Source organism: Apodemus sylvaticus, chromosome 13 (genome assembly GCF_947179515.1).
Source record: "Apodemus sylvaticus chromosome 13, mApoSyl1.1, whole genome shotgun sequence".
NCBI lineage: Eukaryota > Metazoa > Chordata > Mammalia > Rodentia > Muridae > Apodemus > Apodemus sylvaticus.
This window is the reverse complement of record NC_067484.1, coordinates 41237714-41298661: the sequence shown is the minus strand read 5'-3', so window position 1 is coordinate 41298661 and position 60948 is coordinate 41237714. Positions and strand designations below refer to the sequence as shown.

The following is a 60948-nucleotide window of genomic DNA, read 5'->3' as shown; positions in this document are numbered from 1 at the left end:
TATTATAATTTAATTAATTATATTAGCATTAGGTACAGATTAGATTTTGTCTTCTGTGAGTACTTTAGACAGGATAGCCAGCAACAATAACAGCAAATGAATCTCTTCCTCTAAGTAAAAGGCCCTGTTTATGGGTTTTTACTCGATCCCAAAGGACTTCTTCTAAACATTTAGGGAAATGGCAGCTTGTTCCCAGTTTATAACATGTTGGTTGGGACACAAAGTCTAATTCCAAATAATCCAACCATTTGTCTCTAGGGTCCAGGGTCATCCAGGAGCAATGTTTTTTATTTTAATGATCAAAGACTACAAGATTGATAAAACTCCCAATTATATGATTGTGTTTAATGAGCCTTCCTATAGGGAAAAATGTATTATTCACTTAAAAACAAGAAAAGACTTTTCCCATTAAGTTCAGGCTCAGCAATCTGTACATTTATGGGATAGCTCGCAGACTAACCTCTCCCTCACCATCCACACATCCCCTGCAACCATCCACAGCCACCTCCCCTAAGGGAGGGTGTGACTTGGTCAGTAGAGTGCACTGGGCTCTAGCTTCTGTCCCCAGCACCTCATAAATTTGGTATAGTGGTGCACACCTATAATCCAGCACTTGAGGGGTGGAGGCAGGAGGATCAATTCAGGTCATCCTCAGCCACACAGTGCACCTGAGACCAGCCTGGATAGCATGAGATTCTACCCAGGATCTTGATGACCCAAGGCAACAGTGGTTGGTGAATGACTCCACAGCCATAGTCTGTATGGAAGAGCTTAAGTATGGTGGTGCACACCATGAATCTCTGTCCTTGGGAGTCAAAGGCAGGTGGACCTCTGTGAGTTCAAGGCCAGCATGCTCTACACAGGGTTACAGACTAGCCAGGGCTACACAGCCAAAGTCTGTCTCGAAATAAATAAACAAATGCAACATGCACTGCTGTTACACTTGGGCCTCACTGCAAGCAATAAACAGAGTGCCAAAATCACAACCGAAGCAAAATGGAAAGTCATCGCTCAAGTCAGAGAGGCCTCTGGGTGGGCAGTCCAGAGCTGATGCCCTGTGCCTCAGAGTCCTCAAAAGTAGAGATTCCTTCTACTTTTTCACGTGGCCTTCACACCTTCCAGCCTAAGGACATGATCTATTACAGGGAGGAACACAAATTTCCTTCCACTTGGATTTGCATTGTGAGCACCAAATAATTCAGGGAGCTCTGTGAGTCTGCCGCAGAGCTGCTTGGCTCATGATAATCCAAAACCAGTCGGGCTCCTAGCTCAGGTCTGAATCACGGTACAGCCTCCAAGTTCACCAGCCTGGAAGGAGGACTATTATGTCTTATGGAGTCAATCAAGAAACACACTGGAGAAAAGCTGTCTGTCCTTCCTATCTTTGCTGCAAAGTAGAACACCGTGTCCCAAAGACTTCTTTCCTCCTGTCTCTACCAGAAAGGACAAAAATCAATACTGACCCTTCCCAGCCAGGACACTACATCACAAGAAGCTACATCACAACTTTGCTATTTTTTTAATCTATCAATCACTTCCCATAGCCTGCTGTCCCAGAGACTTCAGGTCCTGTTCCTTTGTCATTCAAAATTAAAAATAGTGTTTCCTTTACTCAACAGACTATGACCGTGGAGTCATTCACCAACCACTGTTGCCTTGGGTCATCAAGATGCACATGTTAATAAAATTCCATTGTGTTTCTCTGTTGCCAATCTGACTGTGTGGGTATTTGAATTTAAAGAGCCCCAGTGAAAGAACCTGGAAGGGCATCAGGAAACAGAAAGTCTCTTTTTCCTAATATTTCCTGAAGGGGATACCTTGGTCATCAGAGGCAGGTCCCTGGCTGCTGCTGTTACTCCACTGGCCCATGTACCTAACACACCCATCCTTTCTCGCCAATAAGAAGACTTGGCTCTGGTGGCCCAAGTCCTAGATCTGTTATACATATCTAGTCTAATTCCAATTGATGAAGTCTCCGCTAGACCCTATTTTCTTAAAAAATAAGTCACCCTTGAATCAGGGGTCTATACTTCTGAGCCTCTCTTGATTGAATGAGTGCCCCTGGGGTGCTACAGCTCAAGCCTAACTCCACAGAGTGGTCTGGATGTCTGTCTGTCCCCCAGTCCTACTGTCTGCCTGCTACACCTCAGACACAAAGCTCTCATGCTCAGTAGTACATCTCTGCACAAACATCTTGAACAAGTGTGGTGGATAAGACCATCACCATTTATAGAGGAGGATATTTCTCCTTAGATGAGAGATGGTTTCTTGGCATATGTATGCATGTATGTATGTGTGTATGTATGTATGTATGTATGTATGTTGGGAATCATAGCACAAGTCCAGGACTCCTAATAGCCTAGAGCACAGAGCACAGAAAAGGAAGTGAAGGCAACCAGAAACTTAGTGCTGGCCAACACCCCCTTGTTCTGGGTATGCATGTCTCTTTTATCAGTCTTTTCCAGGTAGCCAGGCTTTCTGGTCTACCCAGTGGCCACTGTAGGGTTTCCAGCTCTGCCAGCCGTTACTTCAGCTGACCCCTTGTCCACAATCCTCTTTTCCTTTTCCCCTTTCCTAATCAACCTTGAATTTTCTACAGCAGGGTACTTCTATAAGCAGATGGATGATCGTCCTGGGAGATGGTAGAAGACTAAGTAAATCCAGAGTTGGCAGACAGTCAGACCACGTGAGGGATCTCCCAGCCCACAGCAGGGTCTACCCTCTCACATTCTCCCCTCTCAACATACAACATGGAGTTCTTGACTAATGAACATCTTAGTAAAGTTGGGTTCGTAAGGTTGTACCTGCTCTGTGACTAACGTCTGCCAATACAGAATGAGTAGAAGGAAGGAACATGGGCCACCTTTGACCACACTCTGAAACAGAAAGGCTGTGCTCTGCCCCGTTCACCCACTGAAACCCATGCACGGCAGCGAGCCATCCTCAGCTCTGCAAGACACAACTAGAAGTCCGAGGCCTGGCACAGGCTTACACTGGTGGCTTCTACCTGGGCTACTTAATGGGGAACAATCCTGTTTCCCCTTTATTTTCTCTGGTCTGTGGAAGCAGCTAAAATACATCTCTATAATACAGACTCTGCTTAGAAGCACGCAGTCTGTTTCATTCTTCTAGATAGTGTCTCAGTGGTACCTAGAGGCATGCCTGGCTCATCAGTGCCTGAAGAATACGACCACTGAATTGTTGGTCTGGAAGAGACTCAAAATATCACCTGGCTTGGACAAAAGAAACGTGCAACTAGAAAGATAACAGGGCTATGACCCACCTGGCCTAGATGTGAGGGACATAGGCTCCACTCAAAAAAGTTGAAGTGTGACTTTTTACATTTTCTTTATTATTGTTGTGTGTATGGTATATCAGTGAAGATATAGTGAGTTATGGAGGTCAGAAGACGTTATGACCCTCCTTTCACTGTGACGTGGATTCCAGGGACTAAATAGGTCATCAGGAGGCCAGCCTGGTCTACAGAGTGAGTTCCAGGGCAGCCAGGGCTACACAGAGAAACCCTGTCTTGAAAAACCAAACCAAACCAAAACAAAACAAAATAGGTCTTCAGACATGTTTGGCATGGTTTGCACACACCTGATTTCAGCCCCACTGTGACCTCACAAGTGGACTAGCTCACCTGGATTACAATGAGAACAGTGAGATAATGATGATGATGATGATGATGATGATGATGATGATGATGATGATGGTGGTGGTGATGGTGGTGGTGATGGTGATGGTGATGATTGGGGCTCTAAAGGGGGCACGTATTTGTTTACTTGAGACAGGTCTCTACATGGCCCTGGATGTCCTATAACTCACTATGTAGACCTGGCTGGCCCTGAACTCACAAAGATATACCTGTCTCTGCTTCCCAAGTTCTAAAATTAAAGGCACGTATCATCACACCCAGCTATAAACTGGGATTATTTCTCTAAGATGATTCGGCCCCTTTGAGTCAACTATACCTGAAACATAGGTGTCCCATCTCAAGGACTTGTGCCCATGACCATTACAAGCATCTTACTCATTGTCATACCAGACAAGGGATAATCTGGTTATTTTGATTCTGACTCAAAAAAATTTTTGGCTATGTCCTATGTGATGGTGTACTCCTTTAATTCCAACATTCAGGAGGCAGAGACAAGTGGATCTGAGTTCAAGGGTAGCCTATTCCATAGATCAAGTTCCAGGGCAGCCAAGACTACACAGACAACCCTGTCTCAAATAAAACAAAAGAAGAAAATATCTGCATATAAGAAAACCCCAGTCATTCTGTCTCCATCTCTTCTACTGAACAACGTAGTCACATACACGGCCCTGGAAGCTTCAGAAGGCAAGCTGCGTAGGGGAACTGGGCCTAAGTGTCAGAACATGAATTTGGTGTGGAGGGCAAGTGTTGAGGACATGCCCAGCTGTCAGAACCAGAGCTCCATGAGGAAGGAACTCTGGGACGTATGGTTGGATATGCTATGACCAATGGAAAAATTGATCAGGGCCTATAGAAGCTAAGCTTATATCAGAAATAAGACTTATAGATACTGAACAGGACGGAGCTAAAATGATTCCTCTGGTGCTGGGCTAGACCTGAAAATGCTGGTGTAAGCTCACAACTGCCAATATAGAAAGGGTTAGGCATAAATGCCAATGTGCATGTCTGCCCAAGATGAGGACCCAGGGCAGAGCACCCTCGCATCAACAATCTTGCTGATACCAGACATCTATTTTTAAATACAGTACGGTGGGGCCAATGAGATAGCTCCATCAGTAAAGTCTTTGCCTTGCAAGCATGAAGTCCTGAGTTTGAGGCCCAGAAGCCATGGGTGGCAGGGGAATCTGGCATGCTATTATGCTACACTTCTAGACTGCTGGAGATGGGGCCTGGCAGATTTCTGGGCCTCTCTCTCTAACTGGACATTCAATCTAGTCTACTTGGTGAGTTCCAAGATGGTGAGCTGTTGTCTCAGAGAGAGAGAGACAGAGAGAGGTGGGGAGAGAGATTATCTGTGACCTTCACCACATGCACACAAACACACATAACCACGCACCAGCATAAACACAAGAAAACACACACAAGAAAACTAGAGAAGGAAATACTTGACAGTGAGTGATGCTGCAGATGCCTCCTTAAAAATTAATAGCATCCTTCAGAGACAAATGGAAATTACACAATCTGATAGGAGCAGTGGTTTGGAGCACCAGTGCCGAGGGTCACCTGTGACTTCCAAAGTTAGGGTCACAATGTCAAGACAAAAAGGCCACCTGAGAGAGGTGTCGCCAGGGCCATAACCAAAGTTTAATAGGATCAAAAGACTAGATCTAACACATTGGCAGTTGTCTTAGCTGTTTCTGTTGCTGTGAGAGACACCTTGACCAGAGTGACTCCTCTAATCAGGGCTGGCTTACAGTTCAGAGGTTTAATGCATTATCATCAAAGCAGGTAGCACAGTAGCATGCAGGCAGCCAAGGTGCTGGAGAAGGAACCAAGAGTTCTACATCTGGATCAGCAGGCAGCAGGAAGAGAGAATGAGCTACTGGACCTGGCTTAAGCTTCTGAAATCTCAAAGCCTGCCCCCAATGACACACTTCTTCCAGTAAAGACATATCTACTCCATCAAGGCTATATCTCTAACAAGGGTGCTCCCTGGGTCTCCGGGGTCCTAGTTCATTCAAACCACCACAGCAGTAATGCATTAATTCCACAGTTTTGATACTGTATACTCACAGGAGATTGTCATTATTTGTAGGAAACACATTCCTGAAAGTTGTCCTCTGACCTTTTTTACATGTGCACGGTGACATATGTGCACATGCAAAATAAATTTTTAAATTTTAAATAAAGTACAAAAAAACTCCCACACTTGTCTGTTGGCTAAGACTGAGTACAAAATAAAATATAAACCTTCTAAGGAGGGTGGGGATACAAGGTCCTGGAAATATAACCCAGTGGTTAACAGCACTGGCAGCTCTTGGAGATGACCCGGATTCTATTTCCAACACCCAGATAACAGCTAACCACCTGCTAACCTCTTCATGCTTTCTGCTTCCGAGTGCTTTCATGAAAACTGCATAGGTGATAAGTCAGTGCTCTGAGAATTGCCTGGATACCCTGTAAATGTCAATCAAACAAGCAGTATCTCCTACGGAGCTGTTCAGATGGGTTAACCTCATGCACAGTCACCAGAGAGGAATGTGACAGGAAAATCTACTCACACTTCTTTCCTAGAAGATGTAGTATGTATATGTGTGTTTACCTGCATGAGTTCATGTCCACATCTGTGTCCGGGAGCCTGTGGGGACCAGAAGAGGACATCTGATTTGCCAGAGCTAGAGCTGAGGCGATTGTGAGCCACCACATAGATGCTGGGAACCCGACTTGGGTCCTCTGGACTAGGGGTAAGCACCACTCTAGCTCCTTAATCACACTAACTTAAAAGGCAGAAACTGGTATTCGAGGCTTATGCCATGGACACTCAGGTGATCTATGTAGCTAAGCAAAGTGCGTTGGGAGGTAAGGAAGCCGATGGAAGTGGAGCACATGTCTGCTGACTGGAAACTTCCAGAATGACCCCTAGAATCCAATCAGCTCAATGCACCTGCTCTAACACGGCCTGAGCAACAGCGACATCTGCAGGTCAACACCGTAAAGACAATCGAGACTCGCCCACTCGAGGCCTGGAAATGCATTTCCATCTCCAGCAATGACTGCATTCAACTGGCATGGTGGTACATAGCTGTAATCCCAGCACTGGAGAGGGGGCAGTGTGATCAGCTCAAAGTCATTGTCAGCCACACAGTGAGTTCAAAGCTAGCCTGGACCCTGCATTTAAACGGGGTGGGGGGGTGTAGGGGTAGGGGGTTGGGGGTGTGTGTGGTGGGGGGTGCGGGGGTAGAGAGATGGTCCAGCAGGTAAGGGCACTCGCTGTTCTTCCAGAGGATCCGGGCTCAATTTCCAGCATCCACTCAGCAGCTTACAGCTATAACTCCAGCCCCGAGGATCCAACACTCTTGTGCTTGGCACAGACATACATCTACGCAAAATACCCATACTCATAAAAATATATTAACGGGCGGGGCTAGGATGTTAGCTCAGTGGGTCAAGCACCTGCCACACAAGCATGAAGGACTGAGTTTGGAGCCCCAGCACTCACAGACACCGGGTAGACACAGTAACTGCTTGCAATCCCAATAGCTCATGAGGCAGAGACAGATGGAGGATTTATAGGTGGGTGGCTATACAGGATAGCTAAACCAGCTCAGCCTCGTATGTAAAGTGGACAACCATCACACATGGATGGACACATACACACACATGTGCGCACAAGTAATCTTTATTTCTTAAAACCAGAAAAAGACAACTTAAAAGCAAACGTTTTAGTAAAACCATTATGACAAAGACAGAGCCCTTGTGATAGAAACACACAAAAATGAAATTTCAAAGGAAACTTTCAGAATCGGTTCTGGCCAAGATTCTAGCTCCTCGTCACCTTCAGAACACTGTGCATCAACGTCACTTTCATGTGTGGCCACATCAACACAGCTCTTTAAACATTTAACTCAAAGTGTGAAGTGGTTTTACGCAAAATGAGCAGTCTGATCTGGGTGGGTGGGTGGGTGGGGTGGGGGCGGGGGCAGAGACAGGTGGATCTGAGTTCAAGGCCAGCCAGGGTTACAGCATGATCCCAATTGTATTTATGGTTTGTTTTGTTCACAATGACATCATCTCACGTTTCCAAGGATGGGCTAGAACTCACGATCCTCCCCGACGCTGGGATCGCAGGTGTGCGCCGCTGTGTCCATTCATCTGGCAAGGAGGCCACTCCACACTCCTGTTCCTGATCCTCCAACTCCACTTTCCTCTAACTCTTTCCAAAATTACACATTCTCTTGCTTTAAAGAATAAAGCTGGGTGGAGACACACACCTACAAACCCAGGCTCTCACTGGCCAAAACCAGAAGCCTGCCTCAAGGAGAGAAAATAGTTCTAATGCAGGCATTAGACACTGGCTAGCTCACTGCATTCTGCGTGGGTTATGAAAAAGAGCGATCTGTCCTCGTGGCCATAGCAACGATTCAGAACCCACCCCCAGACCTTGGCGGGCCACGTCAGTCTCTTGCTAGTAAGCAGCGGCATTGTCGGTGTTTTCCCTAAGAAATGAACTGTTCCCTGTCCTCACTGTCTTTCCCACACACTCAGGTCCATCGTCAGGATCTGGCTTGGCTCGTATCCAGCGATGGCAAGGACTTGCCCAGGTCAATGCTACTCACAGGTGACAGTGCAGCAGTATGAACACGCATTTACAACTTTATAATAGATCTGACTTAAATGTGGATATTTGTATGAATTTAGTGCAGTGCTGGAGATGGAACTCCAGGCATTGAGTGGCAAGCATTCTACCTGAGCTATATTCACAGGCCCTTTAATCTTTATAGTCAAATCTATTATAAATTTAATTATATAAATGTATATTACCATGTTAATATATTAGTGTTCCACCTGCTTCTTCCTCGCTGTTAGTTCTGACTATCGTCCAAATCTTTCCACACCATGACTCACGAGCCTGACATGGCAGCAGCAGGCCCAGTGGTGACTGCACCAAAGAACAGGGCAACTGCACCACAGAACAGGGACCGCTGTGGCCAGCAGCTTCCCAGTGACCTGAGACTCTCAGCAGTGACCTTCCCCGAGAAGAAACCCATGAGCAGCTGCAGAAACTCTAGATGTTTCTTACATCTTACTGTTCTGCTGTCCTGGGTCCAAAAAGGAGTCCACTCCCTCCTGCTTCCTCTCTTCTTCTGCCCAACCTGGAAGTCCCGCTTACGGCTCTGGCATATGGCCCAAGGTGACTCGACCCACCCAGAGGTGCTGTCATGAGCAACTTCAGTCCCAAAGTTCCCAGCAAGCCTTGGGACAAAAACAAAGGTCTGTCTCCCCCTGTACATGTCTTTCTGGCTGACACAGTCAGGTGCACTCATAACTGGGTGAACAGCCTTTGTCATGAGAGCATTATTTTTGTTGTTGCGGTGCTGAGATTTGAACCCAGGAGTTCACATATCCTAGTCACCATTCACAAGTGTGTTAAGTTCCTCACTTCACCTAACAATGACCCATTGTGATTTGGAACACTGCAAATCACGTACATGAAACTGTGCTATGGTCTCTTGTCGTGGATGGGCCTAGTGCTGTTCTTGTGAACCAATCCCCTGAACAATAAAGGAGCCAATCACTGGGCCAGTAGGCAGGACTTCCGGGTTGGACTGAGGAATTGAGAAAGCAGGAGAGTGTGACTTCTTTTTGGACCCAGGAGAGCAGAGGGGTAAGATGTAGCTTTTAGTGTTTCCTGGCATCATGGCGGAGCCACGAGGATCAGCCACTGGAAAGATCAGATTTTAATGAGGCTTACAAGACTAGGTTTTAGTTGTTGCACCCAGAGACTGAATTACCACTGTTTCTGAACTAAGTTTGTGTTGCGTTTTCCTTCACTTGGTGGCTTGTCTGGGTTTAAGAGAGAAAAGCACGGGTTTGCCTGAGGTGCTCCACAAAGGCTGTGTGGCATTTGAAGCACGGGGCTGGCGTGGTAGCGGCTCGCCAGTGGGAACCTAGCGAGCTGGGTGAAGAGATCGTGGAGTTCAGAGTCAGAATCTCCACGATATAAAAACAGGTCGGCCATTGCCTGCCAGTGCATGGCCTGCCAGGCCACCAGGGCAGAGGCGCAAGAGCGGGAATGTGCCAGTGGTTCTACTTTAATATTTCACTCAACAGTCTGCGGCACGTGAGGGGTACTCCCCTTCAATCCCTGCCAGGACCACTAGTATTCAGCACTGCTTGGAAGACGGTCTTCATCTCTCGACTGCAAAGACTTCTTCCCTTCTGTTCCACTGTCCACGGCCCCCACGTCCTATGAGGGCGTGTACTTCACTAAGAAATGATTAGCTGGAATAAAAAAAGTAATTAGTGACATAAAAACTCACCAAACCTATCTTTTGGAAATGTAGCTAGGCTGTGAATATTTAATTTTGAATTTTTGATAAATGAGTAGCTTGATTTAGTCAGGGGCCTGGGATCACTGGAGATTAGCCACTGCTGTACTCAAATTGATCCTTTATCCAGGGCAAATCAGAGTCCTCCCAGGCTTCTTCAGAGCAGCCGCAGGAACAGCTAAGTGATGTCTCGCCAGTGCTGGATCACTGAAACTTGATTCCTTGAGCCAGAGGGAGGGACGTGCTGTAGTTGATGGTACTGGGGAAGAGATGGAAATGAATGGCAGCACACACACAACATACAATCCTTTGGTAACACTAAAGACTGGTTATAGTAACAACTTACAAGTCAGTAAAACAAAACAAACCAACCATCAGTATACAAAACAATGTCGGTGAGATCCTTACAATGGAGAAAAGACAAGCACAAATGGCTACAACATGCACATCACCTGTTACCTATAGTTCTTCTTTTGATCATTATACAAGAACATGGGTGATGTAACTTTCTGTCTTAGCATATTATTAAGGAAAATGCAAATACTCTCATTTTGGTAAGAATATAGTAATTTTTAAAGTTTTTTTTTTCCTTTTCCCAAACTAGTTACTATGCTGCACCTAGAATTTCTCCTGAGAGTATTCTGAGTCAACAAATTCTGAGTGAATACAATAAAGGTAAAACAAGTCCCAGACAGCATCTCCAGAAGGTGACCTCCTCGGTCGCCAGCAAACGTCCTAGTGTCTGGGCCTCTGGAGTCCTGCTCATACTTCCAAGCTGGTCTCCCCTCCCCTAAGCTTGTAGGCCAGACCCCCAAGCTCCTCGCTTGCTTCTCTATGTAAGCAAACTTTTCCATCACAGGAGAAACGGAAAGGCCAGCTCCTTCCACCTCCTCATGCTGAGTGACCCAGAGTCCTGCTCCACCCCTGGGATAGAACCCAACAAGGAAATTTCATAGTCAGTTGCTGTGCTAGACAAGAAGGCTGGAAGGTACAATCTTTCTAGAAATTTCAGAATATGTGAATATACAGGAGACACCTCGGGGATGGGACTCAAGTCTCACCGTGAAGTCCATTCCTGTTTCCCATGCCTCTGTACACTGCCTCAACTATATGCATCCCTAGTGATCCCTCCCTCCACTGTGACTGACCAGCTGTGAACACTTCCCACGGATGCCATGCCAGTGGGGACTGTTTCGGATTTGGGAGCATCGGTGATGCTTAAGCTGCAGTGTAGCATGCACGCTAAGAAAGAAGGTAGCTGCAGCATCTAAGAAAGTAAAATCAAGAGCCAAGACAAAACTGGAAGTCGGGAGAGCAAGTGCCCGCTCCCAAGGGCTTCAAGACCAAGCCCTCGTCCCCAGAGCCTTCCCTTACCACGTGGATCTCCGCATGTACTGCTTCCAGGCATCGCTGCCAGACTCACGGCCACCGCCAGTGTGCTTCTCTCCTCCTACAGAAATGCAAAATCATCTCACATCCTTCCCCGGGGGCTCTCACCACACTATCAGATTAAGACAGACCACTGCATATAGCAATACACACCTATACCCAGAAACTGAGGCAGGAGGATTATGAGTTCAAGATCAGCCTGGGATATATAAGACCCTGAAGTTCTTGTCCCCCACTAAAAGCAAAAGAAACTGGAAGAGAAGATGGAAGAGGCTGGTGGCAGTGGCGGCTGGAGAGGTGGCTTGCTGCTTAGGAGCACTGGCTGCTCTTGCACAAGACCCGGGTTCAGTACCCAGCACTCACAGAACAACTCACAACCACCTGCAACGCCAGTTCCAGGGCACCTGTGCCTACATTTTAGCTCCTATAAGCACCAAGCATGTAAGTGGGTATATACACACACTCACACACACACACACACACACACACACACACATATATATATATATGTATATATATTTATACACGTGTATATATATATATATATATATACACACACACACACACATACATACTGGCAAACACTCAGACAATCAATAAATAATAAATCAATAAATAAATCTTTAAAATTAAATAAGAAAAAAAAGGAAGGCCGGGCAGTGGTGGCACACGCCTTTAATCCCAGCACTTGGGAGGCAGAGGCAGGCGGATTTCTGAGTTCGAGGCCAGCCTGGTCTACAAAGTGAGTTTTAGGACAGCCAGGGCTACACAGAGAAACCCTGTCTCGAAAATCAAAAAAAAAGAAAAAAAGAAAAAGAAAAAAAAAAGGAAGAAAGAAATCAACCCAGAGACTCACTACTGAACAACACAGAGACTGAGAGACTTTGGAGAGTACTCTGCCTTAAAAGGGATGCCCTCAGAGGCAGGCAGTTCTCTGTGAGTTACAGCCCAGCCTGGTCTACAGACTGAGTTCTAAGACAACCAAAGCTTCAAAGAAACCTTGGCGGGTAGGGGTGGGGACTAACCAAACAAAAGGATGCCATCAAGCCCCTTCCCTCAAGGTACAGAGATCTATATTGAGGAGGAAGTAGAAAAATTCCCCATCTAGAGGGGGTAGATGATCCCAAGAAAAGAAGTATCTTCCAAGGACAACAGAACACATGAACAAAGAGAGGCAACACACACAAAACCTCTACACGTTCAAACCAGAAAGGATTCCAGCTCTAAAATGGGGAAATAAAGACCAGGCCCCGCCCCTAACCAAGAAACAATAGTTTAGTGATATAGATATAGTGATAGTGGATGGTAAAGAGAAAACCGGTCTTCTTCAATGGCGTGTTGATTCGCACATCAACCAGACCATGGCAGGCCCCATGCTCAGGGGTAGTTAGCCAGAACAAAGTGAGATCCACAGCAGTTTTATTTAGTTTTGGTGTTTTTTGTCTTGGTGGTCTTCTGCTTGCTTGATTTTCATGTGTTTTTTAAAGAGAGAGGGAGAGAGTGTAAAGTTGGGTGGTAGGAAGGTGTGAAGGCTCTGGTGGGCAACTTAAGCTTACTATAGCTTGTGTTTTGATGTGGGGGGTTGTTGTTTTCTTTTTTCAATTTAGGTCTTGCTGGCCTGGTAGACAGTCCAAGCTGGCACCAGACTCATGGCAATCCTTCTGCCTCAGCTACTGAAAGCTGTTTTTTATTTTTGTATTACACTGACACTGTGTGTGTGTGTTTGTGGTGTGTGTCTATGTGCATGTGCACATGTGTGTTCATGAGTGTTCATTCCACAGCATGAGTGTAGAGAGAGACCAGAAGGCAACCCTCAGGAGTTGGTTCTTTCCTTCTACCGTGTGGTGATTAAACTCAGATTCTTGCCTGATGGTAAGAATCCTTACCCACTAAGGCATCTTGCTGGTCCCACTATGAATAATTTTAAACAAATAGGACTTAATATATACACCCCCAAAACAAACAAACAAACAAAACAAACAAAAAACTACCATTAAGCATCAGTAACTCACACCTATTTAGAGAAGAGACAAATAGGCCCCGGTGAAGAATATGACTGTATCTCACCCTGTGAGGTACGATGCTGAAAATACACTTGGAGGAGCAGATAGAGACCTGGGTGTCTGCGTGCTGTTGCCATGAGCACAGACAGCCACGAGGACCCAATGCCAAGGCCTTCCTGGGTCCGGGTATGGTTGTTTACCCACAGTTGTCCTTAAGATAAGACTTGTGTGTGCAGAACATTTCAACCATAGCTCCCTCCTCCTGAGAACTACAACCTGAGCCTGCCTCCCACAGAGCTGTCCTGTGGGGATTAGCTAACCTGCCTCCTCCTTCTGTGCACACTATAGACAATAAATGCACTCAGTTCCCAGGCTGCTGCTGGTATATCTCCATCAGACTGTAAAGTCCACCAGACCTCAGTGTTTCTGAATGTATGCCTTTCCGTCCTTCCTTCCTTCCTTCCCGCCTTCCTTTCAGATTTATTTATTTTATGTATGTGAGTACTCTGTTGCTCTCTTCAGACACACCAGAAGAGGGCATCAGATCCCATTAGAGATGGTTGTGAGCCACCACGTGGTTGCTGGGAATTGAACTCAAGACCTCTAGAAGAGCAGCCAGTGCTCTTAACCACTGAGCCATCTCTCCAGCCCCCCTGGTATTTCTTCATCAAAAAAATCAAAAATCAGAGATCCAAGCCAGGCAGTAGTGGCGCACACCTGTAATCCCAGCACTCTGGGAGGCAGAGGCAGGCGGATTTCTGAGTTCGAAGCCAGCCTGGTCTACAGAGTGAGTACCAGGACAGCCAGGGCTATACAGAGAAACCCTGTCTCGAAAAGACAAAAAACAAAAAACAAAACAACAACAACAAAAAAAAAATCAGAGATCCACCTGACTCTGAGTCCCAAGAGCTCCTCTGAGATTAAGGGCATGTGACAGTGGCCCGCACCGTGTGTTTCCATTCCTTGACAAATTTCTAAAGATGAACACTACTTTCCCTTTCCTGCTCAATGCAGAAAAGGAGCGATGAGGGCAGAGGCCCTAGCTCAATGGTACAGTACTGGCCTAGTGAACATGACACCCAGGCCCGGTCCCTAGAACCAAGCACACAGACGTCTTTAAGAAGACAGAATGAGCCTCTACATACCAAATGCACCGCCGATCTCAGCCCCGCTGGTAGGAATGTTGACATTCACAATGCCACAGTCTGAGCCTTTAGGTCTGTGTGTGTGAGGAGTGGAACAGTGAGAAGAACACACAGGAAATGAAACCAACAGAGAACAAAGCACAGACACCGGGCTTTCGCTTTGAATACAATCACTCACCACCATGTCAGACTTAATATACATGTTCAACAGACTAAGTCATACCCAAGCCAGCGGAAGATTCTGCCCAAATCCTTGGTAAAGATACTACTTGAAAGTCCCTGTTTTACTTCATTGTTCCATTCAAAGACCTCTTCTTCATTCTAGAAAGACAGAGAAGAGAGAAGAGATCAGGAGCTGTTAGTGTTTCTAGTCTTACTGTGATCAGGTCAAAAATCATTTCATAAAATGTACTTTTGGTGCCCAGAAGAAAACCAAGAGTTAATACTTGCCTAAATCTGATTCTGTCATGGCTTGGGTCTTTTTGTCTGTTTTTTTGTTTTTGTTTTTGTTTTTTTACCTTGAATTTGAAGACATAGAGGATTGGGGCAAAAGTCTCCTCGTGAACAATGGGCGCATCATGTTCGAGACCAGTCACAATGGTGGGTTCCACGTAATTGCCAGGGTGATCCATGACCTTATGTAGAAAGATGGAAAAAAATGAACAGATGGATTTCCTTTTCCAGGACTCGGAGTCAGAGTACGTCATCCTTGCTTACATTTACCAGGAGAAGACAAAACAGCATTTACAGGTAAATTACATCTCCAAAGCAGATGTAATAGCAAAATACATTCCTATTTGGAATAACTAGTATGAATGGTCTTACGCTACAGCACACCAAGATCCCTTCCACAGAGTCCTAGGGACTAACAGAGGCAACTGTGCCTGGTTCCTTCTGTGTCTCACACATTTTCTGTCATCATTCCTCAAAACCCTTTTCCCCTTGTGAGAGAAATGGGGAGAAGGAAAGTGGTTATCTGGGAGCCTTCACTAGTTTTTCTCAGTGACCTGCTTGTGCTCAAGAGGAAGAAAGAAACAAGGCTGTCAGCGCCTACCCAGCGCTCTCCTTACCTTGCCCCCATAGACCACTGTGCCGCCTTCATTCTTTGCCTCTTCCACGGCTCTCACAAACATGTCCACTGCCTGTTTGGTATGGAGCGGTCCATAAAGAATATTGGCTGGGGAGAGAAAGGGGATGCTCTTTGTTTTGCCTTCAGTCACATCATGTTATGATGTTAGTGGCTTTCCAAATTAACAGGCTAACCCCCCATCCTATATCCTCAGTTGGGAGCAGCAATCAGTAATCTTTTCTGTGAAGGACAATTGCTTAACATCGTATGCTTTGTATCACGTCCACAGTCTCCAATACAACTACTCAACTCTGCCTTTGTAGTCTGAAAGCTGTCATCCCCAATATGCAAATGAGTAGAGACATATGCTGTGAGGCAGACATAAAGAGATAACAAGCCAAATGTGTTTGTCAACCCCTATCTTAGAAGAATGGCTATCAGTCAAAGTAATGCCCTAAAAACACAGGAGTGTCATGTTCGGGACGGCGTGCCCACCCTTAAAGACTATTATAATCTCTGTGGCTAGTGCTGTCCAATGGGGTAGACTGACCAGTTGCCAGAAACTAGACCATTGAAATAACCACAGGGAGAGTAAGGCCCCTGCAAGTGTGTAGCAGTCAGCCATGGAAAGACCTGGGCAAAGATTATTTCTAGCAGAGAGAATAGCAGCAAAGAGCCAGGAATGCTTAGGAACATAGGAAAGTTGACAGGCTGAAGCCCCAAGAGAAAAGGGGCCAGGTGGACATGAGTCTAGTGGACACTAGGCAGGGTGGACGGCAGGTGCAACATTACAAGGCCAGAGAGGGAATCTGGATTTCAGCCTAAGCACAGTGACATCACTGGAGTGTCCCAGGCATAAGGGTGAATTATATTTTTAATTTATGTTAAATTATGTATGTTTGTGTGTAGGTAGGGACATGAGTGTCGGGGCCTGCAGAGGCCATAAGCATCAGACCCCTGAAGCTGGAGTTACAAGATGGCTATAAAGCTGGACATGGTGGTGCATGTCTCTAATCCCAGCACTTACAAGGCAGAGGCAAGTGGATCTCTGTTGAGTTCAAGGCCAGCCAGGACTACACTATGAGACACTAGCTCAAAAAAAGGCAGTTGTGAATCACCTAATATGGGTGCTGGGAATCAAGTACTTGGGCTCTCTGTAAGAATGATACGTGATTCTCTTAACCCCAGCCGTCATGCCAGGCCCACATACACCCCCCATATGGCATATCACTATGTAGCTCTAGCTGCCCTGAAACTTACTATGTAGACCAGGCTAGCCTCAAACTCACAGAGACCAGCTGGTTCTGCCTCTTCCTCTTCCTGAGTGATGGCTTAGAGGTTCACACCACCATGCCGGGCATGAGTACATCTTAGAAGCCACTCTGGTTGCTATGGGAGGCAGTGGAAGCAGGAAGCCTGGGGACTCCCACACTTCCCCTGAGGACGATGGACACTTGGAGAGAATAGCAGCAGTAAGAAGAAAAAAAACTTCAGACGTCACCCAATCCAACCGGGATGCCGTCCAACTCTTGCAGATGTCAAGTACAAGACCCTAACCTAGGAAAGCATGTCACTGGATGCCGCTCAGACCTCTAAGAAAGAGCATCACCACCACCCCCACCTCAGAAATACATGTCACATCAGCTATCAAAAGGGAATAACTTTTAAGAAAAGAAGGAACTACTCACGGTCCCAGGGGTTCCCAACACGGATCTGTGAGTACGCACTTTTCAGTCTGGTTACAACTTCATCATAGATGCTTTCATGCAAAAACTACGTAAAGAACAAACATTTAGGAGAATAGCAAAATGAATACGCAAGTCTTACGAGAGTGAATAATATCGTCAACAGTACTGATTAGTAACTACTAAGATAATATAGTCTCCGAAAACAAACTAACACCATGCTTTAATTAAAATAACTAATTTTCATATTAACTACATATAAATAATGTCTTCTATGCAGATGTTGAAATAAAACCATAGCTGGTGGTGCACGCCTGTAATCCCAGCATTCTGGGAGACAGAGGCAGGCGGATTTCTGAGTTCCGAGGCCAGCCTGGTCTACAGAGTGAGTTCCAGGACAGCCAGGGCTATACAGAGAAACCCTGTCTCGGAAAAAAAAAACCAAATCCAAAAAAACAAACAAAAAACAAACAAACAAAAAACCATAAATCATAGCTAGGGACACAGATCAGTTTGTCATAAGCTCATTTAGCATTCAAGAAATCCTAGGTTTGACCCTCACCATATAGATGAAGTGTGGTACATCACATGCCTATAAGCCCAGTATTGAGAGGTAGAGGCAGAGGCAGAAAAATCAGAAGTTCAAGGCTATCCTCAGCTACACAGTAAGCTTGAGGCCAGCCCAGAATACATGAGACCCTGTCTCAAACAAACAAAAGGCACCACCAAAAACTCAAACAACACCATAAATCATGTCTGTACCAAGCTTCTAAGAACTTGACCTGCTAAACTACACAAATCCATTATTTGGACAAATCCACTATTTTTGTACTACAGAACTTAGTATATGAATTAACTTGGGTGTACCTGAACTACACTGTAACTGTGAGTCTCAGTAGACGTGGGATTCAATAGTTCAGTCAGGCCAATGTCAGATGAGTCAACAAAAATACTGAGTCTCAGGTTTTGAAGATCTCCAGCCAGCAATAGACTAGGCTACCAATATGCTTCATACTATATTCTTTTCTTTATACATAGAAGAAAAACAGGGTATATAGTCTATATACGTGTATGTGTATGCGCATGTGTAGAATAAATATATGTTTAGAATAAATATAGAGAATATAGAAAAAGGCTGACTTAACAAACTACCCAATCTCCCACTGTCTGGGTTAGTCTCCCCGTAACATGTGAACAGTTATTTTGGGAACTAGTCATGGAAAGGTTGATGAATGCTGTATTTTTTTTTCTGTATGAATCCCTGCCACCATGGAAGTCAATCTAGGCAATGACTAATTGTATTCCTTAATATTAATTACAAAATAATTACATTAAATAAAAGCACTTAAAATTAAATACAGCTACACATATTTGCTCCAAGACTAAAAAGTATGTCAAGCAGAAATCACTAGTTTTCACAGAATTTTACATTTTACCATGCAATTATCTTATTTTTAAGACAGGGTTTCATTATGTAGCCCATGCTAGTCTCAAACTCGTGATGCTCTTGCCAAAGCCTTCCCAGTGGTGGGATTATAGGAATGAGCTGATACAGGATATTATTTCTAATAATCCTTATCTCTTTCTTGGCTTGCATGTTTCCTGAAATTTAATGTGTATGTAAGTTGAATTATAAATTTCTATCATATGAGTTTTTTTTTTTAAATTCAGGAAACAATATAAAAAGGATAAGAAAGGTCAAGAGTATATCATCAGGGCTAGAGAGATAGACCAGAGGTTAAGAGCTCCAGCTGTCCTTCCAGAGGACGGGGTTCAGATCCCAGCACCCACTTGGCAGCTCACAGCTATAACTCCAGTCCCAGGGGATTCAACATCCTCTTCCAAACTCTGTGGGTACCAAATACACATGAGGTGTCCATACATTTATACATACATACACACATATAAAAATAAATTATTCTTGGCTGGAGAGATGGCTCAGCAGTTCAGAGCACTGACTGCTCTTCCATATGTCCTGAGTTCAATTCCTAGCAACCACATGGTGGCTCACAATCATCTGTAATGGGATCTGATGCCCTATTCTGGTGTGTCTGAAGACAACTACAGTATACTAACATAATACATACATAAAATAAAAATAAATGTTCAAAAAAAATAAAATAAATTATTCTTAAGACCATACTGTCATTTATTATTCATCCTGGTCTGATTTAGAAACCAATCTTACGGACTGGAAAGATGGCTCAGCAGTTAAGAGCACTGACTGCTCTTCCAAAGGTCCTGAGTTCAAATCCCAGCAACCACATGGTGGCTCACAACCATGTGTAACGAGATCTGACGCCCTCTTCTCATGTGTCTGAAGACAGCTACAGTTTACTCATAAAAGTAAATAAATAAATAAATCTTTAAAAAAAAAAAGAAATCAATCTTATATAACGTTTGTTCACAATAATTGTAAATGAGGGAAAATAACACAAAACCAGTCCCTCTGTAATTCAACTGCAGCTTTTTAATGTGAATGTAGCCAGTTTCTGTACCTAAAGCTTATTTAGTTCTAGTATTTCACTAATGCACGAACTAATAAATAAATAAATAAGTCATGGTTGTATTTCTAAGTTGAAATCCAACTCAACTAATATATAGATTAAACTACCCACATCCCCCACTCTGTAGTTAAATAACACACCTCCTTATACAGATTTGTGTGCATGTGTGAGTGTGTGTGAGTGTGTGGGTGTGTGTGGGTGTGTGCATGTGGTGTGTATGTTAAAGACACCCAGGCTAGATTCAAACTCCTGGGCTTGAAGGACGCTCAGACCTCAGCCTCCCAAGTTCTAGGATTATAGGTGCACATTACCACCTCTATTTAAATCATACATGCTCGTAAGGAAAGAACAGACCTGATGGGCCTTTGGTTTTGGATAAACCATATAATATTAAGTCAAATCTGAGACTTAAGACCAAAACAAAATATCTGAAATGTTTATAAAAAAGCAATGCTACTGTTTAGAATTTAACTTGTCTCAATCCCTAGAAGACACTGGTCACTGAAGTCTGACTCACAGCTGGTACGACCTCGATGAGTCCAGCTCTGTCAACCGGTTGCAAGTCCACTGCAGCTCAGGATGGACTAACATCTGCCACCACCACAGAAGTAAAGGAAACCCACAGGTTTGCCACCCGGGTTTAAGGAATACATTTCTCTAGCAACAGTTCTAGGACTCCTACCGACACAATTCATTAAAGTGAAGTCTAAAAGCAGAAGAGGTCATTTATCAGTTAAGGAGCTCTGGCTGCTCCTCCAGAAGACTCAAGTTTGGTTGCCAGGACCTACACTGAGCTATTCACAACCACCTATGACTCCAGCTGCAGGAGACCTGATGCCCCTTGGCCTCCCAGGGCACCTGCGCACAACACACAGGGCATTCACAGACACACACATACCTACAAAGAGAGAAAAAACGACGGTCTTAGGCACACGTGTGGACACACTCACCAGTCGCCTCGCAGTGGTACACCTCTGGCCAGCTGTTCCCACGGCGGCAAACAGAGCTGACGGAAGAACCAAGTTGAGGTCTGCATCCTCGAAAGCTTAACAAAGTACAGATGTGTGCGTCAGTGTGCAGTAGGCAGAGCCTTGCTAAGCAGTACAAACAGTGCCTTTAGAAAATACAGTAACAGCTGGGCGTTGGTGGCGCACGCACTGGGCGCTGGTGGCGCACGCCTGTAATCCCAGCACTCTGGGAGGCAGAGGCAGGTGGATTTCTGAGTTCGAGACCAGCCTGGTCCACAGAGTGAGTTCCAGGACAGCCAGGGCTACACAGAGAGACCCTGTCTCGAAAAATCCAAATCCAAAAAAAAAAAAAAAGAAAAGAAAATACAGTAACATCAGGATCGTCCCCAAACCGATGATCCATGGAACAAATACACGTTCAAAGAGAAAGCCACACTTCTCCTTTAGAGAGGAGTGTATGACAGAGCAAGAGGGTTTCCGAACAAAGGTAAACTGAGGCTTCCATGTGTTTCAGGGGCCCCTTGCTACTGCCTCCATGTGGACCCATGAGCTCCGCCACCCCCTGGTGCTCCGCTGGTCCAGTCCACTCCTCACTGCCACAAAGCTTCCTGTTCCTATGAAAGACAGCCCACCCTCTGCTGCAGAGGGCAATCAAAGCTTGCCCTCAGAGGAGAAAGGGACCCTCTTTGCATGGTAACCTTAGCAAGGGTGATTGATTACTTCTCCTCCCTGCTTCCTGTGCCTTCTATGGTCTTCCAGCCGCTGTGTCCTCCTATGGCACCACGGTCACCCGTGTAACCTGAGCATCCTCCAATCAGGATGACGGAAAGAATGCATCTCACACACAGAGACTAGACTTCCTATCCATTTCCGTGTCTCTTTAATTCCGCTGTTTTATTTCTTTCTCCGGGTTCTGGGACCAAATCCAAGGTTGTGCATGTCTGAGGCCTTGTGCTGTGACCTCGCCATCAGGAGTCAGAGCACAGCGCTCTCTTTAGGTGCCTCCTTCCATCCATTCAGACAGAAGGCGCCATTACCCTATCACAGATGAAGAAACTACAGCTTTAGAAGTGGCACAGCAGTCAGGGAATTAGCTCGGCCATGTAAGGGCATGTACTGCCCTGGAAAACGACCCACATTTTGTCCCCAGCCACCATGCCAGGCAGCACACAACCACCTAACTCTATCTCCAGGGAATCTGATGCCCCCTTCAGACTCCTCATGTACCTGCACACACACACACACAATCTTAAAAAGCAAAAACAGGAAATATCCCTTCCTAACAAGAAACCCCCAGGGCTGGAGATGGCTCAGTGATGAAGAACACTCACTGACTGCTCTTCCAAAGGTTCTGAGTTCAAATCCCAGCAACCACATGGTGGCTGACAACCATCTGTAGTGAGATTTGATGCCCTCTTCTGGTGTGTCTGAAGACAGCTACAGTGTATTCATATACATAAAATAAATAAATCTTTAAAAAAGAAAGAAAACCCCCAATACTCAACTAAATTACAACTTTGTGTGTCTGAAACCTAAAGAAATCAGCAAGTCACTTAGGAAACAATCCATTGTTCTAGAAAAACACATAGCCAGTTTCTAGAAAACAAGAGAAGGAAAAGCAGGAAGAAGCAACAAGTCTCATGCCCACATTCAAGGGCCCAGGTAACATTTTCCCAACACGAATCCGGCTTCTTCCCAGCGCCATCTTCCCTTCAACCAAGTTCGTGTATGTCCTGACTCTTAAGGAAAATCCCTAAAGATAGGAACTGGGTCCCAATCAGAGAGCACGGAAAGGATGAGTTCCTACACAAGTACCAGAGATTCAATGACTGCAGACAGCGAACTGAAGAGCAGACAAAGCCCAGTACGGCGGCGGCCTTACCAATAATGGCATTGTTCCCTCCAAGCTCCAGCAAGCTTTTCCCTTTAAAAGAAAGCACACAGTTAATTCCTGCTTCAGCGCTCAGTGCACACTGCCTCACAGTAGGGCCAGCCCAGTTATCTTTTGATTATTAAAGCAGCTTAACAATGAATTAATGGCCATTACATCACTGTACCGTGGTTATGTAAGAGAATGTGTTCTAGGGAAATACACAGAAAGTGGACATGAATCACACACCCGCTCTATGTGTGGGAGCCCATGCCCGTGTTTGTGCTTCTACATAGAGTAAGTGACAGAGAATTATGCAAACAGCTGCTGCTGCTGTTGGCTTTGGTCAGAGAAACTTCCTTCTGCGGGGTTCAGCTGTGACTGTTGAGACTCCTAACTGATCTGAGCACTAAGAATGAACAACTGCTAAATGCCCACCATGAACGGGATGGGACATCTCTATCACATCCTGCAAAAATTGTAGAAGGACAGCAGTGGCGACAGTGACTTCCAGGCAGGATGTGGCTATCTATGGCAATTAGTTCAATGTGGCTGTGGGACCACCTGCACGAGACGGGGCCTGTCAACACCCTGTCATGGAAAAGGAGGAGCTCATGGGGTCCCACCGCTCCCTGAGGACCTTATACATAGTTAGTGCTTGATGGAGAAAGGAGAGAGATTTTCTTCAGTTATAGAGCATGGTATGGCTTCTGTGCGCCTGTAAACAAACCCTCACCCTCAATCCTTTAAGCAACACTAATGAGATTAATTCCCTGGGGGCCCATTTGATAGACAAGATGGTCTATCAAATAAAGGTGCCTGAAGCCAAGTCTGGGTTCAATCCCCAAGACCCACGTGGTAGGAAAGTTCTGACTCCTGCTAACTGTCCTCTCACCTCCACATGTGCATTACACACACACACACACACACACACACACACACACACACACACGCACGCATGCACGTTATAAAACCTAACCCACCGGGTCTCACACCCACACAGAAGACATCAATGAGAAAAGGGGTCTACTGAGGAGAGGAAAACAGCCACTGTGGGAGGCACAAGAGAAGATGATGGGGTGGGTAACCCCGGCATGGTAGTCCACTGTGATTATTTATATTATATTCAGTGTTGAATATATTAATTGTTAACTATCAGTTTTATTTCACTATCTAGTCAAGTCACTGTTAAAATGTGTGACCAGCAGGGCTCTTCACTTGTGACGCCAACTCCCTCACATTCCAGAGACATCATACAGAACTCTCTGCGCATGGGTTCATCTCACGCTCCCTGTGTGCAGATGAGATCTGCCTCAATGTTGTGGCTCTGTGTTTCGCTCTGTTCTTTTGAATATGTTTCCTCTAGACTAACTTATCTGAAATATCAGGACCCTGATACAGGAGAGGACACTCTCAGCACACGGCGCTGAAGCATGGAAACGTCCAATGGACGGTAAATATGAGAGCTACAGCTGCTATCAGCAAAGCGTCTGAAACCGAGGCGTTGGTTTAATGATGACTCACGGCCAACGGCACAGCGGCACACTAGCTGCCCAGAAGAAAACAGAAGATTCTGCTGGACAGAAGACAGCAGTCTCTCCTTCCTGGATGCAAGTGATATTTGGCAAAAGGGGGACAACCTGTGCCTTCTGCACACTCCCAGTAACTCTCTAAGCTCCCTCCTAAGTGCCAAGCTGCAGTCCCCTCCCAAGCAAAAGCGCCTATCACTTAGGATAGCCAAACGCATTCAGGAGTTTGCAATCCTCCTACTCTCTTACGCAAGAACAACAAATTACTGTTTTGTGTAAGGGGATGGTGAGGAGGTGGCAACCTGGCCCCCGGGAAGAGACGTGAATGAGGCTGAGAATCAATTTTCTGATTTATTGTACACAGGAGGCGTTTATTGGAATCTACTGCCCATTTTTGCTATTATTTCTCTTAATCTATTTTGTGTGTGTGTATGTGTGTATGTGTGTGTGTATGAGAGAGAGAGACAGACAGACAGACAGACAGACAGACAGACACCGCACACAAGAGCACAGGTATCACAGCATGCATATGGATAACTTTTAGGGAGTTTGCTCTTTTCTTCCTCCTTGTTTATGAGGCAGAGTCCCCTGTTATTTCAATCATTGGGTTATATATGTGAGCTTCAAGTGATTCTCCTGTCTGTCTCTCCCATCTCACAATGGGAGTGCTGGGACAACAGCCACAAGCCACCAGTTTCTTTACACAGGTTCCAGGAACTTAATTCAGTTATCAAGGTTGCACAGTAAATGACTTTATATCCTGAACCATCTCGCCAGCCCATTTGTGCACTGCCTTACATGTGGCTGGGATGGTGCTCAGAGGCAGAGCCCCTGTCTCATACAAACCCTAGAGCATTTGTTCTTTACATTGCTGAGCTTTCAAGAGTCTCTATAGTCCATGCGCACCTTTAATACTTGTTCAGGAAGCAGAGGCAGGGGCATCTCTATGAGTTCAAGGCCAGCCTGGTCTACAGAGCAAGTCCATGCCAGCTACAGTCACATAGTGAGATCCTGTCTAAAGAAAGAACTTTCTATTCTAGACATATGTACCAAATCAGAACACTGACTTACAAATATCCTGGGCTCTTTTATTGGTCATTCTTTTCCTTTTCTTTACCTGGTATACTGTGAAGCACAGAAAGTTTTTTGTTTTTTTGTTTTATTGTTTTTTTGGGTTTTTTTTGATGTTTAACTATTGTTACTAGTTCTATTTGTGTCTTGGGTATCATTTATGAAACTACTGTCCAAGCCCAGGTGACAAAGACTTATTTCCTAAGTTCCCAAAAATTTCGTCTTGGCTCTTACCTGTAGATCTTCCTTGTTTTGTTTGTTTGTTTTTTAAAGATTTACTTTAAAAAAGTACTCTGTAGCCGTCTTCAGACACACCACAAGAGGGCATCAGATCCCATTACAGATGGTTGTGAGCCACCATGTGTTTGCTGGGAATTGAACTCAGGACCTCTGGAAGAGCAGTCAGTGCTCTTAACTGCCAAGCCATCTCTCCAGCCTCCATATTTAGGTCTTTTGATACATTTTTAGTTATGTTTGGGTTTAAAGTAAGACAAAGACAAATTTCATACTAAGTCATGTGACTATTGTCCAAGCACTATCTGTCAAGAGACTGCTCTTATACACAGAAAATGTCTAGCAATTTTGCTAAGGAAAAACAAAACAAAACAAAAACACCCACTGGCAATAAATGTATAGGCTCCTGGTTCTATTCAATTGACCTATGACTCCATGCAATCATTCTGTAGTAAGTTGTAAAATCAGGACGTATGACTGATCTTTTTCAAAACTGTTTCAGATACTCAGGGTCCTTTGCATTGGCACAGGAATTTCCCTGACGGCTGATGTTGACAGCAATATGCTGAGTTCATAGGTCACTGGGAAGAACTGGCATCTCAACAAGCCTGAACACTGTGAGAAGGGAGAATGAGACATCTTCTTGTTTACTCAGGTCCTAATGTCTTTCCATAGGTACTTGGCACAAAAGACTAACTCTACTTCAAATTGAAGTGTCAATGTTCCTTTTTGTTTGTTTGTTTGTTTTTTTGTTTCGAGACAGGGTTTCTCTGTATAGCTCTGGCTGTTCTGGAAGTCACTCTGTAGACCAGGCTGGCCTCAAACTCAGAAATCCGCCTGCCTCTGCCTCCCAGAGTGCTGGGATTACAGGCGTGCGCCACCACCGACCGGCGATGTTCCATTTTTTTTGATATCACCATAAGGAGATTTTTCTAAATTTCATTTTCATTTGTTACTAACAGAAATATAATTTTGTAACATTAACTTCCCATACTGGCCTTATTATTTATTTTGTAGAGTTTTCTGTTTGTTTGTTTGCTTGCTTACTTGCTTGGGTTGTTATATTTGTTAGTGTTGGGTTGTTTGGGGGTTGTTTTGTTTTGTTTTGTTTTGAGACAGGGTCACCATATAGTCCTGGCTGGTCTAGAACTCACTACATAGACCAGGCTGGTCTTGAATTCAGAGGTCCACCTACCTCTGCCTCTAGAGTGCTAGGATTAAAAGAGCGCACCACCAGGCCCTGCAAAAACCTTTCAGCTATTGTACACTGGTTCAAATCCTCATCATAGAGTCAGCACTTACCAAATCTCTCCTGCACCATGAGGGCCACCTGCTTCCCCACCTGAGTGCTCCCGGTGAAGGACAGCAGGTTCACACGCTCATCTCTGGCCATTGCTGTGCTGCAGGGAACAGAAAGGGTCACCTAAGCAAAAACGCCTAGAAATCCTGGCACCCAAAAGTACTGGCAAGAAGCATGCTACGGGCCCTCGGCAAGACAGTCAAGGTTACACGGAAGTCTGCATGAGATAATGAAACAAACTCTTCACAAGCAGAACCACACAGAAAGCTGGCTGACCTGTTCTGTGAGCTGTGTGACAGCCCTTTAGGAAACCTCCTTAGCTCATGAAGAAAGTTCTTCCTGCACTGAGAAGGAACCGAGACAACATGTCCCTAGTGCTGATGAACCAGGTGCTTTCCGGCTCATTATCTGCAATACAATTCCTTTAAGAACAGTCAGACCCAGAGCTGGAGAGCTGGCTCAGCAGTTACAAGATCACCTGTTCTTCCAGAGAACTCAGGTTCAATCCCCAGACCCCACGCAGGCTTACAACCACCTATAACTCTAGTGTGGGAGGATCTGACACTCTTTCTGGTTCCTACAGGTACCAGGTACACATGTGGTACATTACAGCAGAACACTCATACACACAAAATAAATCTTTTACTTAAAGAAAAAACCAAGCAGACCTGATGCACAAGCCCGCAATCCCAGCTCCCTGGGGCCTGAGGTAGGAACATCACACATTTAAGACCTGTGAGTTCCAAGCCACTGGGCAACTTAGTAAAACACTGTCTCGAAATAAAAATCCTCCCATTACACTTCAGACCTCCCCAGGAACTCAGATAAAATGCATTGCTCTTGAGGTCAGGGATGTAGCTTGCTTCATAGTGTTCAGAAGGTGTGGTGGTCTATACCTATAATCCCAGGAGCTGATCTGTAAAGGCAGGAGGATCAAAAGTTCAAGTCTTCTGCTACCCAGATTTTCCAGCATCAGTCCCTCACCTCAACTTCATTTGCTTCTCAATAAAACTCTCCCCACCCCTCACAAATTATACAGCTTTTCAAAAATTAAAAGCTGTCTAGGCTTTCTAGTTGGTTCTAAGAAAGGTAGCTCAGAGACTATGCATTTGAACTTCTGTGTTTGCAGTTGTTTGTGCTTCCGTTCAGGTGAGCAATGCAGGGCAGCCCCTCCATCGGCCTGCAGACTGCACAGTTTGATCTAATTACTCAGATAAAACTCCTCAGAGTCAACCCGCAGTCATGAGTGTCCACATGACAGGCGGCTGTGCTTAGCAAGGTCCCACGTGTGCTGCTGAGCTATGCCAAAGCCAACAGAAGGATGTCCAGAGTTAAAGAACAAGAGTAGGCCAAAGAATACAACCCTCATGTGTCCATGACATTTAAAACCACTTCTGTGGGGACTGTGGGGGTTGGAGAGTAGAGAGGGATTAGGACAGGTTGTCTAATATTCTCATCTATAGGAACGAAGACGTAAGAGCCTCACATCTCAGACCAGCATGGTGACAGATTTGACACCTAGGAGCTAACTAGTCAAAGTCTAAGGTGATAAAAAATGACCCCATCTTTCATGACGATTTGGAGAAATTTTAGCCAGTTCCAGATTCAAGACACTGTGACCTCATGCTAAGTAAAAGAAGAGAGTCACAAAAGAACTCATATGTTTCCATTTATATAAAATGGCCCCCAAAGAAAATTCATAGAGACAAAAGGATGCCAGTGACTGTCGGACACGTGAGGAAGGCAACGGGAAGTGGGTGTGCGTGCATAGTATGACGGTTCATTCCAGCACGATCTAAACATCCTGGGTTAAGACAGCAATGGCTGCACACCACTGGACATTCCAGAACAGCGGTTCCCAACCTTCCTAATGCTGTGATCCTTTAATACAGTTCCTCATGTTGTGGTGACCACCTACCATAAAATTATTTCGTTGCTACTTCATAACTGTAATTTTACTAATGTTATGAATCATATGTAAATATCTGATATGCTGCATATCGGATATGTGACCACTGTGAAAGGTTGTTTGACCCCCGAAGAGTTAAATAGGTTAAATACAGGTTAAATAGACTGTTGTAAAAGCTACTCTGCAGGAGGTGAGGGTACAACGTGGTGGGAGAAGTCTTGCCTGGGGAGCATATATAATACCTGGGTTTCTGCCCCAACACCAAAACAAAACTAACAAAAAGCCACCAAGTGGTACACTTTCAAAGGGAGGGTTTTATGGAATATGAGTCTTATGGTGGTTAAAACAACATTTTCTAGATACAGCCTCTGACTTGCTATGTAGCCAAGGATGGCCTTGAACTCTGATCTTCCTGCTTCCACTTCCAGGGTTCTGAGATTACAGCCTGTGTCACCACACCTGGTATATTCAGAGGTAGGAACCGAACCCAGAATTTCATGTGTACTAGGACCTCTGCTTCCTGGCCTACATCCCCAGCCCATGTTACGGTCAGCTAAGAAACTGACAATAGGCTAAGTCCTCAGGCATGGAGTGGGATGTCAGAGCTTTGCTTTATAGCTCTCTGAATAAATCAAGTATCAGGAAATTATTATCGGCCCAAATATAAACACCAATAATGTAGTAGGTCAGTAACTAAACACCAAGTATTCCTCAGGAGGCTTGCGCACTAAGTGCCCAGCAGGTCTAGAGTATAATGGCCACCGAAGGTAGCCTTGCCTCCTTAACTGCACTGGCTTTGGTTACTGTGGTAGAAGATTCCCAGCAATCAACCCAGGGTCCTTCAGCGAAGGGATGTCCTTCATCCATTCACCTACCCGATATCTGCTCCACCACAAATCAGGGAACAAATGGCACCAGGCAGCAGGTTGTCCTCCAAAACTTGGGCTACAATCCTAGGAAGGGAACAGCAGATATGTTCAGAACATTTTTATCAATGAGAGAGAAATCCCTATCACACGATTCCCCTTTTCAACTGACTCTTCAGACACTCAAGACCTGGGTTTTTCCTCACCAATTACAAATACAGTTTGCAAACACAAGCTGAAGTCTGTGTTTGAAATAGAGTGCTAAAGGAAAAAACTGTATAGAGCATGAATAGAAGATATGAAAGCATTGCTTGGGTGGTTAAGAAAGCATTTTTATCCAATCTTTTCTGCCCAACGATGAAGACATGTCTGAGTCAGTCTGAGAGATCAGAGTATATGGAAGTACACGGATAAAGCCTTGTTCTTTTTCTTTGGTCCCTAACCAAACATCCATTAAAATAGTAAGGAAATTAGAAAGGAATAAGTTGTGGAAAGATGAAGGAATTTAAAGAGACTCCACCAGCAAATAAGGTGTTTGAATATACCGCCGCCGCCGCCGCCGCATCTGCTCACACACAGGCAGCGAGGCGAAGCGGGGTTGTTTAGCTCAGTTGACGGCATTTGCCTAGTGAAGCCCTGGGTTCAGTCTCTGAGGCGTGGTAGCACATGCCTGAAGCCTTAGCACTTTGGAGGTAGAGGCAGGAGGATCCGAACTTGCAGGGAGTTCAAGGCTAGCCTGGACCACAAGGGGCCCTGTTCCCCACCTCCCTCCCCCTGAAAATGAGAAGCAAGAAAGAATGAAAGGAAACACTTCCCACCATTAAAAACCCTAACACCCGCTAAGGGGTGGTGGTGCCTGCTTTTAATCCCAGCACTTAGGAGGTAGAGACAGGAGGATCTCTGAGTTTGAGCCCAGTCTGCTCTACAGAGCAAGTTCCAGGACAGCCAGGACACAGAGAAACCCTGTCTCAAGGAAAAACAAAAAAGGCACGCACATACACACATACACCAGTGACTGTCAGTCATCCTAACAAAATAGGTTATACCAGGAAAAAGAAAGCCACACATACTTACTTTGTAACAGCTATACTAGTGAGGGAAGTCGTTGGGGCTCCTTTCCTAGAGACATTTGAGAGAGACAGAGAGAATTAACTTGTGGAGAGGCAAACACCTTTCATTTTGGGTTTTTTTTTTTTTTTTTTTTTTTTTTGGATTTGGATTTTTTTCGAGACAAGGTTTCTCTGTATAGCCCTGGCTGTCCTGGAGCTTACTCTGTAGACCAGGCTGGCCTCGAACTCAGAAATCCGCCTGCCTCTGCCTCCCAGAGTGCTGGGATTACAGGTGTGCACCACCACCGCCTGGCTCACCTTTCATTTCAAAGAACAAAGTTATAGAGAAAAGCTTCCAATTAGACAACAAATAGCACTAGTAACTGAAATGGAAGCCTATCCTTCAGGCGCTGTCTCAGGGACAACGAAACCTCATGAACACAACAACCCTGCTACGGTGACGGCTACGGTGACGGCTATGGAACTAAGTGGCACTGTCAGCTCCCAGCTATCATACTAGCTTTCAGCACTGGATGATCGTTCATCTGACTGGACTACGCACTGCCTTGGCCAGTGCTGAGGCACACAGCACTGAAACGTCAACTGTGGCTAAGGGGCTTCCAGAGATGGTTAACTGGAGGGGAAGACCTACCCCAAACATGGGGAGTACTGTCCCATGCTAGACTCCTGGACTGAAGAGAAAGAGAGAAGGAGGAAGCCAGATACACAACAACGGTCTCCTTTCTCTGCTTCCTGACTGAACAGCTATGAACAAGCCGGCCCACCACCTTGCTGGCTCAGCCATTATGGGCCGTACACTCCCCACCCCATCTGTGACACAAACTACACTTTCCTCCCTTAAGTTGCTTCTTATCAGGCAGTTGGTCAATGCAATAAGAAAGCTCAGTCAATGCATAGGTTCCTTTGGCAAATGGTACCAAATCATTAAGCCTTCAAACTACACTTTGCTTTATAGGCTGAGAATATTCTATTGGTGGCATTACTTAACACTAATAAATTGGCCTGAGGACATGCTTAGAGGGCTGCGGCAGCAATGCAGTCAGATCCTGTCACAATCTTTCGATCAATAAAATCCTGGAGATGGAAGCCCATGCCTGTAATATTATCCCTTAAAAAGTAGAGGCAAGATTTCAGTGTCTTCCTGAAAGAAAGAAAGAAAGAAAGAAAGAAAGAAAGAAAGAAAGAAAAGGAAAAGGAAAAGGGAAAAGGGAAAAGAAAAAGAAAAAGAAAAAGAAAAAGAAAAAGAAAAAGAAAAAGAAAAAGAAAAAGAAAAGAAGAAAAAGAAAAGAGCCGGGCAGTGGTGGCGCACGCTTTTAATCCCAGCACTTGGGAGGCAGAGGCAGGCGGATTTCTGAGTTCGAGGCCAGCCTGGTCTACAGAGTGAGTATCAGGACAGCCAGGGCTACATAGAGAAACCCTGTCTCGAAAAAACAGAAAGAGAGAGAGAGAGAGAGAGAGAGAGAGAGAGAGAGAGAGAGAGAAACAGAAAAAAGAAAAGAAAGGAAAGGAAAGGAAAGGAAAGGAAAGGAAAGGAAAGGAAAGGAAAAGAAAAGAAAAGAAAAGAAAAGAAAAGAAAAGAAAAGAAAAGAAAAGAAAAGAAAAGAAAAGAGGAAAAAAAGAAAATCAATCAATCAGTCTGGACTGGGGTAGTTCTATGGAAGACTGAGTCATCACTAGCGTATGGAGTCTCACACCAGGTACTAAGTGTCAGAACAGAGGAACGACTTAAGAGTAAGAACAGCTGCCAGGCCGGCGCTGGTGGCGCATGCCTTTAGTCCCAGCACTTGGGAGGCAGAGGCAGGTGGATCTCTGAGTTCGAGGCCAGCCTGGTCTACATAGTGAGTTCCAGGACAGCCAGAGAAACCCTGGAAATACCAAAAAAAACAAAAAACAAAAAGAAAGGAGTTTGGAAGACACTTTAATACATCTAAAACCCTTTCCCAGTGCAGAGAATGGCTCCGGCTATTCATTCACCACCTCCTTATTGTGACACCGGAGAACAACCTCTTACCAAAGGCAGACGTTCCCTGCGATCAGAGCTATGGCATTGTTCCAGCCAAACACAGCCACGGGGAAGTTGAAGGCCGTGATGATTCCCACCAGGCCCAGCGGGTTCCACTGCTCGATGAGCACATGGCCAGGTCCTGAGGGGATAAACACTCACTGAGTGAACACACCTGATACAAATAAAGTCCCACGACACTTCTGATCAAAAGTATATGTATTAGAAAAAGCATATTCCTGATGTTTCCATGAATTTCCTCACAGATCCAAAGGATTAAGAACATAATATGCAATGTAAAACAGAGCTGTTCATTACTACACCAGTTTACCAACTGTATTGTGTTCATCAGACCTCAGACTTCAGCATCTGCAGAGGTAAGGGCATTAGGGACCCCATTTGGAAGAGAGAGACAGGCCATGAAATAGGAGGTTTCCCCCAAGAGAAGTGAACACAGAGGGTAAGATATAAACAGAGCACAGAACACGTAAGTCTCGGGTCTGATCTTGTCTCTTGACCTAACTTCAAGACAAGAAAGCTCATGTTACAAGCTCATATTGGATGGATGACAAAAACTTCACTCACTATAAGGAAATTAAAAGTATGAATAGAAATGTTTATATTTTTGGCAGATGTGTCTCATTTGGTAGACTGTTTGCCCCACGTGTACAAGGTCCTGGTTCGGATCCCTGGCACAGCATAAGCTAGGTATGGTGGCCTGAGCCTGTAACCCAGCACTGAGGAGTTAGAGGCAGAAAGATCAACTCGAGGTTTTTCTCAGCTCTACAGTAAGTGCCAGCCCAGCCTGGGATTGATGAGACACTGTATAAAAAAACAAATAAAACCCCCAAACTCCTATTTCATTGCAAACTTTAAAGCTAATCCTGCAAAGGCTAGCTTATTTTAGTCAACAGCTAGTGGGGTTGTAAAGAACAGAGCCAAGAAGCATTCAGAGACCTGATCAAACTTACACTAGCACATGCAGGAAAGTGACAGTCCTCACTCACACTGGAGGGTGATGTCCAGTAACTTCATGGCATAGCACCTGATCCCCAGGCCGTCCTGCAGGCCAGCATCCCAGCCCCTGCTGGGAAGGTCTAACCTTCTCTCCTACTCTCTTCTTTGCCCTGCTGCCATCAATTCCTTGCTTACAGGCCTCTAGAGTCAACATGGGTGTTGTAGCGACTCAGAATAAAGTCGCTCACACGCGGGATCAGCGCACTGCATCCACCAGCTGTGCTGGAACAAGGCAACCCCTGAATGGTGCCCCACCCTCAACTTTATGGAGCCCTCGCCACCAGTCCAAGAATTCTAGCACCAGTTCTGTCCTGCAAGGCCTGGGGTGCTTCCCTGGGAGGACGGACCTGGGACAGAAAGTCCCTACACACGTCCAGTCTTAGCCTCTAACTGCCATGCTTATTATAGCTACAATTCCCGGACACTGCCCTTGATCCTAAACCGTAACGCCCTGGGGTGGGTGCCTGTGGGTACACACACAGACACGAGAGGACACAAAGCTCAGTCTCTTCTCCACTGAAGTTGTCGGGCAGCCTGCTAAGCCATCTCCTGGGCCCACAGAAGAGAGTTTGTAGCTCTGTATCACGGCACCAAGCACTTGGCTCAACTGACTCCAGGCTTACTTTCAGAAGGCAAGGCAGGTCCCCCGATCATCCTCGACAAGCCGGCAGCATAGTCACAGATGTCCACGTACTCCTGAACCTCTCCTATTCCTTCCACTAAGATTTTCCCCATCTCCAAAGATACCTAAAAATATAAAAATCCAAGCAGAATTTCTCAAGCAGAATCTGTATATTAAACATTAAGCTGAGGACAAAATAAAACATTTTAGACGAATAATAAAATAGGAATCTTGTGAAATTTTTTATTTGCTTGCCTTTTTGTCTTATTTTTAATATATTGTTTATTAATTCTTTGACAATTTCAATCATGCATATAATCCATCATGCTTTGATGACCTTTTTTACTTTTAAACCAAGTAAATTTTTTTTTTTTACTTTTCTCTCTTTCCTCTAAAAAAAAATGGATTTCAAAATTTGTTTTTCTTGGAGCTGGAAAGATGGCTCTGTGGTTAAGAGCACTGGCTGCTCCTCCAGATATCCTGAGTTTAATTCCCAGCAACCACATGGTGGTTCACAGCATCCCGAGTAAAATCCAATGCCCTCTTCTAGCACACAGGTGTACATACAGATAGACTACTCATGCACATAAATAAATAAATAAATCTTTTAAAAAAAAACTGTTTTTCTTAAAAATCACAATCTTTGTGATTCAATCTAGTGGGACAAGGAAGCACACAGAATTCCAGCAGTTAGGAGTCTGAGGCAGAGGGATTGCTTGAGCCAAGGCTAGACAACACAGCAAAAACTTCAATCTCAAACAAAACAAAATGTATATGGACGTGAACTCTTGACAGCCTATTCTTGACTGATACTTAAGAAATCACTAAGAGACTTCAAAAATACTTTACCAGTCTTCCCAGTAATTGGATCTTCTCCCGCAAGGCATCACCAATCTTTCTGACTATTTCTCCTCGCTTTGGGGCGGGAACCTAAGAAAAGAGTGGAATTTTGATCGGCTAATGACCCTGGACTTCTGGGAAGCACGGACAAAACCGGCAATGGTTATGAATCGGAAGGGGGTTGGGGGATGAAAATCAGGAATTTAAGATCACCCTCTGCTATGTAGAGTAAATTCCATATTAATCTCAAGGCCAGTCTGGGCTTCTTCCTGAGACTTTGTCTTAAAGGAATAATAAGGAGAGAAAGCACCTCCTACAGACAACAGTCTGGAGCCCCACTCCCCACCCCTCCTAACATGCCTCCCACTCCGTCCTTCAGAGACCCGCTGAGCTGTAAGCTGAAGGCTCCACTTTACTCTTTCCCCAGAGCACCCGCACATCTTAGTTCAGCTTTTGGGGGGGGGGGCGGCGGCGTGGGGATGGATCATGCTGGCAACATTCTTAGAGCAGGCAGCTCCGCGTCTAGCAACTGAGCTTCTAAATGCGTTGACACACACAGATAAAACAGCAATCACTGTATACTTTCTAACACAGATAACCCCTCAGAACGTGACCTGTGAACTACACGGCAGCCATAAAAGGAAGAGTCTCTAAAAGGAATGGATGGGCATGTAAGAAGGCACAGAGGAGCTTCAGCGGCACAACACTAAGTGCAACACAGCACGGCTGTGGCAGGCAGCGCTCCGCTTCAGCTCGGTCTGCACCAAAACGCCAGCAGCGGCAGGTCCTTAGAATCACAGCTGACGTCCACTTTATTTATTTATTTTATCTGTACGGATGTTTTGACTGCACGTATGTCTGTGCACCACATGTGTGCCTGATGCCCTTAAAAGCCAGAAGAGGGTGTCTGATCTTTACAGATGGTTATAAGCCACTATGTAGGTGCTGGAAACCAAACTCTAGTCTGCTAAGAGCAACAAGCACTCAACCATTGAGCCATCACTCCAGCACCAAAAATATGTATTTATGTAGATTTTTTTTGTGTGTGAGGGAGCGAAGGGGGGAGATCAGAGGACAAGCTTCAAACTTGTAGTAGATTCTCTCCTTCCCCCATGCAGGTCTTGGGGATAGATCTTGGGGATAGATCATGGCAGCAGCAGTCCCCACCAAGTCATCTCGCCAGGCCAAGTCAGTCATCTCTGATACGTGTCCTCCTTGTAACATTAACTCACCCAGCACAGATCCTAGCCTTCCTAGAAGGGCATCGGTGTCCTCATGTTTCTTACAAATTTAGCTGACATGGTTTTAAGTCAAGACACAATGATGAACATCAGCTGAGATCAAGTATTTATGTCCTCTACCTTCCATGCGTAAGACATTTTTAAAAAATAATTATGACTTATTATATGTGTAGGTGTGTGCCTCAGAGTATGCATGTGCACTATGCATGTGCAGAAGCCCTCTGAAGACAGCAGTGGGCCTCTGAGCTCCTGAACCTGGACTTAAAGCTTGTGTGTGAGCTGCCACGTGGGTGCTAAGAACTTGATCTTCTGCAAAAGTAGTAAGCGCCCTTAACGGCTGGGTCATCTCTCCAGTCTCACGGGGCACACATGGAATTGACTCCAATCAATCTTGTGGCTACTATACAACTGCCTGGGGACATCACTGCAAATAAGGTAGCCGGCTGACCTGCTCTGTAAGCTGTGTGACAGCCCTTTAGGAAACCTCCTTAGCTCATGAAGAAAGTTCTTCCTGCACTGAGAAGGAACCGAGACAACATGTCCCTAGTGTTGATGAACCAGGTATTTTCAAGCTCATTATCGAGCTGCAATACAATTCCTTTAAGAACAGTCAGACCCAGAGCTGGAGAGCTGGCTCAGCAGTTACAAGATCACCTGTTCTTCCAGAGAACTCAGGTTCAATTCCCAGACCCCACGCAGGCTTACAACCATATGTTACAACCTAAGAGCAGTTTCCCTTCCTCCTTCCCGTCTGTCTCTCCCTCCATCTCCCCTCAGAAAAGAGCAGCCCTTTCGGGACATCAAACAAATACAGCCTAACAAGCTACAAGGCCCAGGCACATGCTCGCACATCAAGGCTGGATGAGGTACCCCAGTAGGAGGTACAGGTCCCCCAGGCAGGCAAGAGAGTCAGAGGCAGGCCCTGCTCCCACTTTTAGGAACCTCTCAAGACCACCGAGCTACACAACCATAACATATGTGCAGAGGACCTGTCAGACCCACGCAGGCTCCCTGCTCTCCGTGAGCCCACTTGAGTAGTGTTCGGTTGATTCTGTGGGCTGTGTTCTTGGGGTGTCTTCGATCCCTCCAACTCTGCTGACCCTTGCTCCCCACCCTCTGCACTACTGCCTGAGCTGGGCCTAATATCCGGCTGTAGGACTAGTTCCTTCATTACACCTTGCTTTTATCTCTCTTAAAGAAAAATGTTCCCTTTGAAAGTACTAGGCTTAACTGGAATGAAACAAAACAGTGTTCTGTTGCGATGTATGCAAAGCCAACAGAAGGAACGAGGACAGCAGAAAGCCTCACGGGAAGGAACCTTCAGAGAGACTGCAGACCATGACAGCCTGTTCTGATGTTTTTGTGTAAGGCCCAGCTATGCCTTCTCTAAGTCACTGCCACATTGACCAGAGCCCAAGAGGACTGTTAGAAAAAGCTGTGTCTGCACTAATCTTTGAACTCAATTGCTCAACTCAAGTTGATCCCTTACCGGCACAGCTCACTCATCTAAGTGACCTCCCTGATGTACTCAGCAACTCCATCTGGGGCTCAAAACTGCATAAGCTGCTAGAGGAATGCCAGATGCAAATCCCAAATCTGGCTCTGTGGGATAAGACATGGGAGTCCCAACAGAGACACTAAATCCAAAACAGCAACAAAACAATATAGCACAACAGCTTGGAAAGATTATCATGACAGCGACCACTGCAGCAAAGAAGATGGACTGAAAAGCCAGCTGAGGAAGGAAAGGAGACGGCTCCGCAGGGAAGGGTGCTTCCTGCTCAAGCCTCGGGACCTGAGTTTGATCCCCAGAACCCACGTAAGATGGAAGGAAGGAACCAACTCTACAAAGTTGACCTCTGACCTCCGGATGCACATCATGGGCCATGCGTACACACATCACTACCATCATTATCATAATAATAAATAAAAAGTGTTTTAGGGCTGGAAAGATGGCTCAGCAGTTAAGAGCACTGACTGCTCTTCCAAAGGTCCTGAGTTCAAATCCCAGCAACCACATGATGGCTCACAACCATCTGTAATGAGATCTAATGCCCTCTTCTGGGGTGTCTGAAGACAGCTACAGTGTACTCACATATAATAATAAATCTTTTTTAAAAAAGTGTTTTAAATCAGTTCAGAAAGACAGACCCTGAAACCATACAAACTAATCTCAAACCTATTTTTATTTCCTCTACAGAAACACACAAGGGCAGGTGACACTTGGGAGGCAGAGGCAGGCGGATTTCTGAGTTCGAGGCCAGCCTGGTCTACAGAATGAGTTCCAGGACAGCCAGGGCTATACAGATTAACCCTGTCTCAAAAATATCAAATCCAAAAAAACAAAAACAAAAACAAAAACAAAAAATAAATAAAAGACATGTGAATGATTCCAGCATTTGGGAAACCGAAGCAGGAAAAAAGAAAGCAAAAAAAGAAAGGTAGGTAGGTCTGGGTTGGAGAGATGACTCAGAAATGAAGAGTACTTGTTACTCCTGCAGAGGACCCAGGTTGTTCCCATCCCCCACGTGGCAGCTCACTATCAGTAACTCCACTTCCAGGGGATCCAGTGCCCTCTTCTGCCCTCTGAAGGCACTAGGCATGTATGTGGTACTCAGACTTATATATTCAAGCAAAACTCTCATAAGCATAAAATAAATAAATCTCTTTTCAAATGTTTTGGCCATTTTAATGTATGGCAGCACATGCCTTTAATTCCAGCATGCAGGAGACAGAAGCAAGAGAATCTAGGCGAGTTCAAGGCCAGGCTGGTTGTCCAGGGCAAGTTGTCCAGGACAACCAAGACAAATAGAGAAAGTTTAACGTCCTGGGAGCGGTGGTTCAGTGATGATTCGCAGCCTTAAGAAGGACTTACAGCAAATGCCAGTAACCTCACTGCACAAGTGGGGCAGAGACAGGAGGATTGCTGGGATTTGCTTGCTGGCTTCCAAGCTAGTAAATACCCTGCTTCAGGGGACTGTGATACATGTACCAACATACACAACTGGTGTGCACACGGACACACAATAATAAACACCAGTAAGTATGCATTATCCTTATGCTGGTATGCATACACAATGCGATACTAAAACGGTGTGGACATCGTGTAACATGTAGAGAAGAATCACAATTATGATGTAAACCCAGGAGAGCTGGGAGAGAAAGGCCGGAAGGCAGCTCTGATGACCGTCTGTACTGAAGACGTCAGGATGACAAAGACTAAATACAACTGTCTTACTGCATCGTCCTTAAAACAAAACAAAGCAAGACAGCCAGGCAGCTGTTGAGATGGCTAAGTGGAAAAGGGTACTCGCCACCAAGCCTGTGTCACCCCCAGCACATGGCATTAAGGTGTAGAGATGCTAGCCATGTGCCCCTTCTGCCATTAACACCTGCCAGCGATGCCTGATCTAGCGATTTAATCCTCACGACAACTCCAGAAGGCAGGCTCTCCCAGTCTCCTCCCCTTTCTGAAAACCCTCAGGTGAGGCAGAGGGAGACTGGAAGATCCAAGTGGTTCCTTCTCTCCTTCACACGCACTCCACACTCTTGATGGGTGGTGCTCAGGGTTGAAGGGGCAGATTCTGCCTTCAGCCAACAGGAACTCCTTAGCCCCTGGAAAAGCTCTGGAGCCAGGCACACTGTGAGGACATTCTGTCCCTGCTCAGCCTCAGAGGAGAGGCAGGAGGAACAGAGAATGAAGAGCTCCCCCTCTTTCGCTCAATTAGAGGTTTGGGGGAGACTATTCACAGCTCCAGTGGACACTGTACACAGGAGTTCTCATCTATTTGGAAGTTACCCATTCCTCTAATCCCAAACAGGAAGGACACTGGCTTTAGGGTACCATGGAGGAATCAGCCCAGTCCCCAGGAGTGCACACCAGTCCAGTCCCCAGGAGTGCACACTTCAGCACGTTCCCATGTTCATCTGTCTGTCTTTCCTACGTACACCCACCCGGTGACCCGTTCTGCAGTGGGGAGCATAAGTGCCATACTCACATCTGCCCAGATGTCCCAAGCTTTCTTGGCTTTGTCTATGGTTTCTTCATAGTCTTTCATACTGGCCTAGGTCAAGAATGAGAGTGAGAGAAAAGGAATGAGAAAGTATAAGTGAGAAAGAAAAAAAAGAAGCTGTGTCTGCAGATACTGACTGGCTGATTAGAACTACAAACAAGGCCAGTCAGTGGTGCAGCATACCTTTGATCCCAGCACTCAGGATATAGAGGCAGGTGGATCTCTGTGAGTTTAAGACCAGCCCAGCCTATAGAGTGAGTTCTAGGACAGCCAGGACTACACAGTAAAACCCTGTCTCAAAAAACCAAAAATGAATTAATCAATTAATTAATCAATGAAGAGATGTTGGAATGTTGCAAGTCCTGAGTCTAATTACCTTATTCTGGGCTAGTATTCACCCCCCTGAATAAGCCATTCAGTCCAGCCCCTCCCTGGCATCTGTCAGAACTAGCATGCTGTGACTAAAGAACTAACATCCTATGACTAACCAATAAAAACCTTCTGGAATCTATCAGCTTCAACCAACCAAAACGCTAAAGAATGCCACCAGCAGACAGTGTCCCCAAAAGCCAAAGAATGCCACCAGCAGCAGTGTCCGCATCTCAATGTAACCGCCGCTCTGAGATGCCACCAATGTATTTTTAAATTGCCTTGGTGTGCGTCTTCATCTTTCTGCAAAACTATAAAACCCTATGGAGCAGCTTCCCCGGGGAAACAATCTGCCTATCTTGGATCCCGGGCATGATGGTCACTCAAACTTGACTCCAGAATAAGTTACTTCCTGTTCCCTTTAAGGTGAGAGCTATGGTTTTCACATTGACCACAAGATACTTGCCTTCTAGAATATACATACCTTTGTAAAAGGGGTGAAAACTTTCTTACGGTCCCTAAGAGTCATGAATGATAATGATCTCAACAGCCTACAATCCTAAAGTCTGTTTATAAAGCTGGAATAGCAATTCAGAGGCAAAGCTCATCTCTAGCACGGTCGAAGCCCTGGATTCAATCCCCAGCACAGGGAGCAGGGGATGTGTATTAAATTAAACTAAAGCATAAATAGAAGAAAACAGCTGGAGTCTAAAACAAGAAAAGATAACCCAGCCTTGCTTTTAAGTTGAGGTCTAGCCTCATCTAGATACAGCCCATGACCCATTTTAGAAGTTCAACCTTGGGCTTCAACCCAGATTTGAAGAATCAGAACCTTCATTCTAAAAAAGAAAATTACCTCTGGAGTTGACTAAGAAGCAGAACCCAGAGGGAGACCAGGAATGCAGTCTAACTTGTCTAGAATGTATGAAGCTCTGGGTTCAAGCCATGCCGGACAGCTAAGTGCAAAGTCACTGTTAACTATACAACACAGTAAACACCAGCCCCGGCCGGCTACATCTGATCTTGTATCCAAAGAACAATAAAGAGACCTTTTGCCTAATCCTCTCTGATTCACCTTTTCTAGCTAATTCCATGGAGCAAGAGTGGACAGTCTCTGCAGACAGTCTCAGAATGAAAAAGAACCACATGATTCTGTGCGTCTGTGCTGCTTGGAATCTTTGCCTCTAAAGAAGGCTAGCACAGTCCCTGTAACAGCTTGAATTGTAACAACTTACCTGTAGGATTTTTGCTATTGGCTCATTGTTAGCAGGACAATAGGTCGTAATCACCTTGAAACACACAAACAAACAAAAAATGACAATCATCCGTAGAAATTATAATCGTTCCCAAATTATTATAAAAGCAAAGTAGGGAGCCTTCGGGCTAACTTCTGTTACCACAACTAGACTAACCCACTCCTCAGAACAGTCTTAGGTTTCTCACCTATTCATTAGGAACTTTCTGTAAGATCCATGCGTTGGTCATCTAAATACATCATTTAGAGGCATGTATACAACACACCTCATACACAATACACCTAACCCTGGACTCAGTGGCTAAGAGCTCTTCCAAAGAGTGGTTAAGACTGCTCTTCTGAGGGTCCTGAGTTCAATTCCCAGCAACCACATGGTGGCTCACAACCATCCATAATGAGATCTGACATCCTCTTCTGGGGTGTCTGAAGACAGCTACAGTGTATTTACGTATAATAAATAAATAAGTCTTTAAACAAAAATACACCTAACCCTCAATGTAGTCAAATATTCAGCTGAGAAATTTTACATACTACTTTTCCACCTTACTCTGCCCACCCTCTGTCTGGAAACAGACTGCCTAAGCCCAAACTACAAAAAGGCCAGTCTCCAGGAAAAAAAGATAAAACTAAGAGCTGGGCGGCAGTGGTGCACGCCTGTAATCCCAGCACTTGGGAGGCAGAGGCAGGCGGATTTCTGAGTTCGAGGCCAGCCTGGTCTACATAATGAGTTCCTGGACTACACAGAGAAACCCTGTCTCAAAAAACCAAAAAAAAAAAAAAAAGAAAGAAAGATAAAACTAAAGAGCGGTTCTCTCAAAAGACACTAGTAACTAGATAGAAGATGCCACAGGGGACGCAGACCAAGGGAGAGAGCTTGCCACCGGTGCACACACCCTGGGTTCAAGTCCAAAAACCAAAAAGAAAAAAAAGGGACAACGGGGTGAAACTCCCAATTTCATGGTAACAATTAAAATCACCCTTATCTCCCATAGCTGTGGGTAGCCAAAAAGTTGCTTTTCCTGTAGCAAAGCAGTTCTAGAGTTGAATGTCATGTTTCTGAAAAGGCTTTATTTCCCTTGAAAGCATGAGACATTCTCCTAAGTTTGGAGCAACAAGAACCTTACTTGTTGACCCTATGTTTTATCACGGTGCTAAGTCTAGGCAATAAATACTGAAAACCAAGTCTTCAAGGGGAGAAAGTTCACAAAACTTCAGCCAGGACGAGCTTGTTACAGATCCCAAGCAAGACTGCCATACGGTTTAAGTAAGCATTGAAGCTTAGCCTTCCTAGCAGCTCCAAAACGCCTTCGATTCCTCACAGCGCTAAAATCTAAATTCGATTCTTCTTGCCTTTCTCCAAGAGAAAACTTCTGCTGTACAACTTTAGAACTTCCCATCCCGGTCTATGGCCCCTCAGCTCCAGTAGGGAGATGGGAAGGGAGGTGCTCGCCCTGCGGCCTTCCGGGCAAACCTTGGCTACAATTTTCCAGGACGCCAGCATACCTCTCCCCGGCCGCCCCAGCTTCCATTAAACACGCCCTGGTTAACGTCGCGGAGCCCCAGGTCTCGCAGCCAGGCATACTGGGGATGATGGATCAGCAGAGTGGACATGAGGGCGGCGGGCCTGCTCCAAGGGCGGGAAAGCTTGCTGGCCTTCACAGTCTGCACACAGAGCCTGCGAGCCAGCCGCCACATACCGAGCTCAGCACGCCAGAAACCCCCCACCGCAGAGCAGTCCGGGAAAAACAGCCCCGCCCACCGCCCGGGAGAGTCCAGTGGCAGGCCCCGCCCCCTGCCCGGTTCATTGGGAGGTCGTCCCCATCCCCCCTCCTGCTAGCGCTCATTGGGCAGACCCCTCCCCCGGGGATCCCATTGGGCAGCCTCGCCCCACCACCTCCCGACACGCCCCCTGCCCACTCCCCACCCTCTCCCCCTGGGGTCATCCGACCCTTACACTCAGTGTGCTGTGCTGCCTCGGGGTCTGGGGCGGGGACCGGGCTGAGGGGGCGGGGAACTGCGCCACCGGCTGCTTCTGAAGTCCGCTGTGTTCCAACCACCCTGCTTTCAAACCACTGCACTTCCACCGCTCGGGCATCAGGTATTCTGGACATGCTCATTTCGTGGATCTGGGCTGGGACCTGTAAATCTCAGCAATTCTAGTCTGCACTCAAGAAGCGATGACGTCGCTGATCCCCGTTGTAGCCCAGAGAGGTTTTTCAGTATATGGAGGTTTGAAGAAAGGTTATTTTCACTGTCTTGGTAAATTATAAATATTTCCTAATAAATGACAAGTATCACATGATTTCACTATCTTCTAAATACTCTACCTCCGTACATTCTTACTTTTAAAGAACAAACATCGTTTTAATCAATGTCCTTCACTCTCCATGTCTTTTTTCTGCAATACCCTTGCCCCTCACTCTCTTATAGTTAACTCTGTAATTCCTCAATAACCAGGCCCTCTGTATGAGGGAGATCCTAGCATCTCATCAGCATTAGACACATGCATTTAAATTAAATGCGGCCCTGTTAGTATGACCCCTTCAGTGCCTCCGTGATACCAGCCTGTTACTCGTTTTGCGATTCCCAGGCTATGTCAGGTTTCTCGATGCTTCCCCGCCTATGTTTTCAGTATGCTTCCATTGCTTTCTACCCTCAGCCAAAGTCACAAAAGGATACAAATAGGAAAGGAAAAAAACAAAATCAAACTATACTTATTTGCACATGATATATATGACCTTTTATTTAAAAATCTCTAAAGATTATACCAGATGGGTCTAATATCTGTTAACACTTTTAGCAAAGCAATTAGATACAAAATCAATATACAAAAATTATTGGACTTTTTTTTTTTTTAGACAAAGTCTTACGTAGGCCGGACTAGCCTCCTGCTCACTCTGAGGATGACCTGAACTCCTGCCTCTGCCGCCTGAGTGCTGAGACTACAAGCAGGGGCATGTACCTCACTCTCCACTGCTACATACGGCATGCGGGGCACTCTACCAACTTAGTGGCCTCTCTATATAGCAATGACAAACATCTGAGGAAAAAGAAAAACAACCACGCTGGCCAGAACAGTGATGATGATGACAATGGTGGTGGTGATGATGATGATGATACTGATGATGATGATGATAATAATAATAAGTTCCATTTCTAGCATGGCATAACAAAGCTGGGTATAGAAAGCACAAAGACGAGAGAGACAGTTTAGGTGAGCAACAGAAGGGAGGAAGGAGGAGAGGTGTAAATATGAGGTTAGGGAAACTACATGACCTACACGCATGAGAATGTTACAACGAGATCAGTCTCTACAATGAAAATGCATTGGGGCTGGAGAAATAAATGGTTTTGTGGTTGGGAGCATTGGCTGCTCTACCAGGGAACCAGGGTTCAATTCCCAGCACCCACATGGTGGCTCACAACTGTCTGTAACTCCAGATCCAGGATACTTGACACCCTCACACAGGCATACATGCAGGCAAAAACCACCAAAATAAATAAATTATTAAAAAATATAAAAAATTTTATTAAAAAATAAATTATTTTTAAAAAGAAAAAAACCACATGGTTTTTAAGCATACATTTAAAAAAGGATGGCTTAGAAGAACCAGTGGGAATTATATCAAAAATATATTTTTTATTGTATATATATTACTATATATACAACATATATAGGATATATATTCTATATATATAGAATAATATATATAGAATATATATGTATATATATTATTCTCATAGAATATATAAGATATATATTTTAAGAATATATAAAAAATACACACTTGGAGCCGGGCGTGGTGGCGCACACCTGTAATCCCAGCACTTGGGGGGCAGAGGCAGGTGGATTTCTGAGTTCGAGGCCAGCCTGGTCTACAGAGTGAATTCCAGGACAGCCAGGGCTACACAAAAAAACAAAAAAAAACAAAAAAAACAAAAAAAAAAAATACACACTTGGGGTTGGGGATTTAGCTCAGTGGTAGAGCGCTTGCCTAGAAAGCGCAAGGCCCTGGGTTCGGTCCTCAGCTCTGTTAAAAAAAAAAAAAATACACACTTTAAAAGGGATGGCAAACATTTAACCCCTGTGAGAGGAGAATTTGCCATTATAATGAGCAAAATGTACTCCAGGTCACCTCAAAAGAACACACCCAAGTGACCTGGGAGTGTGGAATAGTTAGTTGTGAAGACTTGTGCACGAGTCAGAACCACCACCACCAGCCCACCCCCAACAGTCACAGCAGTATAGAGTCAAACTGTCCTCAGTAGGACAATTAAAATGCCAGTAAGTGGTTCAAAGGGTATAGGCACTTGAAGTCAAACCCAAAGCCCTGAATTCACTCCCCAACACCGACTCTAGCAGGCTGTCCTCTGACCTGGACAGGTGGGTTACGGCATGGACATAGGCATACACTTGCCCACACACACCCACACATTAAATAAACAAATGTATTTAATTTTTAATACAGATGAAAAGACAAGTAATAGTGAAACTCAAAGAAGGAGATTTGGGGCTAGAAACATGGCTCAGCAGTCAAGAGCAATTGATCTCTTAAAGAAGACGTGAGTTTGATTTCCAGCACCCACGTTGGGTGGCATATAACTGCAGTGGCCTGTAACTCCAGATCTGACCTCTGGCCTCTGGAGGCATCTGCATACATAGACACAGATACACACACATTAAAAATGAAAATAAAATTGCAGTCACATCACCAGTCGTGTGAGGGGACAGCAGCTTTTCCCTAGTAAGCATGTGAGCTTGTCCCCTACAAGTACCCGTCATGCCTAGGGCTAACACTCTTAATTATCATCATATGCAACTAATTCAAATACTGCAGACCTAAAAGTAAGAGCTAAAACTCTTAGAGAAAGCATAAAAATAGTCTTTGCTGTAACAAAGTGTTTAGTTATATCCTTAGCTATCCACGGAATCCACACATTGCCACAGTTAGAAATATCACAGGGACGCTAAAGCTGCTATTCCCCAAAGCCTTGACTCTTCACGTGCTTCTTGCCTTCATGGCCTGTGTGTCTCCTATACCGCTTTGGCATTTAAGATCACACTTCTGCTCGACTCCACACTTCAACATAGCAATCATTTAAAAAGTGTTTATTTGAAGCTGGTGGCCTTCCTCCTTCAGGGCTGAAGACATCAAAGTAAGGGTAACTCACTTCTTTTCAAGATTCCATCATAATCAGCAGATTTTCTACCTCCAGCTTTTACAAAGTCCCCTGCAGGCCACAGGAAGGCACCTGAAAGCTGTTGTGCTAAATACTACTAGCAAAGGCTTTCTTGTACAGCTGATTACCAGGAGGGTGGGAGCTACAGGCTTATATCTGCCTCCCTAGCCAGCAGGAAGCAGAATGTATAGGAAGGAAAGGGGAGATTGTTGATTGAACATTTGCTAAGCCAGTAAGTTTTTTTCCTCGCCCTTCCCTTTCTCCCTCTGGCTCCAGCCCCGCTCACTCGCTTGGCTCACAGTTTCTTTATTTGTTTCGCATTACTGATGGTTGTGAGCTACCATGTGGTTGCTGGGATTTGAACTCATGACCTCCGGAAGACCATTCAGTACTCTTAACCTCTGAGCCATCTCATGTTTTGACAATGAAACCATGCCAGAGAAAAGTGACTTTAAAGAAAAAAAGACTTCTTTTGGCTCACAACTTTAGAGGTTGCGATCAAGGACTGGCTGTACTCATGGAAAGATGAAGAGACATGAGAGAGGACCATGAAAGAGAAAAGCTGTTTACCTTATGGGGGACAGAAAGGGGATGGGGGACAGAGATGAGGCACAGTCCCAGTGATCCACTTGTCCCAGCCAGGCTCCACCTTTACTTAATAGTCCATTCTGTTGTGATCATAAAAAGAGAACATTCAGCTATTAATTCATCAATAGGTTGATGAGATTAGCTTTCTTATAATCTGTCACCTCTCAGTAATGACACCATTTGGGGACTAAGCTTTTAACACATGAACTTTTGGGGTCATTTAGTAGCAAAGTCATGACACACGCCTCCTTGCAGGTCATATTTTTCACTGTGGGTAGGGGGTTTGAACTTGTGGTATAACTGACCAGATGACCACACTTTTCTGGTCATGTCCTTTCCCGAAAAGCCAGTTGTAACTGGGCACAGCAGTGCATGCCTTTAATCCCAGCATTCAGGAGGCAGAGACAGGCAGACCTCTGAATTTGAGGCCAGCATGGTCTACAGAGCAAGTTTTAGGCCAGTAGGGCTACACAGAGAAGCCCTGTCTTAAAAAACAAAACAAAACAAGCAGAGAGACAAAGAGAGACAGAGAGAGTCAGAGACAGAGACAGAGAGAGACAGAAAGACAGAGGCAGAGAGACAGAGACAGAGAGAGATTGTAAAGTGTAAGAATTCAATGAAAGAATTGAGACTTTGCCCAAAAGGTAACTTTAAAACTTTGTTATTTAAGCCCTCACCATAAAATCCAGTTTATACTTCCTGCTGACTGAGCGTCAAAAAAATTTCAACTCTACTGAGAAAAAAAAAAACCCAGGAACAGATGACCTACAGAGATAAAGCTCATTTTTCTAAAGACCAGGAAGGACATTGAAAACAAATATGCCGGGCAGTGGTGGTGCAGGCCTGTAATCCCAACACTATGGGAGGCAGAGGCAGGCGGATTTCTGAGTTCGAGGCCAGCCTGAGAAACCCTGTCTCGAAAAACCAAAAAAGAAGAAAAGAAAAGAAGTAAACTAAGCAGTTTGGGGCCAGAATGTTTGTGAGTTTGAGGTTTACTAGGTCAGCAGCCTTCTCTCATCTCTAAATTTAAACAATGTACCCGGTAAAAATCCCTCTACAAAAAAGAAAAATTTCCTTTACAGAAAGAAATTCTTTAATGTAGAGCAGGTAAGAGCACATGTTCTTATTTCATTCTTAATCTTTGTTGTAGTTTTAGACCTTGCTGTAAATTACTTTTCTCTCAGTAATGTAACAAAGTTGTCATTCCATGATCCACTGTGAAGACAGAAAAGCGCCACTCTCTGCTGAGCTCAGCCCATCTGTGGCCCCGCCCTTCTCCCTGCCTCTCACAGTGGCCAGCACTCAATCTGAAGGATGCCTCAGCCTCATTTTACCAAGCTTGTTAACTCTGCTTTCTCTCTGGATGGCCCTGAAATTCTTTTCCACTGTGCAGTCAAGGGTTTAACTTTACCTGAATCCATATCCCTCCCTGAGATCCCTCAGGCTATGGGGAAGCACTGCTGGCCTGTGTCACCACCAGAGTGGTGACATTTGACACTTACCAGGGCAACAGTCACAAACAGAAAAGGGGGAAGGGAGAAAAGAAAGAGTGAGAGAAAGGAGTGGCCCTGAACTCCAGGCTGCTCACTGCCAGTGTCTGAAGGGATTTGACCACGCCTCTCTGCCTTCCAGGCCCGCCTCTCTTCCCCACTTATATGCTCTAACCCTGGAACTTCTCGACACCCAAGAATTGCAAAACTGATTTGAAAGTTTATCTTCCATTTCTCTTGCTCTTAGCCAAACGTAAGTCTCTTTTTCTGCTCAGTTGATGTTTGGTTTTATAATCCTGAAAAGCAAAATAGACCCAAGCTGGGGCAAAAGACAGTAACACCTAAAAGAACAGTCTGTTGAATTGGAAAATTTTTTTTTAAAAGTCAGACTTATTGAATCATAAGCATTTCTTCTTTTTCTTTTTTTTACATATGTGTATGCATGTTCACATATATGTAGGCACGTGTGTGTTTTATCAAACTTGGGAATCACACAGTCTATGCTCCAAAAATTCAAATTTGGCCACCCATCCTTGAGATGCCAATTAACAGTAAAAACTAGCCAATTTAAGGACTGGAGAGAAGGCTCAGAGGTTAAGAGCACTGGCTGCTCTTCCAGGGGTCCTGAGTTCAATTCCCACATGGTGGCTCACAACCATCTGTAATGAGGTATGGTACCCTCTTCTGGCCTGCAGGCAGGATGCTGTATACATAATAAAATAAATAAATCTTAAAAAAAAAAAAAAAAGGAGCCTCCAGGTGGTGGTGGCGGCACACGCCTGTGATCCTAGCACTTGGGAGGCAGAGGCAGGCAGATTTCTGAGTTCGAGGCCAGCCTGGTCTACAGAGTGAGTTCCAGGACAGCCAGGGCTACACAGAGAAACCCTGTCTCGGAAAAAACAAAAAAACAAAAAAACAAAAACAAAAACAAAATAGCCAATTTAATAGTAATAGCCGGTTAGTAGTAAAAATCAGAAAATGGAGATATAGTCAGTGCAAGCACATTGAGAAGAGGAACAAAGAGAGTCAGCGATATCCCCTAAAGTCCCAAGATGAGATTTAAGTTTAAATAGAGGTCTTTAGATATGTGTATCTAGAGAGCTGGGATCAAGGTGTGGCCTGCCCACCACTCATTTCCCCATCGTTGTCTGGGCTTCAGTCTTGTACAGTCAGACAAGCTAGAACGGTCAAGATCTTTTTGCCAGTTCCCCCTTTGGTTAGTGCCTTCTCCTTTTTCCAGCATGAGATCCCTGGGAAAATTCCCTAGTGTTTCAACCATTTGATAGATTTGCATATTTATTAAAGAGACAGCTTTTTGAAATATTCTCATTTCTGCCAGGATAAATTTTATGAGTTCACACGAGTGTGTGCGCATGTGTGCAGACAACAGGGATCAATACGGGGTGTCTTTCTCCATCATGCTCCATCTTAAATACTGAGGCATCTCTCACATGAGCCCAGCTAGTCAGCATCCTCTGGGAATCTCCTATCTCTTCCTCCTAAGGGCTAGGACCCCAGCCGAGCGGCTATGCCCACTGGAACTTAAGTGGGTGCTCGGGATCCGAACACAGATCTCATGTCTGCACTGCAAGCACTTTCCCTGATGATCCATGTGCCTGCGCAGCATTTCGTATAGATTCTAGAAACAAGGCCCTCAGAGAAGCACCCTGCCTGGTATGGTGGCATACGCCTATACCCTCAGCACTTGGGCAGGGGCCAGTGGCAAGCAGATGTCTGGGTTTCAGCCCAGCCTGGTCTACATATCAAGTTCCAGGCCAGCCAAGGTTACTCTCCCTCTCTCTCCAAAAACAAAGCAAAACTAAACATCTTTAGAAGTCAATATCTATATTGTAATAGACTTGGACTAGAATTTGTACCATAGCTTTTCCTCCTTTGTTTGTTGGTTTTGTTTCATTTGAGACAGGATTTCTCAGTGTAACCATGGCTGTCCTGAAACTCACTCTGTAGACCTCGAACTCAGAGATCTGCTAGCCTCCGTCTCCAGACTTCTGAGATTTTTTGTTTGTTTGTTTGGTTTTTTTTTTTTTTTTTTTGGAATTTTTTTTTCCAGAGACAGGGTTTCTCTGTGTAGCCCTGGCTGTCCTGGAACGCACTCTGTAGACCAGGATGGCCTCGAACTCAGAAATCCACCTGCCTCTGCCTCCCAGAGTGTTGGGATTACAGGTGTGTGCCACCACTGCCTGGCTGCGACTTCTGAGATTAAAGGGAGGTGCCTGACTTTTTTTGCATGGGGGGGGGTGGGGGGAGAGGAAGGGATTCTCAGGCCTTCAAACTCAAATCAGGAGTCGCCCACTAAATCTCTCCAGTCCACAGATGGAAGATTGATTGTATTATTTCTTCTGTCACCATGGTCACATGAGCCATTCATTCTAATTGTAAAACTTTCTCAAGCATCAGACTGGCTTGTCTTCAACTAAAATGCTCATTAATTAGTGATTAAATAAAAATGGTAGAAGCATCTTTGCAGTTCTTATAAAATCACGGGCAAATATCCCAAGCACTACACTTGTTGGATTTTCAGTTTTATCATCGTGTTCTAGCATCTTGTATTCATTTGCCAATGAGTTGAGCATATAAAGCTTGTAATTTTTGTGAGTTATATTTCAACAAAGATGATTCTGTGGTATCAGGAGATGAATTTAAAGGTGGTCAAAAATGTATGGAATTAACTAGAACAGAAGACATCCAGCCAATATTCAAAGACTAAAACATGGTTATGGGAAATGAAAACTCAGTGTACTGACTGGTTCCGTGTGTCATGAAACGCTTTGAGCTATTGAAGAAAAAGGAGTCTCCCTTGAGGAAATGCCTCCATGAGATCCAGCTGTGGAGGCATTTTCTCAATTAGTGATCAAGGGGGAAGGGCCCTTTGTGGGTGGTGCCATCCTTGGGCTGGTGCTCTTGGGCTCTATAAGAAAGCAAGCTGAGCAAGCCAAGGGAAGCAAGCCAGTAAGCAGCATCCCTCCATGGCCTCTGCATCAGCTCCTGCTTCCTGACCTGCTTGAGTTCCAGTCCTGACTTCCTTTGGTGATAAACAGCAATGTGGAAGTGTAAGCTGAATAAACCCTTTCCTCCCCAACTTGCTTCTTGGTCATGATGTTTTGTGCAGGAATAGAAACCCTGACTAAGACACTCAGAGAATGGAGAGCTATAGCATGAATGCCATTATAAAACCTAAGGAATCAGTTCTCTCCAAGTTGATCTGTAGGCTCAATATCCTTAGTGAAAGGTACAGGAATTAAGACAGGATGATATTGGCCCTAAGGTAAACAAATAGCTCTGTGGAGCAGAATGAGGCATTCAAAGGGGCTCACTTACATGCTCTAATTATATTGTCCTTTTGTTTCTGTTTGGCGTGTGTGTGTGTGTGTGTGTGTGTGTGTGTGTGTAAGAGAGAAAGAGGGAGGGGCCGGAGAGATGGCTCAGCAGGTAAGAGCACTGACTGCCCTTCCAAAGGTCATGAGTTCGAATCCCAGCATCCACATGGTGGCTCACAACCATCCATAAAGAGATCTGACACCTACAGTGTACTTACATATAATAAATAAATAAATATAAAAAAAAAAGAGAAAGAGGGAGAGAGAATCAAACCCAGGACCTTCTCCACGTGTGGTTTAACAAATAACTATTCAGTGGGACGAGGTGTTGGGGTTTTGTGTAAGCTCCACCCCACACCTACCTGGCAATAGCCAGGTATGCCCCGCCCCAGAGATCTGGCCCACTATAAGAGGGGCTACTTGCCCCTCCTCTCCCTCTTTGCTCACCGCTCTCCCACATACTCTCACCTCTCTGTCCCTGGGGCTCTTCCCCCCCCTCCACGTGGTCATGGCCGGCCTCCACCCTCTTCTCTCTCTCTCTTTCTCTCTCTCTCTCTCTCTCTCTCTCTCTCTACCACTAACTCCCATCCCCTATTCTTAATAAACTCTATTCTATACCATGTCTGTGTGTGTGTGGTCCCTTAGGGGCAGAGGTGCCCAGGCAAGGGCCCGCCTGGACACCTTCCCCACACCGCCTAGCCACACTCACCTAACTCACCTATATTCACACCTAACCCCTTATATTACCACCTTTAAGACTCCTTCATTGAATCCTTATTTTAAACTAATCATGTTGGAATAACAGATCCATAAGGGAAGATGAAAAAGATCTCAGTGATTTCCAGGAGCCCCAGAGCATGGGGGAGCTGCCTGTGAGGGGTTGTGAGAGCAAACACAGAGGCGGACAGATCAAGAATTCCAGTTATGTCGGGAACTGACTCAGAGAAAGCAGGGTTCTGAGGCCTGTATTCCTTTCTCACAATACAAAACCCATACACACACACACACACACAGCAGCCCTTGCTGCTGGGAACTCAGACTGCATGGCAAGTATAGTATGGACTTCTCACCAACCACGCAGCATAGCCCTTTCCCTTCTGAAGCCTGTGAGGAAGGATTCACACTCAGCGACATGACCTTGAACAGCCCTTTGGGCGCCCCATCATGTGGCTGTGTGTCTAAGGAGTGTTTTAGACTGCCGGGCTGGCGCGAAGACAGTCTGTTCAGTTGCTTAGCTGACTGTCCTTTACTTAGGCAACCAGGGGAAGGACTAAGACCTGTCAATTTTGTGAGAAAGAGAACTCTCACTTTGTAATCACAAATTCAAGAGACTAGGCAAAGTTGCAAAGGGAAATGTTACAGTTCTGTCGACCCTGATGCCAGCCTACTATAATGACTGGTCATACCAGTTGGCATGAAACAGTGATTGTTAAAGACCCCAGTTGCAAAATGTCTGGCCCTTTTCCTGTAGGCTGGTACTCCAAAGAGCTGCACGACCTTTGTTCTCACCCTCCCCAAACTCTCCAATCTATTGGTTCAGAACACAGAGTCTTATCTATTGTATATCCTGGGTCTTAGGATTCCCTCCTTTTCCCCGGTCATGGGTTCAGTCACATGGTAGAGTGCCTGTAACTTTTCAACCCTAGGATAAACTGAGATTGCCTAGACAGGCAGGCACCAGGGGCCGTCTAAGGAAGACAGGGGTGTGGATGGGTGGTAGCTGTTGACCTGTAGTAATTGAGCGCTAAACCATCTCAAACTGAAAATGGAACATGATGTATGTATGTATGTATGTATGTATGTATTTAATAAAAGAGATTCAGAGCTCATGGTGTAGAGGCATGGCAGTATGTAACATGATTATTTTTTTGCAAAATAGAGGGTCAAATTGCCCTGGCTTCCACCAACTTAGGTTAAAGGAAAAATAAACATTAAAAGGAGTGCTTACAATAAAGGCCTGTAATTAACGGCACTTTAATAATATTTTAACCGTGATTAACCAAGTACCCTGGGGCAAGGTTCCATTTTAACATCTCTGGAATAAGGGTTTAGTTACTTTAGCCTGAGGGTAATTCAGGAAAAGCGGCTGCAGCAAAGGCTGGCCAGGACCACAAGCCGGCCAGTGACCATTATGCACAGCGAGGCTCGCCATCGCGGAGAGCGGAGCTCGGCGGTGAGCAGAGGTGGAAGCGGAAGAAATAATAACAACAACAAAGCAGCCGGAAGGCCTGTGCAGAGCATCCGGGTGAGAGGCAGGAGGTCAGGGCGGAACCCGGAGAGGTGGCGTCGAACTCGCCTCCCAGCGGTGAGTTTTTGTGCCGGCGCGGCTCGCCCGGGGCCTGCCGCGGGTCCGCCCGCACGGGGGCGCTGGAGCACCGCCCTAAGGCCTTCCTCCCTCCTCCCGCCGGAAGCGCTCTCCTGACCCTGCGCGCCGCGGGAAGATGGCGCTGGAAGCTGGCGACATGGAAGAGGGGCAGCTTTCCGACTCGGATTCCGACATGACGGTCGTACCCAGCGATAGACCTCTGCAAATGGCGGTGAGCGACGGGGCGCGCGGGAGCCGGGGCTGGACGCCGGGGAGGCGCGGCCGCGAGGGAGAGGCGCGGGCGGTCTCGGGATGCGCGGAGGAGGAGGCCGCGGGGCCCGGCCGGCAGCTCGGCCCGGCGGACTGCCGCACGGCATCCCGGAAGAGGCGAGCATCCCTCTCTGGCGGCTCCTTCTTCGCCAAACTTCCCCGCTCCTGCACAGCCGCCCCGGGAGAGAGGGGTTTTGTTTGGTTGGTTGGTTTGGTTTTTGTTTGTTAGATTTTTTTTTTTTGGTCCAGACGTAGACCGTGGGGACGGAGACATGAAACTGCTCATTTTCGCCATTAGTGGCTAAGGAGCTCTTGGCATCCTCGGGCCGGGTTTTTGGCGCTTCCCCCACCCACCTTCGAGCTCAGCCTGCTTTCACGTGCAGCATGGAGGCAGCAGGCTTTGTTTCAGCTGTCCGGGGTTGTAGACATCACCTCGCTGTTGTAACCCAGGCCGCCCTGGTACTTGAGCTGTGCTCCTGTCTTCTTTCATCCTCCAGCCGTGTTGGGAGATCACAGGCGTGCAGCACCGAGACTCTAGGCAGTTTGCTAATTTTCCGAGACTTGGTTGAGATTCCTGTTACTCCCTCAGGCGGCTTTCCTGCCAGTCCACCTGCGCTTAAACCTAGGTTCCGTCGCGGTGTGCAAAACGATGAACTGGGTTTGGTGTCCAGGTGGAGTTGGCATGGCTCGCCACTGAGGGCTGGAAGGACATGATGGATGCACACATACACAGTACTTAGTGCACACCGTAAGGCCTGGCCAGTGTTAGCAGTTACTACTGGAGGAATTCAACAAATGCTTGGTTATGTGTTTAGTATAAAAAAAGCAAAGACTGGGGACAAAGAGTTAGAAGAAATAAGTTCAGGGGCTTTATTGCATAGCAGGGTGTGTATTTCAAAATAGCTGCGAAAAGGAGAGGTGTGTAGCTCAATTAATTGATAGAGTGCTTGGCTAGCATGCAGGAGGCCCTGAGTTCAATCCCCAGTACCCAGAAGCCAAGTGTAATGCACACCTGTACCCCCCCATAAGAGGATTTTGACTCTTTATCATAAAGAAATGATAAATGTTTAAAACGTTGGGTATTCTAACAGCCCTAATTTGAGCATTATGAAATGTATACATGTATTGAGGTATCATAGTATACCTCATAAATTTGGGTAGTTACTACGTGGCAATTTTTTAAGCGATTACCTTCACATGTAGATGTCTTAGAAAATAAATACTCCGTTCTTATTTTTAAGTTCCTTAAAAATTTTTTTTGCATTAATAATTTGGTTAACGTAATGCTGTGAAATCTGAATTTTTAGGGTTGTTTGTTTGTTTTGAGGCAAGGTCTCCTCATGGCCCACAGTGTCCTCAAAACCAAGATCCTTCTGCCTCAGCTTCCTGAACTCTTGATCACAGGTGTACACTACTAAACCTGGTGAAACCTGCAGTTAAAACTAATATGTCTGGTATTCTCCCCAATAGGTGCTCACCATCAGATAGATTGATTATTTATTTATTTATTTATTTATTTATTTATTTATTGTGACAGGCAAGGGGTGTACACTCAATAGCCTTGGCTAACCCAAGAACTATGTAGCTCTGGCTGGTCTTGAACTCACAGAGATTTGCTCTGATTTGCTAGGGTGCTGAGATTTAAGGCTGTGTTCGCCAAACCCTGCTACATCATCAGATCTTGGAGGAGCAGCCACAGAACCACATAAAAGAAATTGATATATCCAACTAGGAAATATTTTTGGAGAGAAAGATGACAGTTTTGTTTGTTTTTTAGTATTTATGTATGTGAGTACACTGTCTTCAGACACACCAGAAGAGGGCATCCGGATCCCATTACAGATGGTTGTGAGCCACCATGTGGTTGCTCGGAATTGAACTGCTCTTAACTGCTGAGCCATCTCTCCAACCCCAGTACAGTTTGTCTTAACTGCCAGTCACAGTTACTGTGTATGTCATTCTCGTGCATCTTTGAAGATGAGAAGTAAAAGCTTTAATAAGGAGATCTTTCAGAACCAAGTTAATTGAATCTAGCTTTCTTTTGAGCGTGATTGTTGGATGCTCCAGTTAAATCATTTCTCTCCTCTTTTCTCCTTCACAAGGTCTTGCTGTGCAGCTTGGGCGGGGGCCTGTACCCACTGTGACCTAAGTTGTCCTGATCCTCCTGCCTTTGGATCACAGGCACGCGCAATACCTACGTCATTATGAATAATAGTCGATGGTGGGTGGCATTAATGTCCTGTGGAACTGACTGTCATGTCTTTCACTTGCAGAAAGTCCTGGGTGGGGGCAGTGCTGCCTGTGCACCAGTGTCAAATTATCGGACTGTTAAACACGTGGACTCGAGTGAGGAGAGCCTAGATTCCGACGACGATGATTGCTCTCTTTGGAAACGTAAGCGACAGAAGTGTCATAATCTTCCTCCCAAGCCAGAGCCTTTCCCGTTTGGACAGAGTGGTCAGAAAATGGCTCTCAACGGCGGAAAAAAGGTGAACAACATTTGGGGTGCCGTGCTGCAGGAACAGAATCAAGATGCCGTGGCCACTGAGCTTGGCATCTTGGGAATGGAAGGCACCATCGACAGAAGCAGGCAGTCTGAGACCTATAATTATCTGCTTGCTAAGAAACTTGCTAAGAAGGAATCTCAAGAGTATACAAAAGAATTAGACAAAGACCTAGATGACTATATGCACGGTGACAGAAAACCAGGGTCAAAGGAAGAGGAGAGCGGGCAAGGTCATCTCAAGCGGAAACGGCCTGTCAGAGACAGACTGGGGGACAGAGTAGAAATGAACTACAAAGGCCGCTACGGGATCACAGAAGAGGATGCTCCCGAGAAAGTGGCTGATGAGATTGCCTTCAGGTGAGCACTGGAGCATATAGCTCCACGAACAGGAAATAAAATAGATATTAAATGTATCCCTTTCTGGGGTTTTGTTTCGTTAAGATGGGGTCTCTATTTCCTGGAGCTTGCTAGGTAAGGCTGGCCTCAAACTCTCAAGGGAACCACCTGCCTCTGCCTCCCAGAGCTGAGATTAAAGATGTGAGCCGCACCTGGCTGAGGGGTTCGGGTCGGTTTGTTGGTTGGTTTGTTGGTTGGTTGGTTTTCCTTAATGGAATTGACCCAGGGCATTCTTGGCTCCGAATGCGTCTGTGTCTTTGGAAAGGTAACTTTGAGCTCAGGTGGTACAGTGCTCGCCTGACAGGTGTGAGACCCCGAGTCCACCCTTAGCCTCTCATCACTGTGGCACATGCCTGTAATCTCAGCACCATGGAGGTGGAAGGTCAGAGGGCCGAGGCCATTCTCAAGCACACAGGGAGCTTGGTGCCAGCCTGGGCTAGCCTGGGCTAGATGAAATACTGTCTCCAAAGAAAGAAAAAGGTGGGGCTGGCAAAGTAGCTCAGCTGGTAATGGCACTCGCTGCCCAGCCTGCTGTCAGTTTGATCCCTGGTCTCACGGGAGAGTAGAGAACTGACTACTGTAAGTTGTCTTCCGACCTCCACATCGGCGCCACGGCACAGCTCCCCTACCAAAGAAAGGACAGAGAGAGATGGGTGGGATTTTTCAGTGTAATATTTGAAGGTGAAAATAAAATGACTAATACGTTAATATGAGAATCACTCATTTAGTCACATGATAGCCTTTCATTTTTCAGGTGTTTCTCCTCCTCCCCCTGTAGAGGCAAATTTATCCAGTTTTATAACTGTTGCTTTATTTTTTTTTTTTCCCCGAGTCAGGGTTTCTCTGTGTAGCCCTGACTGTCCTGGAATATTATTATTATGTTTTAAAACAACTGTTACTTTCCAAACCTTTTCCCTCTGTCACCCAATAAAATCCTTAGTGTCCACGTCCATGTATCTATTTACTATTAGGATCCCTGGTCTCCTTCCCACACAAGCATATTTTACTTCTGTCCTTGTAAGTTAGCCGCACAGATTAGCCATGCAGTTTACGTTTCTATGAAATTTCTTTTTCTTTTCTTTTTCTCTCAACAAAGGGTTTTTCTGTGTAGCTCTGAGACCAGGCTAGCCTTGAACTAACTCAGAGATACACCTGCCCCTGCTTCCCAAGTGCAGGTAGTAATTAATGGCCTGCACCACTATGCCTGGCTAGTTTCTTCATTTGTAAGATCAGCTTATGTTGTAGCAGGAACTAATTGATGGTTTCTTGGTTACTCTCCTTTTTTTTTTTGAGAAGGTCCCTGGAATCCAGTGTGTAAATTGTTGCATTGTTGAATGAACCACTGAGCTCAATATGTAGACCAGACTGGCCTCAAGCTCACAAGATAACTGCCTGCCTCTGTTTCCCAAGTGCTGGAATTAAAGCTGTGCACCACTCAGTGTGCCTACTTACTTTTTTTTACGTGAGGAGTGTTGTTTTGTGTGTGATTTGGGGGTTTAGGAAAGGTTTCCCATAGCCCGAGCTGGCTTCAAATGTACTATGTGTAACAAGGCGGATCCTGAACTCTGTCTGGTCCTTCTGCTTCTGCCTTCCGAGGGCTGGAATCACAAGCATGCACCACCATACTGACTGACTGACTGCGTGTGTATACATTTGTGTGGCTCCAGACTGGATGGACAATCTACGTTTATTATGAATAATGCTATTAAAGAACCTTCGCTTGCAAGTCCTTGATCATATATTTCATTTCTTTTGAGTAAATAGAATTTTTTGGCAGGTACTAAATTGACAATTCATGCATTTTTCACAGGTTCAGATTCTAATTAAGTTTTATTAGCTCTAAGTCACTAGTCACATATTTATTTGAAAGTGGGTATTGGTGTTAGGGAAACGAGTGTTTACTTTTTAGGCAACACCAGTAGTGGTTTATTTTGGTTTTTATTTAATATTCAAGATGGCTGGGGGCTGGAAGATGGTTCATTGGGTAAGAGCACTGGCTGTTCTTTTAGAGGATCGGGTTTGATTCTCAGTGCCCGCATGGCAGCTCAGAGCCATCTCTTACTCCAGTCATCCTCGCAGTCAACCCCCTCTTGGGCTCTGTGGCCACTGCTTGCATGTGGTGCACTGTATACACGCAGGTAAACACTGGCTGTCCTGGGACCTGAGCTGTAGACCACGCTGGCCTCGGCTCAAAGATTAAAGGCCTGTGCCATCACCACCCAGCAATAAAATCTTAAAAAGCGTTAAAATCAGGTCTAGGTTTCAGGTCCAGTTGTAGGGGATGTGGTGGCCTCTTACATGTATGAAAATGTTAAATAGAAGTTTGGAATTTGTATTTTGGAAAGAAATCTAGAATTAGAAGCCAGTCTTTCTTAGAGATAAGCATCATGAGGCCAGTAGTTGCCTGCCTTGCACAAGGTGCTGACTTTGTGTCAGACCTGAAGTGGAACCCTCCGCCTGCTCTTCCTGCTCTGATGGCTTTTCTATGGTACTGCATTGCCTCCAGTGAGGAGAAACCAAAGTCCTGGGTCTGCAGTGTTTGCCTTCAGCTCTGGGGGCCATGGCTCTCTCTGTCTGACACCATTAGAAGAGTTACTCAAGCTGCCTGCATTTTGTTTTGTTTTGTGGTTTTATTTTTTGTTTATTGGTTGTTTTCTATTGTTGTCGCTGTGTTGTGTGTGGTTTTGGTTTTTTTGTTTTTGTTTTTTTCCGAGACAGGGTTTCTTGGTGTAGCCCTGGCTGTCCTGGAACTCACTCTGTAGACCAGGCTGTCCTGGAACTCAGAAATCCACCTGCCTCTGCCTCCCAAGTGCTGGGATTAAAGGCATGTGCCACCACTGCCAGACTGTGTGTGGTTTTCTAAAGAAAGAGTTTCACTGTGTAGCCCAGGCTGTCCTAGAACTCACAGAAACC

At 45.4% G+C, this 60948-nt stretch overlaps 2 protein-coding genes across 2 annotated transcripts in view; one reads left to right on the top strand and one right to left on the bottom strand.

The window, feature by feature from the left end:
• Positions 1 to 7321: 7321 nt before the first annotated feature.
• Aldh7a1 (aldehyde dehydrogenase 7 family member A1) lies at positions 7322 to 43706 on the bottom strand. Its single transcript, XM_052155720.1, has 18 exons — positions 43465 to 43706; positions 41942 to 41995; positions 40323 to 40388; positions 35093 to 35173; positions 34245 to 34368; positions 32614 to 32746; positions 30607 to 30651; positions 29542 to 29619; positions 26760 to 26857; positions 22636 to 22677; positions 20736 to 20830; positions 17282 to 17366; positions 15595 to 15701; positions 15043 to 15159; positions 14748 to 14845; positions 14525 to 14598; positions 11362 to 11437; positions 7322 to 10246 (listed from the first exon to the last, which is right to left on the bottom strand). The coding sequence occupies exons 1-18, from the start codon at positions 43654 to 43656 to the stop codon at positions 10192 to 10194; spliced, it is 1620 nt and encodes a 539-aa protein (XP_052011680.1). The 5' UTR covers positions 43657 to 43706; the 3' UTR covers positions 7322 to 10191.
• Positions 43707 to 54871: 11165 nt separating this feature from the next.
• Phax (phosphorylated adaptor for RNA export) overlaps positions 54872 to 60948 on the top strand; it is a 16360-nt gene continuing 10283 nt past the window's right edge. The window contains exons 1-2 of the mRNA XM_052155708.1: positions 54872 to 55095; positions 57407 to 57996. Of these exons, the coding sequence (XP_052011668.1) occupies positions 55000 to 55095; positions 57407 to 57996 (686 nt within the window). The 5' untranslated portion in view covers positions 54872 to 54999. The remainder of the gene's footprint in view (positions 55096 to 57406; positions 57997 to 60948) is intronic.

What these genes read in the sequence shown, in the direction of transcription:
- Aldh7a1 (XM_052155720.1), bottom strand. Translation starts at nt 43,656, where the DNA reads ATGTGGCGGCTGGCTCGCAGGCTCTGTGTGCAGACTGTGAAGGCCAGC. An exon ending in CTTGGGACATCTGGGCAGAT is followed by an intron (nt 35,174 to 40,322) that starts GTGAGTATGGCA and finishes CTCTTTTCTTAG; the next exon opens with GTTCCCGCCCCAAAGCGAGG. An exon ending in AGGGAACAATGCCATTATTG is followed by an intron (nt 20,831 to 22,635) that starts GTAAGGCCGCCG and finishes TACTTTGTTAAG; the next exon opens with CTTTCGAGGATGCAGACCTC.